The sequence below is a fragment of the Apteryx mantelli genome, chromosome 1 (assembly GCF_036417845.1).
Source record: "Apteryx mantelli isolate bAptMan1 chromosome 1, bAptMan1.hap1, whole genome shotgun sequence".
In the NCBI taxonomy this organism is placed as follows: domain Eukaryota; kingdom Metazoa; phylum Chordata; class Aves; order Apterygiformes; family Apterygidae; genus Apteryx; species Apteryx mantelli.
Window position 1 is genome coordinate 164,009,534 of NC_089978.1, and position 70,265 is coordinate 164,079,798.

General features: G+C 42.4%; 5 protein-coding genes across 6 annotated transcripts in view; 3 read left to right on the top strand and 2 right to left on the bottom strand.

The window, feature by feature from the left end:
- The first annotated feature begins 2,759 nt into the window (after positions 1–2,759).
- NCF4 (neutrophil cytosolic factor 4) lies at positions 2,760–13,469 on the top strand. The gene is made up of 10 exons (XM_013947101.2): positions 2,760–2,871; positions 4,605–4,689; positions 6,326–6,479; positions 6,802–6,872; positions 7,684–7,811; positions 8,812–8,869; positions 10,445–10,543; positions 11,288–11,418; positions 11,512–11,577; positions 12,406–13,469. Exons 1-10 carry the CDS (start codon positions 2,840–2,842, stop codon positions 12,632–12,634), a joined length of 1,053 nt encoding a protein of 350 aa, XP_013802555.1. The 5' UTR covers positions 2,760–2,839; the 3' UTR covers positions 12,635–13,469.
- A 2,481-nt stretch (positions 13,470–15,950) lies between these two features.
- On the top strand, positions 15,951–31,739 carry CSF2RB (colony stimulating factor 2 receptor subunit beta). Its single transcript, XM_067309392.1, has 14 exons — positions 15,951–16,222; positions 17,130–17,292; positions 19,114–19,243; positions 22,491–22,675; positions 23,020–23,168; positions 24,046–24,217; positions 24,420–24,552; positions 24,656–24,816; positions 25,731–25,876; positions 25,979–26,153; positions 27,252–27,342; positions 27,629–27,698; positions 29,291–29,394; positions 29,678–31,739. Exons 2-14 carry the CDS (start codon positions 17,223–17,225, stop codon positions 30,876–30,878), a joined length of 2,787 nt encoding a protein of 928 aa, XP_067165493.1. The 5' UTR covers positions 15,951–16,222; positions 17,130–17,222; the 3' UTR covers positions 30,879–31,739.
- A 16,038-nt stretch (positions 31,740–47,777) lies between these two features.
- On the top strand, positions 47,778–55,364 carry LOC106488249 (cytokine receptor common subunit beta-like). The gene is made up of 10 exons (XM_067295974.1): positions 47,778–47,909; positions 48,787–48,958; positions 49,161–49,293; positions 49,397–49,557; positions 50,472–50,617; positions 50,720–50,894; positions 51,993–52,083; positions 52,370–52,439; positions 54,032–54,135; positions 54,419–55,364. The coding sequence occupies exons 1-10, from the start codon at positions 47,799–47,801 to the stop codon at positions 55,362–55,364; spliced, it is 2,109 nt and encodes a 702-aa protein (XP_067152075.1). The 5' UTR covers positions 47,778–47,798.
- Positions 55,365–62,116: 6,752 nt separating this feature from the next.
- Positions 62,117–68,510, bottom strand: CIMIP4 (ciliary microtubule inner protein 4). The gene is made up of 6 exons (XM_013947337.2): positions 68,447–68,510; positions 66,195–66,270; positions 64,901–65,544; positions 64,245–64,392; positions 62,884–62,994; positions 62,117–62,678 (listed from the first exon to the last, which is right to left on the bottom strand). The coding sequence occupies exons 1-6, from the start codon at positions 68,453–68,455 to the stop codon at positions 62,593–62,595; spliced, it is 1,074 nt and encodes a 357-aa protein (XP_013802791.1). The 5' UTR covers positions 68,456–68,510; the 3' UTR covers positions 62,117–62,592.
- Positions 68,511–69,138: 628 nt separating this feature from the next.
- Positions 69,139–70,265, bottom strand: part of TST (thiosulfate sulfurtransferase) — a 9,217-nt gene continuing 8,090 nt past the window's right edge. For both annotated transcript variants that reach the window (XM_067309407.1, XM_013947880.2), the window contains one exon: positions 69,139–69,640. In XM_067309407.1, the coding sequence (XP_067165508.1) occupies positions 69,342–69,640 (299 nt within the window). In that variant the 3' untranslated portion in view covers positions 69,139–69,341. The remainder of the gene's footprint in view (positions 69,641–70,265) is intronic.

Below are 70,265 nucleotides of genomic sequence, written 5' to 3' on the forward strand. Positions count from 1 at the left end.
CAGAGAGATTGTGGAGTCTTCATCCTTTGAGATCCTGGGCAACCTGCTCTAGGTGACCCTACATGAGCAGAGAGTTAGACTAGATATTCTCTAAAGGTACTTTCCAGCCTCAGCTGTTCTGTGATTCTGTGTTTCTGTGATACTGTTAGTATGGTATCAGTTTTATAATAGACATTTATTTCATTCATACTAATAATGTGATTATTTTAGCTGCAGAAGAATGTGAATGTGACTAGACCTATAGCCCAAGGCTAAGGCTTTCATATGATATGGGTGAAGACTCAGGTTTAAGTTTTACGCCAGAGTGGAAGAGCACAACCCAGAGATTTAGAGAGAACACCCGGTAGTTAAGACACTGATCTGGCACAGAAGAACATGGCAAAGCAGTGTATCAAATCTTAGACACCCACAGTCTGGATAAGCCCTCTAAATAATAAGCTATCCAATCTTCTGAGGTAGGAGTCTGTCTTTTCCTCAGAAAAGAAGGTCTTGGTTTTGTTCCAGCTCAGAATGAGAAAATATTTGCAGAATCAAAAAATTTCTCAGAAGGTTTAGAATCCTTCTTTCAGGTTAGTATTATTACTGGCTACAATCTGTAGTAGAGTGTAGTAGAACTGAGCTGCTCTCAGTTTCCTTTTTTTACTCTGTTGTTACAGGAAATCAGCTGCATAGATGATTTGTCTGTGATGTCAATCTCTTCTTGGAAAGCCATGTCTCCAGGTAAACAATGAGCAAGTATTTTTGGGTTATGTCATATTATCCGTCTCCTAGAAGACATATCTGCATCATATCTAGATTATCTTCCAAGAGATGTGAAGAGATTAGAATATATATTTTATGATTTTTCTTGTCAAACTATGGCATACATCCAACATAAACAGTTATTTTAAAAGTGTATCTCCAGCCTTTCTCTTTCATATCTATTAAAGATTGCCCACTTCTTGTGCCATGCACAATCTTTGTGCACATTTCAGAAGGACTCCTCTGAATTTTCATGAGCTTGCATACGTTGATCTTGTGATTAAGAGTTCTGCTCAAGGTAATCTGGTCTCATTTCCTTCTGGATTTCAGGAGGAAGCAAGAGGATTGCAGTTACAAAACTTGATTATGGTTGCTCTCATTCAAAGGGAAAGAAAGACTAATGAGTATGCCTTCAGGTTACATGAAGGCTGCACATCCAGCAGGCCTAATAAAGAAAATAGAATATGCAGCAGAGTCTGAAGGTCTGGAAAGATACTTACATCCAACATCACACCATCTTAAAACTACTCTGCTAAGTCTGTGTGGGCAGCACAGGGTAGAAAATCACTCAGAAAACACAGCACAGAATTTTGTAGTTTTTTCTGCAAGATACAGTATAACCCTTCTCAAATTCTATAATGGTGCCTTCCATTGTCCACAGGAAAGAGCTGAGTGAAGACTTTACTCAGTAAAATGCAGTGAAATGCAGTTTACTCTCAAGTCTGATGGTTGCAGTTGTAAATAGGTTTCTATTCTGAAGGATGTCAGTTGACTTTTGCTCTATTCAAATATTTGTTTGACTGAAGAAGGATGAAAAGGAACCAAATATGTACTGAACGTGCAAATGGAAGACAATCAAAGACTGAAATGTAGAGGCAAAGATACTGTACATGACAGATTTTTGCCTAAGGCAGGTAAAATATGCTGCAATTTAGCCACAGGATTAGGAAACAACAGCTTTCTTGTCACTTTCTTCCTTCTATTTTCTTCTTCAAAGATTGTCAACTGATGTTACGCAAATGCTATATCCCTACCCTTTGTGTATAAGGTAGGTCAGTCAGCATTCTCCTTGGGTGAACCATTACCCTGTCTTTGTAGCTGGTAAATGTGGATTGTTTTGAGCATACAAAGCTGAAAAGAGCTCTGCTCTTTCAAGAACTCATGTCTTACTTGCATTGATCCATCCTTCAGAGCTCACTTCCTAACCTCCTGTGCCTAATTCCCTGCTACCCATATATTTGACAAGGCTGAATTTCCTGACCGTCCCTCCTGCTCCCCACTTGAAAATTTATTCTTTAGCTCCATCTCCTGGCTCTTGATCCACAGAAGGGAGCATCCTCAGGAATCACAGAGTCTCAAGAAGGGATCAGAGGTATCATCCTAGTTTACAGTGATTGTTAGTATAGTGGTAGTGGTATATTTGGGATCATTATAGCTGGGACAGAATAGATTTTGTTGAGCCTGCTCCCATGTAACTTCACATGGAAATCCATAAACTCTAGGTCTAGCTCTTTTTCTAGGTGATGTGTCATAACCAAACCATAAGACAGGAAGTGGGAGGATAGGACTCTTTTTTACCATCTTAAATCTTCAGGACATTCAGCTCTAGCCAGTTTTATGTGAGGCTTTTGCTGGGCCTGAATTTCTGCTGCCATGCATGCATTGCAGTCATGCATACCTGTGTGATGTGGGTATAAAACATTTTGATATGATAGTATTTCATACTTGCTTTCCACAGAGGCAGATCTTTCTTTGAAGAGAGGTGCAATGGAATATATGTCTCACAGTTTCTGCTTTTCGTTAGGCTTTTGGTTTCTCAAATGCAGCAGTTTCGATACATGACAGACATCACAAAACAGCCTTTCTTTATGACTGTTTTCTCTCTTTAGTACTTCCTCAGTCTGATTGGGGTGGGGAAGTACAGAAGAAACAGGATGACACTGAAACAGTGAGAGTTAGATTTCTGAGGCCTTGGAAAGGAGTCTTGATTCGCACAGGGAGAATGCTGTGACCTGGCTCATCCCATTCCACTGTGAACTGTTCAAGAAGTGGAGGGACAGCAGCTCAGCGTGCCTTCTGGATTTAAGAAGCTGAAGGCATGTCTCTTCCCCGACAACTGCGAGAAAAGAGGTAACATGTCTGTCCTTCCTCACTCCTCCCCTCAAGCCTCTATGTAACCACTGCAATCTGTTGCCTTAATTTTGATGCAGGCTTTCTTGACAGTCCTAAAAGATTTACAGCTTCCAAAATATTAGGCTTCCCAGTGCAGAGCAGATCATTTGTTAAGTTGGAGTGGACTTTCCTTCTTCCTCCTTTCCCAGGGAATATTCACCACCTAGGACAATAGTGGGTCGTCGTCCTCTTTATAACTGCAAACAGAGTTTCCCTGTCACTGGGGTTTGTGATATGAATGTTTGTGATATGACTAATTATATCTCCTGATCTCCAAAACCACATCCCTCTTCACAGTAAGTGGTGGTACTTATGGTGCTGTGGGTGGTGCTGATTCATGTCATTCTCCTTGTACAACAAGCTATTGCAAGACATTGCATCATTACTTCAGCCTTCCAGATGGGCTCTCCATTGTGGAAGTGCTCTGCTTGGGATATTCTGATAGAAGAATAAACTGAAACAACTGCCATGTTTTTGTAGGATCAGAAAATGTAACATCAGCTTGACATTTCCTAGATCCTTTTTACAGTTTCTCTTTCTCTTCCACCTCATTCTTAATCTTTTTACTTAAGTGTTAATATAAATAGCACTCCAACAACATGACATAAGGTTGAGGCAAAGGTGAATTTGTCTTCTATTTGTCAAAGATGTCATGCCAAGGAGAAGACCCCAGAGGAAAAAGGATCTGCCAATCCATGTTCTGTTATTGTGTAGACAACATAGACAAATTATATGTGAATCTGGTCATATGGCTGCTCTTTAGGCATTCCTTCGGGAATCCTCCCTTCTCTCTTGCTTCAGATACAATCTCCATCTTCAATTTTAAGGATCTGCAAAGCTAATCTTAATCCTGCCCATTATCACTTCCTTCATACACTTTTGACATTTTCAGACAAGTATCTTTGTACTTTAGGTTATCTGTTGTGGCTGGGAAGTCTTTTTGTAAATATTTGCTAAACTACTCATTCTTTTTCCAAAGTTTCTTTAAAATTCTACTTTACTGTGATGCTTATAAAAAAAATTGAAATTTTGACAGCTGCTGCAGAACCACTAGTTATGATGTTGTTGCTTTGTATTTTTCTATTTGTTTCTTTCCTTCTGTTGTTTCTTATCTTATATGTATAATGTACATTGTGTATCATATACAGTGTAAGGTTTTTAAAAATCACCTTTGTGCTCTCATTTTCTATAGCACTTAGCACAATAAGCTCTTTTCCCAGAATTGCTTCCTATTCCCTACAGTAATGTAGTAATAATAACATAAATGATGGTGTATAATGATCTTAGAATAAGGTATACTGCTCCAAAGTTCGTATTCTGAGTCTACTAGACACGGTAGGAAGAATTAAGAATGCATCCACAGTTGATATCATTTTTCATGAAAAGCTTACCAGCTCAAGTGTTTCCATTTGTAGCCCTGCTGCTCTTACAAGGCCAGGAGCACTAGGGCTGGTTTTCAGGCTTAATGAGTCCTCACAGCTGCCACTGACTTCTGCTGAAGTTACAGAAGCTTAACATCTCATGATCAGACCTTCGAAAAAGAGAATTACACCAAGAGTTTCTAACTTCTTGGTTTTGACCCTTAACAATGTGAAACTTAACCATATGATATCTTTATTCTGTATGGCATAGAGACCTCCAAAGGCTAACACCAGTTTGAGTAACCTAAATCTTTTGTTCTTGCTTCACAGTGACTTTGACCAGCTTCCAGATGATGTACCTGTTTCAGCTAACATTGCAGACATTGAAGAGAAGAAAGGCTTTACTAATTATTTTGTAAGAAGGGAGATTAATCTTGTCTTTATATGCCCTCAACTGTGACTGGTTTGGTTGTGGGAAACAAGAGACAGTTAACCTGGTGTAGTTGCTTTTTGGTATGAATGGTTCCATGCTGAGACCTTCTCAGAGTTTCTCTTTTCTGGAATGAAGGTTATTCTGTCACAGATCTAGTCTGAAAATTTATTCTCTGGGTGAACCTGACAGAGATCTCTCCTCTAATATTGCTTGTTTTCTAAATTCTTACCTACACCTATTTCTTTCCTGTTAGAGAGCTGGATCTTGGTGAGGCAAGTGGAAAAAGTCAAAGAGGGAAAAAGGAGGGGGTTGGCTCCATTTTTCTATGGCACTGGCAAATTAGGACACTTCCATCTCCACAGAAGATATCATGTCTTTGATATCATATCTAGATCAGATAATGAGTCATGAAAGAGCACAAAAGAAGGAAATAGTGGGGAAAAGCTTTAAGAGATTTTCTGAGAAAGGATTTTGGATAAGACCAGCTCAGTCTGACTTCTGCAGAGTGTGCTGTTTTTGCTGGAGACAGTGCTCATAAAGTTTTCCCACTGAAGGATGCAGGTTTTACTTTTGAATATAGTGATGTTTAGTTGCTCTCTCTTTATGTCTGCCGAAGGATCTGGCTGCAACATGACCCAAAGGTCAGTGCATGTGAATCAAGAGTTTCCCTTACAGCAAAGCAGTTTTGGGGAGAGATAAGAAATAATGTAGTGGTTGGAGAGGGCATTAGAAGTCAGGGGACTTTTTGTTTCTGGCTTTGCCTTTGGTCAGATTACATAGACCAGAATTTCTAAAATTGTATACTTCAAAGTCAGAGGAAATATGAATGCCCTCAACTCTGAAAATCTTTTCATTTAGATGCATACCTGTAGATTTAGTTGTCCTAAGCATCCTACCATAAAACATTATCTTTGATCCTTTGATGTCTTCACTTCTCTATTTCAAATGAGGATATTTACATTTACCTCCCTAATATATTTTGTCAGTTCTGAGGGAACGTATGTGAGAGTAAAGTAGCATCTAGTCCTTTTGGGTTTCCTTTTAAGATTACCTTTTCTCAATGGTATCTAGTGACAGGATGAGAGGCAATGGGCACAAAATGAAACTCTGGAAATTCTGTCTGAACAAAAGAAAACACTTCTTCACTGTGAGGGCGGTTAAGCACTGGAACAGGTTTCCCAGAGAGGTTGTGGAGCATCCATCTTTGGAGATATTCCAAATTCAACTGGACACAGTCCTGGGCAACCTGCTCTAGCTGACCCTGCTTTGAGCAGGGGTGTTGGACCTGACAATCTCCAGAGGTCCCTTCCAACCTCAGCTATTCTGTGATTTTGTGTGATTTGGTGATTCTGTGATTATGTGATAGAAAGCAGCCACAGAGACATGATCCGTAGGCAACTTGGATCCACACATATTACACACTGTTTGGTGCTAACTTCTTATTTTCTAGTACTTGAGTATGCAGATACTTAACTGAAGCCTTACTTTTCACCCTGCCCCTAAGACAATATTCTCACCAGTGAGATGCTGATCTTATGTTCCTACCGTATGCCTTACTTTCATTTTGTAAATCTTAATAAGTATGAACATTAGCCTGAATTTTTCTTGTCTGTTTCAGATGTTTGTCATTGAAGTGAAGATTAAAGGTGGTGGCAGATACCTGATTTTCCGCCGCTACCGTCAGTTCTATGCCCTTCATTCCAAACTAGAAGAGAGATATGGGGCAGAGAGCAAAAACAGCCCTTTTACCTGCACACTCCCCATACTTCCAGGTAAGCTGTCAATTCAAAACCTGTACATGATTAGTAGCTTTCTCAGTCCCAGCCTGTCCTAAACAGGAATGCATTGACAGAATGCAGGACTGCTAGCTGTGACAAGGAACTAGTTCCCAGCCATGAAAGACGGGAAGTAAAGTCAAGGTGCACTGGCAGTCCCTCCACATGTGGTAAAGTTCCTTTAAGAACCTGAAATCCATTAGAAAATAACTATTTTCCTGGAGATCCAGGACTTCATACTTTCTCTGTATTGCTTCATTTCTCTGACAGCCTCTTTTTTTTTCCCTTCAATAACTGTCACTTGTTGTGTGCTTTCCAGGGAAGGTTTATGTTGGGGCCAAAAAGGAGATTGCTGAGAACAGGATCCCTATCCTAAATGCTTACATGAAGGTAAAACTTCATTTTAGCATAGAGACTGAGCTGAGCATTCCAGATAGTTACCCTGTGAAATCAGCTCAGACAGATATTACCACTCTAGTCCTGGGTATCTGCTTCTCTCTATAACATTTTCCCCAATGACATAGTGTCCACACTGTGGGACACCCTGCAATCCTAGTCCCCAAATTGTTTGGACTGTAGGAACCTACTGGAGTACACTGTTTACAAAGGCTCAGTCCCTGCCTTCATATCTAGACATCCTTACAAAAAAATCCAAGATGTATGAGGAAACGGAGATTCTTCAGGTGTTCTGTGAATATGGAGTTGGGATGTGCACCTAAGGAGTAGGAAAGTGGGGTGGGCTTCTGGGTTTACCTGCTCCACAGTGGAGACACAGCCGGTAACATCAGGGAGAGAAATTCCTTGTGTGTGGATTAACTGTAGCTCTGACTTTAAACCAGCAACAATCTGAAGCTTTCCACAACTCACTGGCCAAGTTTTTTGGTATTTAAGACTGCCTTCTCTTTTCACAGTCATTCATATTCTGAAGGGAAATACAAGGAGCAATTTACTTCTTCTGCATTAAATCAGGGATACAAAGAGTGAAGTGATGCATTAGCCAGCTCCAGGAGTAAACAGGAGAAACCGTCACTGTTCAGCCTTGTCCTACTGAGTGTGAAGGAGAGGGGGGAGATTTCTGGCAGTAATGAATATCCTTCATGATCCTGTAGGTCAGAGAGGCATATATGTTACATATGTAAATAAATAGAGAAGTGGTCTCTCCCACTGTAATTACTGTGCTTCCTACTTGCTCTTTGCACAGAACTTACTCTGCCTACCCATTTGGGTGTTGATGGATGAAGAGGTGCGGCTGTTCTTCTACCACTCAACCTTTGATAGCGAACAGGTGCCTCAGAGACTGAGACGGCTTCGCCCACGGACACGCCGAGTGTAAGTGATTGACATGTTTTTTCATCACCGCTTGGTGTAAGAGATGCTGTCCAGTTTTGTGGGGAAAGGGAGCTGATAATCACCACTCTGTTATCCCAAATGAATCCATGAAGTCCTAGAGGGTACCTTTGGGGTAGAGTGAAAACTGGGTATTTTTTCCTTTCAGTAATATATATTTAAAGTATATGTGGTATTTGCATTAAAGGGAAATTCCAAAATAAAGTTGTAGCTTCCTTTTCAAAGAATGTTGCTCAGCTCTGCCTGTTGAGAATTCTTTTATGGTAATATCTCTTATAAGGAAATGTGCAGAGTATACAGGCCAAACTTAAGGGCACAGGCTTGCACCACTGAAGTCAATGTGAGTTTTAGCACTGAATTCAATGAGATCTGGTTCAAACACTAAATGAAACTGAGCACTTCATTTATTCCTGTTCTTTGTCTAAGCAGGGGCCCATCTTACATAGCAGCATTGGAACCCCTTTGGAAAACTGCTAAGTAGATGTCATACTTCATTACCCTTCACATATTAATTCTCCTTTGAACATAGCAAAGATGGACTCACTTTCTTTTTGTGTAGCTCAAACAGTGCAAAAACTGCATGTGTATATAAATTCCTGAATGTACGTATGATGGCAGAGTTTGAACTGAATGCCATGAATGCTCTAAAAAGGAGACCTAGAAGGCAGATTGAGATGCTGAGCAGTGTTGTGGAAGGGAGGTCCAGGCTACTGACTATGTTGAAAATTCCATCTGTTCTCAGCAGCAGACGTCATCAGATTGCTGCTGCTCTGTATGGGAACTGAGAGAACTAGGGCAGTGTTGTTGTATCCATGTTTATTTACTTCAATGCTGTACACAGATTCTCATGCACTTTTTCTCCAGTGATCTGTGGCTTGCCTGCCTCTTGTGATAATGAAAATGCAGACAGTGTACTGATCGTGTTGTATTTCTGATGAGTAGAAAGAGGCATTTACTTCCCTTTTGTCTCCTTTCTTTTCAGTAAAAGCATTTCACCCCAATTGCCTATTTTAGACCGCATGGCAACTCCACGGGCTGAGGTGAGTGCTCTGTACAATCTACCACAGGGTGGGAGATTAAACTCCATCTTGCTCTGCTGTCTCTCTGGTCAAGATGCCTTTTCCAATTAGAGGTTGGAGAAAGAAGGGAAAGTGAAATCAGCGCAGGAAAGCAATTGCTTTTTAACAATAGGGATTGAAGCAAAGGATGGAAAAAAAACTAATTTCTCCTGACCTGAGTAATAAGAAGGTCCATTGTGAATTCAGAATGACAGGAGGTTCAAGACTGAGAGGCAGGTAGAACTCACTGCCAAAGGGTGCACACTTACATAGTGATACCCATAAAATAAATCTAAAGCAAGCACAAGCTTCATTCTCATTGACTTCAGCATATGTTTAAAAGCTTTGTTGGTGAGGTATACTGTCTTGGTATTAAGCACATGAAACTGCCTTGAAAGCAGCCCTTGTCTGAGTATGGACTTACTTTCTGAACATGTGACTCTTTCATGTAAGGTTATTAAAAAACATGGAATTTTTTTGATTTTTTTTTTTTTTACACTGATGATGACTGGTCTTGGATCAGTTGTAATTCTTGGGTTTTATCTACCTTTTTATTAATATTTATTATATGTACAACAGCTTTTTAATAGATGGAAAAAGGCTTTTGAAAGAGCTATTATGTAAACATACCAACTTCTAGCAAGCCAGTAGTCATTGTCGATTTTTTATTAGGAGAACCCTAAGGAGAACCTTTATAAGGCGCTCAAATTTGGCATTAATGAGACCAAAAGAACCATCTCACCGCGGAATAAGGGACATCTAATGTTTGCTCTTCTAAGAGTGTTTGAATGGCTACTATGTTCTCTAGGACAATGGGGAAGATGTATGTTTTTGATAACTCAGCCACTTTAGTTATTAAAGAGTAGCTTGTTAAGGTTAAGCTTGTTAATAGCTTGTAAACATGTGCTTAACTCCTTTTATTTTCCTGAAGGGGGCATCTAAGTTCTACTTTAGCTATATGTCAATTTCCCAGACTTCCTCTAATCTCTCAGTTCAGCATATAGGCCTGAAAGCTAGATGTAAACAGAACAGCTAGTTATCCTTAAATTTGGACACAACTCTCCTGCAACTTTTTAAGGCTCATTGTGACATCTTGCAGCAAATCTGAAGGCTGTAGAACTGCAGCCAGAAATAATATAATTCTTTTGGATTTTCAGGGCTTCAAGTTGTCAAGTTTCAAGTTGACAGTTGTCTTTAGCTCTGTTGACTAACTTGCTTTTATATGCTTTCACCTTCTTTATATTTATTTAACTGGTAGTCAGGGTCCTGCCACTTTAAGAATCCAAGCACGTAGCCTTTTCAGAACCATGTTTATCCTATTGCTTTTGCTACTTTTTCAAAGCCTTACTGCCTGTACTGAGTAGGAGAAGAAATTGTGAGGACTGCAGATTACAGTTCTGTATATGACCTTACCCCAGAAATAGATCTGTGATGACTGTGTGTGTACTATCCTGCTCGTTCATGCTCTGTGTGTGCAGTTCAAGAACAGAACAGGCAAGGCAGATTCACTTTTGTAATTCCATGAATTAAAAATTTCAGAGTTATTACTTTCCTTAGGCACTATTTGATTTTTCTGGAACCAATAAACTGGAACTCAGCTTTAAGAAGGGGGACTTGATCTATCTACTCAGCAGAATAAACAAAGACTGGTTGGAGGTAAGACTGCAATACCAGTACTGAATTATTAGCATACTTTGAAATATATGACTAGAAAGTACTGTTTTAGTCCTTGATACCTGTCCCCTTCTTTCAAAGAGCAACTGTATCACAATCAGGCATTAATGTGAGGGAAATGTCATTGACTCCAAATTTAAGATTGTTTTCCTCTGATGGTTTTTAGATTACAATTTTCCTGCATTCTAGACTTCAGTTTTCATTGTCATTTGCTTCTGCCAGAATGTTCTTTAAATTCTTTGGAAGTGATTAGAACACAAAAAGGCCACAGAAAGTAGCTGGAAACTCTATTTCAGAGATTAATAGGTTTCTTGCCTTAGGATAAGTTGCTCTATACTTCATGCTTTATACCACAAAACACGTCAGCCTGATTATAGAGAACTTGGGCAAAAGAGCAGTGTTCTGAAAAAGGATGAGGAGAACATACTGTGTGTTTGCTGATATGATATCTCTGCTTGCTCAAATACCACAGCCTTCCTTGGTAACCATTTGACTTTCATATATTGCGCATTGTTTCACTTCCCCACCACGTATTTGACTACCCAATCTTATAATCTTGTTGCAGGGATGACATCAGGTGACTTCCATAGCTTTTTTGTTTCTTTTCTTTTTAAAGTAGAAAAACTCTGATTGTTGTTCCCATGGAAATTAATTTAATTCCAAAACTTATAATATGTAGCTAAAACAGCATGTTTTTTCTCATTCTAATGCTTCCTGTCATTCCAGGGAACAGCTCATAGTGCCACTGGGATTTTTCCCTGTGCTTTTGTGAAGATCATAAAAGATTTACCACAGCAGGAAGACACAGTTAATAGAGTACGCTGTTATTACCATGAGGAGACAGTGAGCACTATCAGGTAATAAGAAAATGGTCTTCCAGGTTACTGCTGATGAGATGCTGATAATTCTCTTTTTATGATATGTAATGATAATGTTTGTTCTTATTACAGGGATATCTTGGTGGAAGAGGATTTGAGCAGCATTCCATTATTCAAAGATCTAATGGAATTAATAAGGTACAGAGCGAGCAGATAGTTGTATATTTAATATCACTCAAAACTTGTGTCACGTTCCTTCCAGTCCTTTCAGTTCCTTCCAGATTTTCTATATTCTATACATTCTACCCAGCCATCATGATGTTCTGGGTGTGAAACACTTTTGAAGTGTCCTGAAGAAGTATTTGTACTTTGACTTGGCCCAGTGCCAGCTGTGCAGACACTAGTCTGCCTTTGGATTGTCAGCAAGTGCTGAATGCCACATGCTTCCAACTCAACTGTGCTGGATAGAATTCAGTATCTGTTTCTTGCTCTAAGACTAGAGCCATGCTCCCAAGCAAGGATCTTTTGTCTAATATACTTCTTTGGGATGCAGGACACCACCATCTAATGCCTGTAGATCATTAAACTAGTGTTGAACATTAAGACATTAGAACATTAAATTCTAATTTAATGTTTAAAGTCCTCAGAGGACTTTTCTCAGCATTCTTCCATTACTTAACCTGCCCTCCCCTCAAAAAAAGCAACCATAAATAGACAAAAGGGGGGAGTAACTACAGTCAACTCTTGGTTATATATGAGCATATTATCAGACTTAATTAATTGTGCCATGCACATGGAGTTACTGGAGATGGTCCGTGATCCTGACAAATTTGTTAACTTAGACACAACAAAATGTGAATGTGGCTATATGATTTCTACCACTAGCTCTGCATCAAGAACATGGAGGCACCCAAGGCTTAGTGTGGCTCTGGCAGGATTAATTAGATTTCCAAGATATCATCTACCATGCAGTACTTTACAGGCATTCTTTGGTTGCTAGGGATCAATCCCCTTCTTTTCTGCCAGGCGGGAGTTTGACCAAGACGACATTGTTTTGAATTACTGTGACCTTGATGGTGATCTGATCCGGCTGCTCTCTGATCAGGATGTTGAACTCATGGTGTCTCAGAGCAGAAGGAAGCCTGCTGAGAAGCATATCTTCCCTTGGAAGTTACACATCACTCACAAAGATGACTTAAGTGTCTACAACACTAATCCAGGAATAGGTGCTATTCAAACAGTAAGAACAACATGACCACTATAGAGAGATGTTCCAGTAGGTAGCTATATCATCCTTCTGTGATTTCCCCTCTGCAGATAATTTCCTTTAACAAGTGTTTGAGGTGAGCTTGAAAAAAATAACATTTAATAATGTAGTACTTTTCAATGTAAAATCTATACCTAGTTAGCTTCTTCAGCTTTTCAGCACTCCTGTGCAATAGAGATATCTACAATGAAGACCAGAGAAACTAAGGAACAGAAAAGTAAAATCACTGGCTATGTTCACAAAGCAAGTCAATGTTAGCCTGAAATAGAGGTTTGATGTCCTGAGCTCCAAGACCTTCTTTAATTTCCGTCCTCTCTCCTAGAGTCACTTATTTGCCCAGAATGTCTTCATTAGCTTTTTTTCTAGCACTGTCATAATTTTCTCTTCACTTGCTGGAATGAATGTTTGTTTGCTAATGCTTATGAACACAGTAATTATTTCTGTTATCTGGGTGTCTGACTGGACATTCAGAGTTTATTATGGAAGCATCAAGAAAAATTTCTGTTATTTCAGTGAAGAAATCGCAGCTGACCTTTGCTTTTGTCTTTCCATTGGGCAATACTTTAAATTCTGTACATTAAACCTAGTTCAAATGCAGTGTTACTAATAAGCTTCTTGTAATTGTGCAGAGTATTTTTTTTTCCACATTCTGGGATAATTTGTGTGATGCCTATCCAGATAACAATTTCCTTTCTGTCTGTCTCCTCTTCTGCTTCCTGACACTGTATCACAAAGCAGAACTAACAAGAAATTACTGTATCAGATTCTTCAACAAGTAAAGTCACATATAAGCTTATTTTATCAGTTTCTATTCAAATGTTTATTTTGGTGGTGAAATAATTCATTCTCCTTTTTCTTTTTTCTTGAAAATGAGGTAATTTTGAAGAGTTTGAATGTTATCTTTTCAGCCTTCCTTAAAAGAGTTGGTTATTAAAAAAAAAATCTTGAAATTGTTTCTTTAATGGTCATGCAGTCAAAAATATTTTCTTCCTGAACAAATTTACTGCTGCTTGTAAGTATTACTCGTTATGTATATTTTACATAAATTGTATCATATCTAAGGTGCTATATTTTAAAAACACCATGCAGTCATGTAATTACAAGGATACCATCATGTATAGATATAAACAGTAAAAATAAGAAATTAAAAAAGGTTTCAGATACCATGCTTCTGATTCAACTGTTAGTTTCTATGATGTTAAACTACACATCTGCTTTTTAAGAAATATTTGTCCTTGGTCAGCTGCTAAAACTCATACAGAAAAAAGGGAAGACTGACAACCTTTCTGAAGGTACTACAAGTCAGTTATCTAACCATGCGCAAGTAACCCACCACTCCCCAAACTGGCAAAATAATGTTTTCTTTTTTCTGTTTCTTAGATGTTACCTGTAATTGGTAAATCAGGTAACAAGATTTTCAAAAATAACAACAAAAAATTAAATACAACTTATCCCTTAAACTTTGGCTTTTTTTCCTGATGTGTGTACATAAGTTTATACATAAATTTATGTATATAAACTTTAATAGTCTTTTATCTGCAGCCTTGCATTTATGAATATAACAATGTATTGGAAATAAAGGAGAGAGTTTATATTTAAAGATAAGCATATACTTTGCTAGATTGGGATCCATAGACCATTTATTGCATCATACTTTATTTATTAAGTGCATAGTTCTATCTGTATATTAATGCTGTACAGACTCATATAAGAAAATGCTCCTTTCTCCAAAGAGTTGTAAGGTGTGCCACAGGCCACCTCTCTACTCCAGGTAAAAAAGTTCCAGCTGATTAAATCCACACATACTAAATTTCAGAGCTAAATAACATATGTTCAAAAGAGACACAGATTATGCTTTCCTTTTTCCAATGGTCAAAGTTTTTAATGGGCACTATTTTATTAAAATGTTATAAAATATAACTTCCCACTTTAAAGGCATTGTACAAATGCAGTGGAGGAAGGAGATGAAACAATGTACAATGATAATATTAATAATCTTACAGTGTATTCTCTTATGCATCAAGAGATGTCAGTTAGCTGAATCCTAATTAGTGTGCATGGCTTGCAAAGCTTCTGATGTGCAGGATCACCTGTCCTCTGTTGTTGGAGTTCAACAGAGCAAAGAAATTCTGAAGATTTTCACTGACTGCTAGATCCCATGATGGAACCAGTGATTTGGCAAGCTTGCTTGAACATTGAACATGGAGGGTCTGTCTGAGTGAGGAAGGAAAGGGAGGGAAAATGTCTGCTGAGAAACAAGATACATATTTTCTATAACCTGACTGGCCTCTGAAAATCAGAGCAGGAGAATTCTTGAACCTTTTCTGCCTCTGTGCTGTAATGTGAAGTAAATTCTGCCTACCCAGCAAACTGTCACATATTTCCCTCCTTGTTTGCCGGGTTTTATATGCACACCTCCTTAGAGTCCCAATGATACACAACTTCCCTGAATGCTCTCAGATCCTCTTCCTTGCACAGCACATGCTTCCTGTATTCTCAGTATACTTTGTTCCCAGTATATTGGTGTAGTTCTTGTGTAAGCCTAATGTGCTAACTATGGTTTTGGTCACTACTGCACGGATTTAGAGAAAGCCTAGTAGCAGTGCAGGACAGACAGACAGACTCAACAGTTGCATTCTTTATCTGAGGACTCATCTTAGCCCCTCACAGTTTACCCCTGAGAGCTTAAAGTTGAGTGTCTTTCCTTTCAGTCTAGCTCACTCTTTTATGGACCATACTGTTGAAGGCTAGTGGGCTAAACTTCAAAGTTGGATTTAAAACAGTGCGGCTGTCTTGGATGTAGGATAATTTCTGATCAGCTCTTCTCTCCAGTTTTCTTTTTTTTCCTCTGGATACTCTAATAATCATAATTTATTATTAATTCTTGTTGAGATCAGTAAAACAATAGGATTTTTAAGATGGCTGAAATTAACAGGATTACAGAGATAATGGTAGTCTGTCCTTTATTCATATATATATATATGTATGTATATATAAAAATAAATATAATATATGAAAGCATAAATAAAGAATGATCCCTGCCTCAAAGTTTGTCTAGACTAGCCTAAAGCAAGAAACAGTATGGGAATAAAAACCAGAGAATTCTTTGCTATTCTTTCTTACTTCAGCTGCAGTCATTCCTCCCTTTTTCTCTCCCCCATTTTTTCTGAAAATACATTAGTCCCACTGTCTGCTAATTTGAAATGCGGATGGGCAGTGACATACTTCCTTCCCCTCCCTTTCCATTTAAACAGTTCATCTGAGTAAGTGCCTTGGGGGCTAAAATAGGAAGTACAGACTACAAATGCACAGGCAACTCCTTTCCTTGAAAAGGTGTGGTCTGCCTCTTTAGAAGGGGCATTTTAGGTGCACAGAAAGTATAACAGTTATTTTAAAGGCTAAGTTTGCAACGAAATCCTGCAGTCAGTTTTATGTCCCCCATCTCCAGTCTGGGTAAGTGAGATTTTGCTGGTTTCTGCATCTGCATAGAGGATTCTGATGTTGTGGAGGAAGGGTCGAAAGGAAGAGTCACCCATCAGGTTGAATCATCTGCTTCATAGACAGCTCTGATTCCAGGTAAGGGAACTGTTTCCTCTCTGGGGACAGCAAAACGGCAAAGAGAGTCTGTTCTCAAACAATAGTTTGGGAACCATTTAGGGATCTGTTAGCTGTGATGGTTATTCAAGGGCTTAGTCAGTTGCTTCTGGTGTAAAGAAATGGCATTCAGGAATCTTAAAGTCAATAGGAGTTAAAAAGGGGCTTTCTCCATGCTCTCCTAAAGTGGGAAAGAGCTACAGACTAGATATTCCCGGAGTACAAGAGTCTCAACTCTGTGACATACATGGACATGTGGGTCTATTTTACTTTTGAGAAAGCAATGAGAAATGACCAAAATCACTTGAGTCACAGTTTTGGAGAATGTGGCCTATAGTCTTTGAACCACTGACATCGACTTTGGATCACTACAATCACCAGAAAAAAGAGCAATGACATTCCTTTGGGATCATTCCTATAATTTGCAATTTGTTTGTGGAGCAGCTGGAAAAGTAGCTTGTTGAAGAGATACCTGAAAGTGAATGAATATTGAGATTCAACCACTATTCCTCCTAGGAGATGTGTGGTTGAGGATCATGTTTTTAATAAAAGTAAGAAAACAGAGCAGCATGAGGGGTCATTGGGCTTTGAGCATGATAAGTAGAAGGATGAATGAATTTGGAGGCTGAACTCTTTTCACAGATTAGGATTGTTTCTTGTTACTACTCTTAGTTAGATTCTTCTGCTCTACCTTCAAAATGCACATTTACTTCTTAATTCTTGGTTTATTTTGTAAGTTCTCACAATAAGAAGATGGGGATTTTGTCCTACAATAAATACTTGATAGAAGTTCTTTTTAAATGTCACTCCAACGCAGCATGAGAAGGTTTTCTGCTTAAAGAAGTTCCCTAATTCTGTTTTACTTCTCTTTCTGTGAAATGAAAACAAGAAGCTTCACAATAAGCAGAGCAGAAGAGTAGTCAGTTGGCAATGAAAACAATTATCTTCTGACTTAGGATCAAGCTTGTGTGCAAAGGACAGTATGAGCATGAAAGAGATTTGCAGCCTTTTGCTGAGTCTACACTTTGTCTTTAGTGTCCAAGCCATTCGAGGTGAGTTTCAAATATATTTTACTTTTTCTTCCTTTTTTTTTTTTTTTGCCTCCATCTCTTTCTTTCAGCCAATACTCTTCCTCATTCTCTGCTTTTTTTCCACTTCCTTCTGCTACCAGCTTCTCTGCTACAGGAGAATAGACGTCTTAGTCATAGACAGACAGTCAGTGTGTTATAGATGGATGTAGAGACAAAACAATTGTAGTATGGTTGGAGGACTGGACAGATAAAATACTGGACAAATGGATGAGATGAACAAGTTGACTGGTTAATGAGTGAACAGAAAAGAGGACTAGTTCCTGACAGTAAGTTAAAACATAGGAAAATGACAGGGTACCTGGATCAGATGGCAGTGTGTTTGAACAGAGATGAGTAGACAGACACAAGATGTGTGGGTGTATGGGCTGTGGACAGCAACATGCAAATAACCTGACCTTTTTCCTTGTAGAATAGCTGAAAGATAAAGAGACCATCTGTCAGATCCATTGTCTTCTGTTTCTGAGTTTAACGTCTTTCCTCTTCTGTGTATAATTAGAGCTACTTTTATTTCCTCCAGTTTGGTTTAGCATACCTTGGAGTAGGAAGTATCTTTCTAAATTTCTTAGTATCTCTTCAGATCACCCAGTATTTCTTGTCTGCATAAAGACTAAGCCTGTACCCTTCCTAAAAGTGTTATCAGAAGGTGTGGCTCTTGGTATTTACCTTTTCCAAGACAGATGCCCCTGCCTGATGTCCACAGTAACTGGGGGAATTATGCTGCCTGGCCCAGTGTCAAAAGCAGGACATTTACCTTTGAGACCTCTGCAGGAATATGTATTACAGTATAGGGCAGTCTGGTCTCTTAGATGATGCATTCCAAGTTTCAGCCTTATGTTTAGATCACTTTCTTTGTAGGATACTCCATTTCCTGGACCAGCAAGGGATGTACTAGGACTTGCTTTTGCACTGCTTTTTACTAGAAGATGAAAGTAAGGTCACTCTTAGGCCTGCTAGCTAAGATACCATCTTACTTTTTTGATGTTTTTGGCCTGCAAAAAGCCCTACAGTCAAGCTGACAGTAATTCTCAGCAAGAAAAATTATTTGAGAGCTCACATTCATGTTTGCATGCTGACATCTCTGTCACCTGGAGGTCACATCCCAATAATGTGGCACAGATACTACCTTTGCAGAGATTAAAGAAGGACAGGAGAAAGCAGCTTGCTTTGTAGTGCATGTACCAATCATTTCTGTTTGCTCTTATTGCTGGAATTGGAGGCCTGTATTTTCCCACTTCACAGTTGCGAGATTGAAAAAAAAAATGTTTTCCCTGACAAGTGGTCTGGACATTTCTGGGTCTTAAATCTAGTTCCAACAAACTAGTTTGGCCATTCTTCTGAGTTCTAACAAGATGTTTTCCAGACCATTGACTTCCTAGTGTCAAAACCTTTACTAGGAGGTTAGTAGGCAAAGAAGTCCCATTTAGTAACGCATGAAGATGAAATGATCCCCACTGACTGTTGTATCTGTTAACCTCTGGAAATAATCTCTATCTGCAAAGTGATACTTTGGCTAGAATGATAGGCCCTAAAGCATGAAGATCTCACTTCATTCTTGTTAATTTAGACCTGTAGCTTGGTTTGGACACTTGTATATTGTGGAGATATGCAGAATGACCACAGCTCAGTGCATATTTTCATGGAACATCATCTTCTGGTGTCATGAGGAGAGGGTTGTTATCTGTGCCTTCTCCTTTTTGCTGGCAGAACTTGTGTACCTCCAGCTATCTTTCACTATTTACATTCATAACCACTGCATCTGTTTTGCCTGGATTCTTTTCTCAGAGAGTGTCCCAATGCAGAACTTGAGCTGCTATAATGACTACAACTCACAGGTGATCTGCACATGGATGGAGCATTCAGAGGCTCACGTCTTCCTTGGTATGACTCTTTACCGAAGGGATAATAGCGAAATGTAAGTACCTGAACTGTGCTCTGCTGGATAAAAGTCAAAAGGAAACTTGGCCACTGAACATAGAGATGAGAACTGGGGTCCAGACAAGGGATGGCAGTCAAGTTTTCAGATCACCTCTTTCTGTTGTTGAGCGAGAGTATAAGTTGGGCCCTCTTCTAAGACCTCTTCTTGGAAGGGAGAAATGAATAAGGTGCAGTAGTGGAGTTGTTTTATTACTTTTTCAATTATTTTCTCCTAGTTTTGCTGTGGGCTCATAGGTATGAAATGTGATGGGGCATGTAGGTCACTGTAGATGGGGTGGAGAAGATAGATAGTGCCACAACAAGTGTGGGCCTGAGGGTTGTTCATAAACCTAGAAGGGAGGAGATATTTTGTCGGTTACTTTGCCCTTGCAGGAACATCACTGAGAGCATAGTTTTGATCATTTCTGCAAAACACAAATAGACTGTGCATTTGTGAGACTGATAAGTTCATTTGTGCTATCAGGTTTCCTCCTAGAGATACTGGTCTGTTTATGTCACTATCTCCCTGCTACATCTGTTTCCTTATGGAAATGGACATGAAACACCAGACTGGATCATTTGTGAGGATAAAAAAAGGACAGAGAGGGAGGAATAGTCAAAGGAGAGAGGAAGATGGAAAACTGAGAAGAAAATGAATTAGAGTCTGGGGAAAAAGGAAGAAAAGAAAAAAAAGAAAGAAGCCTTGATTTTATTTTGAGGAAGAGAGAATTCATAGACCTAAAAGTATCTGAAATCAGTGGAAGGTCTTTGGAACAGGCCCTAGAAACTTATACTCATGGGAAAAGATAATATAAAATTACTTGGACCTTTAGACTATGCTCTGGAACTTTGTTACATGTTGGAGTGTTGTGTGTGGATACTACAGTAAACATGAATGGAGCTTACTAAACAGACAAACAGGTATTAAGTGTGGACAGTCACACAGCTGACATCAAAATGGCCAGTGATTAAATAAGGTTAGCTCATAGATGAAGAATAGCTGACTAAATCCAAACTATGAGTTGATGCTAGTGCATAGACAGAAGCATCTTCTACACTTCACATCCCTAAAGCTGACTCTTTTGGTTAACGGCACACACCCATGTATGGTTAGTCCCTTCCATACTTTAGGAATATCCCTGGTTTCTTTGCTAATACCCAACTTTTAAAAATAGCGGTATTGCTGAACAATGCTTGCTGACATGTGGTTGGCTAGAAGACTCCATCATGTCCTGGAAGACAGGATTGGACCTCAGACATTTGTGACTTAATATCTCTCATCTAACTGGAACAGAATCACAGAATCGCAGAATCACAAAATAGTTGGCGTTGGAGGAGACCTATGGAGATCATCTGATCTAACACCCCTGCTCAAGCAGGATCAGTTGGGCAGGTTGCTCAGAACCACATCCAGTCAGTTTTTGAATATCTCCAGGGATGGAGACTCCATATCCTCTCCAGGCAATCTGTTCCAGTGTTCAACCCCTCTCACAGTGAATAAATGTTTTCTTATGGTCGGATGGAATTTCCTGTGTTTCAATATGTGCCCACTGCCTCTTGTCCTGTCACTGGGCACCATTGAAAAGAGACTGATTCCGTTTTCTTTACACATTCGCATCAGATATTTATAAATGATATTGATAACAGACCCACTGAGCATTCTCTTCTCCAGGCTAAACAGACCAGCTCTCTCGGCCTCTCCTTGAGTTTCAGATCCTCCAGTCCCTTAATCACCTTTGTGGCCCTTTGTTAGACTCACTCTAGTAGGTCTATGTCTCTCTTGTACTGGGGACAGAACTGGATCCAGTGGTCCAGATGTGGCCTCACCAGTGCTGAAGAGAAAGGAAGGATCACCTCCCTTGACATGATGGCAATGCTCTTCCTCATGAAGGCCAGGATATCATTGGCTTTCTTTGCCACGAGGGTGCATTGCTAGCTCATGTTCAGCTTGTCTACTAGGACTCCCAGGTCCTTGTCTGCAGAGCTGCTTTCCAGCTGGTTGGCCCCCAGTGGGTACTGGTATATGAGATTATTCCTCCCCAGGTGCAGGACTTTGCATTTCCCTTTGTTGAACTTCACGAGGTTCCTCTCTGCCCATTTCTCCAGTCAGTCAAGGTCCCTCTGAATGGCAGCCCAACCATCTGGTGTATCTAGTTCTTCTTTCTGATCAGGCAGTCTATAGCAAACACCCACTACAATGTCACTCACATCAGTCTGCCCACTGATACTGACCAATGAGCTCTCAGCTGGCCCCTCACCCATCCCTAGGCAGAACTCTGTGCATTCCAACTGCTCTCTCACATAAAGGGCAACTCCTCACTCCTCACCTTCCTGGGCTGTCCAAGAGCCTGTATCCATCCATTGCAGCACCCCAGTCACATGAGCTATCCCACCACAAGAAAATAGTTTTATTTTAGACACCTACATCTAGTAGGTGTACACCTAATTTTATTTTAGACACCTACATGACAGATGGTCATTTTTGTTTTTCAATGTAATATAACTGAGAACAATGTAATATAACTGGGCATGAAGCCATAAGCACAATCAAAATTCCAGAGGGTACAAAAAGCAGCAACACATCTCTTCAGCGGCTAAAGCTACTGCAAGCACACAAAGCTTATGCTCTCCTGTCTAGTTTAAAATATTGTTTTTAATCTTGAGGATGCTCCTTGGCCTGGAGAAAAGCTATCTAAAAGGATGCTTAATACTCTGAGATGAAAACTGTGATGAATACCTAAGGTCCCTTGACAGAGCAGAGTTCTCACTACTAAGGATATAAAAATGCATTTTGTTTGGAGAGAAAAAAAAAAAGTGTCTTTCTGAGCCTGCAGAATGAACTTCTTCAAGGAGCTAAGGATCTTCAGAAACCTTTACTGCCTTTCACTCTGAGTGAAAGGTGCATTTCCATGACATTATTGTTCATCATACCATTTCTCACATAAAAATATGAGAATCTGTACATTTAGGATAAAAATTAACAAAAATAGAGCAGTACCAAAGCATAACGTTCTATTGCACACTTTTGAAAAGGGAAGGCATTTGAGAAAAATCATCATGTTAAAAATGTTTGTTATATTGATTAATGCAAAACAGGAATAATAAGTAAAGTGATGATGAGGATATAAGAATCCAAGTAAATTATAAGAGAACAGAATGAGATAGAATTGTTTTTAGACATTTAATTTTGGATTAATTATATGTCTCCAAATCAGCTCTTTATAGATCACCTTTTTTATACACAGGAAGAATGAAGAGATGCATTGCAAGCCCCAGGCAGAAAATGAGTTCCATAAGGCTCCCAAATCCTATATCCATTGGGTTTGTCGCAGCACTGTAAACAGTTTTGGAATAGGGGTAGATGATATTTACAGCTTCAAACCTAACAAGATACTTCAAGCAGAACTGAACGTTCATCTTTTCCAGACTGGTAAGGATTAAATACCATGTTCACATTTTCCCATGAATATTAGATATCCTTGAGAAACAAAAGTTAATAATCTCTCTCTTACACTGCAGTCCATTCAGGAATTGAATTTGACTTCTGTTGTGAAATCTGTCAAATGGTTCCACATTGAGAGGACAGGCAGGGGCAGGAAGGGAGAGAGCAAGGTTTTGAGAGCAGCTGGGACTAGAAGAGGGCACTCATCCAGGAGCTACTTGCTCTGGCAGGGATAAGATACTGCAGAGATGGGGAAGTTTAGCTAGGTTCCTCCCCACTTCATGCCCCTCTCCTTGCTATTGCAACTCACATGTTGTACCTTCACCTTCCAGTTCAGCCCCTCCCACCTCAGAACCTTTCAATCAGCTTGATGAGATCAGGAGACTTCTTGCTGACATGGAAAGTAGCTGATGGAAACCAAGGGCTGGGCAATGCACTGGAGTATGAAGTGGCTTACAAGCAGGAGTGGGAGTCCTGGGAGGTAAGAACAGAGAGCTGGGCTGTCCTGTGTGGGGGCTTTAGGGTGGTCGAGATCCTGCAGTAAAAGCTGGGAAAATTTCTGGCCTTTTGGTTCTCAGGCACTGCCAAGAGATGCAATAAGTGATGTTTGTGGTCAGGCAGAAGGGGCTCTGTTCCTATTTGCAAGTGGCTTGCACAGTGAAATACTGCTTGTTTTGAACGGAGTGCAAAGATCTACTCTTTACAGAAAGAAGCACTGCACTTGGCTTTTGAGATGGAATTTGTTTTACATCAAGTCCCTCTTAAATGAAATTAAAGCATGTTTCAAGATGAACTTGTGGGCTCATGTGGGAAGATGGCAAAAACCATTTGAAGCTGTTTCCCCGCAAGGAGCATGTTTTTAAATTTTTAAGAGAGTATCTCCTTTGCTCCGTTGTTTCCCCAATCCGCCTATGTTTCTGTACCTCTCAGCCTGATCTCTACTTTTTCATGAGAAGTATCTTGGCCAAATGCCCACACAGTTCTGCACTGGGCAGTGCTCTGAACCTGCGTAGTTGATGCTGAAGACAATTGAGCCTCTCAAAGCTGCAAGAGCCAGCCCATCTGCGGGGTAGATTTTGCCTGGCAATGCCTGTGCCTCGTCTGTCCTGGGCTATGCAGGCAGCGTGCACACCAAAGCCCCTCTAGGATGTGAGCACAGAGCGCTACATGGCACCATGCGTGTCGATGGTCGCACGTGTGGGAATGCTTGGAGATGCTATAGTGCCCTCAGAAAGCTCTCTCTAGTCTCTTCTCTGATGGTCACTTCCTCTTGCTCTTTCCCTGTCTTCCCTCTTCCCTTCTCCTCCGTTCCCTGATTCCCCTTTCCTCCCTCCCTCCCTGCTTTCCCCCACTAATAGAAAGCTGCCTCGCTCTCACTCTCCAACACCACGCATTGTCATCTCAGCCATGAGGGCCTTGTTCCGGGCAGCACCTATGTTGCCCGTGTGCGAGCCAGACCAGGACAGACCAGTGGCTTCTCTGGGCAGTACAGCGAGTGGAGCATGGAGGCATCCTGGGAGACACCGGAAGGTAGTGTGGGGCAGAGCGGGGCCGTGCGGGGGTGGAAGGGCTGGCTGAGAAGCCAGGGCCTGAGGGATGTGGGTTGTCATGCTGCGCTGGCAGAGAATCGGGGCCTGGGCTGAGGAATGATGGGGCATCTGCAGGGGAGGATGCAGGTGGTTCGTTGCCTTACTGTCCCCCACTCCTTAGTTTGCTCTGATCTTCTCTGAAGGTGGCATTCAGCCCAGGAACCTTCGCTGCCTCTTCAACAGTGTGGATCGTCTGACGTGCAGCTGGGAAGTGAAGAAAGAGATCATCACCTCTGTCCTCTTTGGCTTGTTCTTCAGGGCCACTTCAGCATCAGCGTACGTGACCTGCCCCTGGCAGTGTGCCTGTGCCTCTGCCATCGAGGCTCTGTTCTGTCCTGTTCCCATTCATCTCAGCACAATCTCCATTTTCTCCCCTCAGAGAGGAGGAGTGCTCTCCTGTGCATGAGAAGACTTTGCCCCGTGACCCCTATGTGGTCCAGAGCTGTGAGATCACTGTTACCAACACCAGCAGTCAGAGCCAGTACCATGTAGCTGTCCGGACCAAAACGGAGGAGAAACTGATTGAAGCCTACAGGAACAGTAAGCCCCGGTGTTGTGCCTTGCTTTTCCTGGGAGTTTCTTGGGGAGGTGCTGGGACTGGTCAAGAGGGTGTGAGGATAGTGGTGGGAGAGGTGAGGAGAAGTGGGTGGGAAGAGGCAGAGACCTGGACTGATGAAGAAAGGAGCTGGATGCTGAGACAGGTCAGAGTTCTGGGAGAAGTGGCTTGTAGGTCTGGAGTTACTCAGGGGCTCTTGCGATGCTGAGGGAGCTGGCAGGAGTGTAAACTGCTGTGAAGAAATTCCAGGTCTGGTCTTGAGCTCCTAGGTGAGTGACTGTCACCTTGCCAACTTTGCTGTGGTTAGAATGTCATTGTCCTTTGTGGGGGTCCCAGCTGACAGGAAGCGGTGGGGAGAGGTGTTTGTGGGGAGTGTGTCTTTAAGAGATTTCACAAGAACCCAGTGGAGCTGTTGGGAGTCCCCACAGTGGCTCCTGGAGCACTGATGAGGTAGGACTCCTCTGCTGAGCGAGGTGCGTTACACAGATCTTCTTTGCCTGCATGTGTCCAGAGGTACCAGTGCTACTCTCCGTAAACTAAAGCTGGGGAGGATTCCTGCAGTGGGTGACAATACAAGTTAGGAGCTCCAGGAGAGCTGAAAATCTTTGGAACTGTGGTGGACAAGTGCAGAACTTTCAAACATTGCTTTACTGCTTATCTGCACAGAGAAGTGCCATCATATTGATGAATATGGATTTTCTTCTATTTAAGGGGGAGACTGGTTTGCTGTTTTTGACTGGGGAAAGAGGTGTGAGGAATAAAGGGGTGTTAAGTAACTGAGACAGACTATGTTGCATAACGCAACGCTGTTTTCAGGCTTGGTCTCCATCCACTGTGGTGAATGGTAGCGTCAGACCAGTATGCTGATACATATTCCGAGACATTGTGTGTGTTCCAGTTAAGGTGCTGCCACCTGCAAATGTGTCGGTAACCATGAGAGAGAACCAGGAGTATGAACTGAGGTGGATAAAACACACTTTGCGATATAGCTTCATAAAACAGAGATACGAAGTCCAATACTGGAAGCACAACCAAGAGGAAAAGGTAAGTCATAGGAAGCGTGGGAGCCCTGGATTTCTATTTGCAGGGTGAATGGGAAAGATTATTCCCCTCCCCTCTTCATGCGTGCTTCTTTCTTCCCCCCAGACTCTCCAGAGGATAAATATCAGCAACGATGAGCCTCCCTTCATCTTCACCCTGCAGATGCTGGAATCATCCACGCAATACAGGGGGAGAATGCGTGCAAGGGTGAATACTCCTCCAGATTACAAGGGGCCTTGGAGTGAATGGAGTGAGGAGTTCACCTGGGAAACTGAGAATGGTACTTTTCACTTGGGCTCCTTTCATAAGCTGTTGTGGAATGTTAATGGGGGAAGTGCTTCTATAGAGAAATACACTCTCCTAGCTGGGCTTGAAGTTAGATCCAGCCACGGCATAGCTGGGGTTGCTTAACAAGGTAGCTGTCTGATCAGCATCCTTGCAGTACAGGGGCAATGCTAATGAAGGAGGAGAGCAGGAATAACCCTTTAAGCATTGTTCCTTTCTTTTTCCTTCTCAAGACCACTACAACCAACCTGAAAGGTTTTCACAGAGAGAATCAAGCAAACACCATGCCCACAAGGTCATCCTTGTTTCCTAATTCTAACAGTCCATTCTGCTGTCAGAGATTGAAGAGGCTGAGACTGCAAGAAGACAGAATAAAAGTCATCAGCCTCTTCTGTTTGCAGAGTGACTATAGGATGGTGTTAAGCACACCGCAGAGTGCACCGGAGATACAAACCTTAACATGGTTTTCACTGTTTCTGAACCTAGAAGTGGAATGTCTGTTACCAGCGTGGCCTTGTGCCCAAGGCTGTGTGATCTTACATGAGTTGTCCTGAGGAAACTTGAGGTAATAAGAAGGCTTAGGGAAGTTCTGCTGAGTGTACTCAGGAAGAAATTGTTATCTTCCTGATGACCAGTTACGGTCATTAGGAAAGGAAGCCCTTTCTCAGAAAATCTCTGAGACCCCTCATCTCTTCAGGACTGTACAGAATAAGGCAGATCCCAGACTTCTCCTAAAAATAAGGGATAGAGAAATGAAGGTACATGCTCATTTTGGAGTAGGAGACAAAATAAGTCAGACCTAAGATGCCTGAAGACACACCCAGTGTTCATGGTGGGGCAATGTACCTGCTCAGCTTTCTATGAGCATAAATTGATCACTCTGATGCCAATGGAAAAGCTGCTCAGGTCACATTTGGTCTCTCTCACTTTGGAGGGTATCCCAACAGTTAGAAGGCCTCTTCATCCTGTCACGTGATGTGCCATCTACATTCCCCTGGTCTTGTTGCATGACAAGTGACCAGAATGAAAAACCTGGTACGGGAAGCAGCCACTCTGTGTGGGTAGCTCCCTATTTCTCTTTTCTCTGTTTCAGTTCTGTCACCAGTAGTTCTCCCAGTGGTGCTCCCAGCCATCATCATCGCTTTGCTAATAATTGCTCATTGCAGCTATAAGTATTTCCTCAGGTAGGTTTGCATTGTGACTAGGGGATTTAGCAGCATGTTGGCCGTGCGCGTGGAATAAAGGGTGAAAAACTGAGGGCGAGGCACTGCTCATCCAGCATGAGAGAGTGCTCTATGTGGAGATGAGCCTTGGTGTGCAATGGGGAGCCCTGTGCATGTCTGTGTGCAGGTGAGAGCTGGGTCATGGTGCCTTGCTGTGCAGAACAGCACTGTGTGTGCACGGTGTAGTCTTTTCCCTTTGCAGCCAAGGCAAGAAGCAAATCTTGTAAACTCTGTGTTGTTGTTGCAGGAAGAAGAAAAGCTGGGAGGAAAATATTCCAAACCCCAGCAAGAGTCTCCTGATCCAGAGCTACTTAGGGGTAAGGATGGAATTGTGCTTTGCAGGGTTCATTATTTCTCTCTTTTTTCAGGATTTAATAATATTAAGAATCTTAGTAGTAAAAATAGTAATATTAATAGCTTTTCTGTCTCCTACTCCACAATGAACTCATACCTTCAGTACTCTATTTCTTATTTTTAGGAGAAGCCCAGGTATCTTTATCATAACCGTAACCTTACATTTGTACTAGTAGGCTTCTGTGTATTGTGCTTGTCAGCATCACAGTTTTCTGAAATCAAACTAGAAAGTTTTCTGTGCACTAAACTTTTAACTGATTGAAATAATCTAGTGTCTTTAGCAAATTCACCAACTGGTGGTTTCTTCCATCTCCAAACAGTAGTCAACACTGATTCAAAGTGTTTTAGGATGGGCTTTTAGCCTCATTTAAGAAGCTTTCTATTTTTAAGTAACTGGGTTTTCTGGAATATACATTATAACATGTCTGTCTGTTACCAAGACAAGTATTCTTCATTGGAAAGCAAAGTGCACACTTAGATAGCATTCAATTACGACAGTATAAGTAGGAAAAATCCACAAAACCAACATCTGGGAAGAATAGAATAGGCATCTCTCTAGATTTTTGCAGTAAAACTCTTCTAGTTTTGCAAGAGTTACACTTTTGATTCTATAATATGTGTTTTCCTCCACATAGATATATTTTTATATTACAGTTGGTTCTAGTCTAAGCTCACAGAGAATGTGTTACAGTGTGTTTAGATACATGGCAATGCAATGGGTATGATTTACAACATGACCTTTGTGTGAGGCAAATGGGCACTTAACTTACAGTATTTATGTTTATGTTTGAGTGAAAGACTTAACAGTTGTTTGTTAAACATCTCATATTTGTTATTTTGCTGTAAAATGGACTTCCACTGTAATGACCTAGTTTTACACATCATTTTCAAATAGACAGGAAAAACTAAGCCTGGATGCTCCTGTGCCAGATGACAGAATATTTATGCTTATACTAAAGTCTCAAGTTAGTTTATTTTGCCTGATCTCTATAGTAAAAATTAAAAAACATGTTCCCACTCTAAGAAATACCTCTGTAGTTTTGTTTCCTATCCCATACCTGATTCTTTCCTCACACGTACTCACTGCTCTTAATGTCATGATTTTGAAAGTTTCCCTCCTTTCAGTGAGTTACCTTATCCTAAACTTTGTAAACATCCCACTTATTCTGTTTTTCTGGTCAGCTGTTACAGAAGGACAGTCCTTATACACCTACAAGTGAAATACTGCCCAGTGTCCTCATATGGTGCTGGAGAAGAGTAGGCACTGCACAATGCAGTAGCTTTATTATGTTTATTATGGTAGGACCTGCAGCATCCTCACGAGCTCTTTAGGGGAGCAGCTCCTGCCCTATATGCTATGTAAAGTTAGGTCAGGGATATGGTAACATGGATATGAAGGAACAGTCTTCTGGAGAATAGAGGGAACCTTCTAGTCATATTAGTGAAGTTGTATCCAGATTGCCAGATGCTGTAGGCTTCCTTTTGTCCATGAGGCTCTTGATTCTACTGCCAGTGAGAAACCTCTTTTTCCTCATCTCTACTTTCTCTTTTCCAGAAAGTACACCTAGGAAACTGGCTGACAAACAGTCAGCTAGACTTCAACAAACACAACTTTTCTGAGAAGATGGAGCAGGCTAGTTTCCTTCAAGTCGTGGACAGGTTAGTGAACAGCACCTTATAGTGGCACTGTCTGTGAGACTCTTGAGGAGGTTCCTAAGCCATGGGAGGATACAATTAAACATTCTGTCACCAAAAAAAGCCTATGCCAGTTGCTCCTGAGGATGAGACAAATTTTTTTTGCTATCTGGGTTAACCTGCTCTCCCAAGAAAGATTATTTTCTAATCATCTGTGTAGCTATGTGTGTAAGTAACCCTCTGTTTATATGTAATGTTCATCACAAGAATATTTCTCAATAGCAGTTTTTAACTTTCCCTCATTCAGGCAGACGAAGACTTTGGCAGAGTCCCCTGAAGGGCAAGCTGAAAAGGCAGAGGTTTCCCTGGTTGTGTTGGATCCTCAGAACGTATACCATGCTTTAGATGTGCCAGAGGATGCTGCAGTTGTCTGCCCGCCAAGTCAGATGGCTGATCCTTCCTTTCCTGTTTCAAGGGAGAACAGTGCTGATGCAAGCATTGCTTCCCAGACAGCAATGCCTTGCTTTGATTTCAACGGTCCGTACTTGTACAGCCCAGTGATGTCCTCCCAGCCTGATATGCATCAGGCCCTTCAAGCAGTCCCAGCGGGAATCCATGGGAAATCAGTGTCCCTTCAGTACGTGACCCTCCCAAAGGAAGCCTGTCCCCAGGCTCCACAGAGGCAGGCCCAGCCAGGAGCACTTCCTCTGCAGCCCTTTCTGCTCCCAGACCAGAAGGAAATGATGCAGCACCTCAGCAATGGGGAGGAAATTTCACCAGCCCAACCAGCCTGTGGGAAATGCATGAATGTGAGACCAGAAGGGCAGAAATCTCCAGTGGCTCTTAGCTGTACCGGCTCTCCCCAGCAGTGCTCCTTGGGCTACATCACCACAGATAGCCTCTTACTGCCATCAGTCAGAGACACCAGCCATCTGGCACCCGTCACTGATGGAGAGGTAGCTTCTGACTCACAGGAGATCCAGCCCCCTGATGACTGCTCTTGCTATGAGTTTTCTCCTGGGAAATCTGGTGTCATGGTTGCAGTTTCAGATCAAACACCAAACCCTTGTCCTGAATTGCACCTGGATGCATTTGGGGACTATCTTACTGTCCCTCCAGGTCCCCATGGACTTTCAGAATCCACAAATATTTCCTTACCTGTCTTACAGAAGGGAAAGAATCTTCCGAAAGAGCAGCCTTTGTCAGAGGGTAATTTGGTGGTCTTAAACCCTGATAGCACTGAGCCAGTTTTCCTTTGCGAGGTTGGTGACTATTGCTTCCCCAGCCTAAAACCCAGTGAGAAGATGTGTATAAGCCAGGAAGATCCCCAAGTCAAGAAACCTTCTGAAGGCAGGACAGCACCTGGGAAACCGGTATCCGATGATGAATCCATCACTGGCAAAGAACAGAATGTATCAAAAATGCAGGCTATTCATCTTTTCAAAAGCCTGAAATCAGAGGATTACTTTTCCTGGCAGCAATCTTCAAGGATCACAGAAATCTGTTAAAGCAGCAAATATTAATGAATGACAAGACTACAGGTAACTGAAAGAGACTTGCAACTATTTCATGAAAATGAACCCCAATGTTCCCTTCCACACAGGAAAAAATAAACAGCAATTCCCTTTTCCAGCTTCCAGTTCAACATGGTGAATGACTTCAATCAATCACCTTCTCGACGGCCTTCGCTCAATCTCCTTCTCAATGGCCTTCACAGACCTGGCATGAAAGACAATCCAAACACCACCATTTTGAGAGAGCTGGTGTTTTTCAAATATTCTCACTCATCCACAATGAGCATTTCAGCCTTCTCACGGTCCTGGTAAAAATGTGGTAGATCACAGGCATCCTACCATAATACCAAACTGCCTACAGCAAAACTCATGGCAGGAAGTGCAGACTTCATAGCATGAAATATTACCAGGTTAAAACTGTCTTGGAAAGTTTGGAAAGAAAACATTTACTTTCTTAAGAACATTTTTTTTGATTTTTTGCATGAAATAGATCTAAGAGTCATCAAGGACCTTTCATATCTCTCCCTTTCCACTGCTGGGATGGAACAGATATTGTCTAAAATGCAACAAAACAGACAGTAATAGAAGAGTAAAACAAATAGGAAAAAATTTGTTGAAGTGCAGAAAACCTGTCATAATGTTAAGTGCAATATATTGTAGAATATTCTGCAAGGGGAAGGAGACACTGCTAAGAGACATAAAGTAGGCTGTAGAAAACCACGGGGAAGATATATTGTCAAAAGAAAACCTGAGAACTCATAGGGTAGAGAGGGAGTGGGACAGGTAACAGAATGGCAGGGGAGAAATGTTATGAAGGTGCATAAGCCTGGGTCTCTCTCTCTTTTTTTTTTTTTTCTATTTCTAAGTGCTAAAATGCTGTGTGAGTATCTTTTAAGTTCATTGGCTGTTTATGTATGATATCATATATCTTAACTATGTAATTTTTTTTATTAATTTATTTTTAAATTTTTTTTGTTATTTTTTTTAAAGTGATAAGCTGTGTTGAGAAAGAGGAGCCATTTTTTTCCAGTTCTTCTGTAAAGAAAATGGTGCAAAGTAAGAGCACACTGATTCAGAGCTGCCAGTCTATGATCAGTAAAAGGTTTTGGTTTCAGATCTGAAGGTGGGCTTGCATTCCAAGAACATCCTTTTTTCTTTTTTTTCAAATACATAAGTGGAACTATTAAAAATATTGTTTCTTCCTACAGAGTTTTCCTTTCATATGTTTAGAGCATCATGTTTACAATAACATCACTATTACCTCATCTGATGAGGCCTTAAAAAATTCTGTATGTTCAGATATGTCACCTATGAGGTTAGGATGTTTTCTCCTGATTTTTATGTCTTATTTTTCAGAGCTAATGAGAGGGAGTTCAGTGTCTGTGTCAGCTGATTCGTCCTGCTATGTTAATCGGACACTGCCAGTTCAGAAATTGCAGTGAAATGCATTATTTTTTCATAATTCAAATGCTTATAAATATTATTTTAAATCTAAAAGGTGTGAAAATTCAATCTGATATTCTGGACAGCAAGAGGCAGGCAGTTGCAGCCTCTGGCAGAGCAGAATATTCAAGAACACTTTAAGGGATTTTCATTGTGCATGAGGCCTATTTGCACTGTGATCAGTCCTCTGAGAACTATGCATTCCTTATGTACTTCTACACTTCATTGGACATTTGCAGGGGCTACTACTGGAGGCAGGATTTATAGGTAGATGAACATTTCATGTGACCCCACAGAGCAGCTATTATGATCATAAGATCACTTCAGGAGCTTGGAACGCTATATTCCTTCCAGAGTAACACACCAGCATCAGGCTAGGGGAGCTGAACAGCATTTTTCTTTTGCAACTATAAAAATCATTTTGGGGCAGAATGAATTCCTGCTCTAGGGACTAGTTGTTCATTACCTGTCTAAGCATATTAAATAAAATATGTAAACAATCTCGGAAGCAGGGATCAGAACCTATGATTCTTTCATGCTAGAGGAGCCTGCTTCTTACTGGATTACAGAATCAAAGCTTTCATGAGCTTTGTCTGTTGCTAATCCTATGAATCTTACATTCCTTTCTGCATGAGGTCCAGCTACAGCAGAAGTGATAAAAAGTATTTGAAATCCTGTGGCCTGGCGATTCAAGAATGTAGGGACTGTTGTGAATCCCAGATCTTTGAATTCCTGATCATTAACTTGAGCACAAAGTTACTGTGCAGAAGGAGGCTGCTGCTACCTTCCCCAATGCTAGGTACTGATATGTAGGAGAGGACTGAGCTTTCTGGTGAGTCAGGAGCCTATTATGACATGCTCCTTTGCCTAGAGTTTCCCAATGAATAGTTCCGGAGTGGCTCTTTGCCCTATGCATTCCAGTGATGATTCACCCAGCTTTCCTGTATAGTCAACGACGGAGAGGTAGGCACCTCAATCAGTGCTTTAAATCACTTTTTGCAACTGTATAACTATTTACATTAAACATGTAGTTGTGAAATCATTGCAACCCTTTCCTCACTGTATGTCCAAACATCAAAGATTCTGCTTGTGTTTTAATGGTAGGCAATTTTCTCTCAGTTGCTCTGAAGTAATCAGTTTATTATTCCCTTATCAGAATCCTTCTCAACTAGAAATATAGTACCTGAGTTTCCATGAGGTTAGGTTAGTAAGTATGTTGTGGCCTCAACAGTTCTAATAAAGATCCATGCTGAACTAGTCTGTTCTGTTTCCAATAGCCTGGGAGTTGTCTTTTATGTAAGGAAGGAAAATGAGGGTGAATGGTTTGCTAGAAACAGAAGCCTGCAGTGGAAAGCCCTCCAAGGGCTCAAAGAACAATACCTGGAGAATTCATGAGACTCCTATATCTCTCTACAAGTTAATGGGAAACAAACTGAACCCATCCTGCAAATCCCTCAGTAGTTTCTTGTTCGTTCACTGTCAGATACATTTGTACACACGGTCTCATTCCCATACAACTACACTGAATGCTCTCAACTGCTTCTCACTCTGTACATGCTCCCTCTTTTCTCACTACAGTAATGAAGAAACTGTGAAAAGAAATCCTGGTTGTCATGTTCTGCAATTGGGGAATAAATAGCACACTGCTTTCATGCCCATTTTGGCCTTTTAACTCCCTCCTAGTGGCCGACAGACTTCAGTATGTTCCAGCCTTGATCCTGACAGCTTTTCATGTTATGGATGTTTCACCATGGTGTTAGGTGAAAGGACCCAGACTGCTCTGCAAACTTGTTCAATATAAGCCAGCTTTAGGTCAAAAACTATGTTGCTTCATTGTGTCCTTGTCAGTATGTTGGTAGGAGAGTGTATGTTCCTCCTTGTTTAAGGTTAACTTGTCTATGTAGAAAGCTAGATGTAAAACCATCTAAAACTCTTGGCTGGTTTTTCATATTTTCTTTTTTTAAATGTTCAATCTCCACGTCCAGAATGTGCACATACATTGCAAACTTCCAAGCTGAATACTTTTGCCTCTTCTGTAGCCATGTAGCATACTCCTAACCTGCTTGTCTTTCTGCTGCATTCATAGGTACATAGGGTGTTACCATACACTTTTTAGTTTCATTCATTCACTCTAGATTCACAATGCAGTTCTGTTTCAGTATCTAAAGACACCATTTTCTTCCCATTCTACTTGGAGCAGACACTACAGTACAGGAACGTAAGAATAACTGCACTGCATCAGTCACTCCATCTTGCCCACTATTTTGTCTCTGTCAATAGCTTATAGCGGATGCTTAAAGCCACAGTATGATAAACGGGGAAAAGTATAAAGTAAATCAGTAAATTCTTCACTGATACGTTTACTTGGCATCTGGCCCAGAGCCTTCCAGAGATGGAGGTTGCATCTAGGCTGTTGTAGGTAGTATGTACTTATGGTTCTAGCCTGTAGAGATGTAGCTAATCCCTTTTTAAAACCACTTAATTTTTGGCTTCATATCATCTGACAGTATAGTACTCCTCAATTTGTTTATGAATAAAAAACATCCAAACAAAAACAGACCCACAATTTCCTGTTTTCATTTTGGGTCAACTGTATGATAAAGTGCTCCCTCGTTCTTGTTCTGTGAGATCTGGTGAATGATCACTCTTATTCACCATCTCGCTCCTATTTGTGATGGTATAAGCTTCTGTCATATCATCTCTGAGTTGTCTCTTTTCCAAGCTGAAGAATTCTGGTCTAAATAGTCTTTCTTCTTATGGACCCCATATTTCTGATAATACTAGTTGCCCTTTTGTAGCTTTTCAGTTTCTACAATATTCTTTCAGAGATAAGATGACAAGAACTGAATATGGTATTCAAGAAACATGTTAGTTACCCAGGCTACAATAATTGTACTCTCCCATTGCTGTTTTTTATTTGCCCTCACAGGTTCTTTGATCTTCTTGTACAGTTAGGATTACTTTTCCATCACATGAATTACTATAGATTTATTAACACTGAATTTCATATACCATTTATACCTAATAATTCAGTGATTGGGTATCATCACAAACTTCATGAACCCTAGTCACCTTCTCTTCCAGCTCATTTATAACTATGTTGAAAATTATAAATTCCTGGGAGACCTCATTGATAACATTCCTCCAATATGAAAACTAACCATTAACTTCTATCATTTCTTTTCTTTTAATTGGCCTTAATCTACACAAGAACCTTCCTTTTATCCATTAGTTTCTTGAGCAGCACTTTTTGAGAGACTTTTAATTACGCTTTTTAGAAATCCAGGTATAATATATTAAATGATTAATTCTATGTCTGTTTTCCCATGGACTTCTCAGAACTCTACCAGTGACTACATAACTACATAACTACCCTCTACAAAAGCCATGTTAACTCTTTCCCAGAACATTTTTATTTACTGTTTCTATTTTTCATTATAATTTATATCACTTACGGAGTACAAAAGTCAGCCTGATTGGTCAGTAGTTCCTTGGATTCTTCTCTGAGTCTTTCTCAAAAACTTTCATATGATACATCCTTTTCTCTTATGCTGAAGCCTATTAAAGCCTTTGATTATTTACTACAATTATTTGTTCAGCAATTGCATATTTAAGTTCCCTTACAGCTTTTAGTATAGGAAAATAATTGCATAAGAATATAAATTATGCATGGCTTGTAAAGAAAGTTATTATGTTTTATTAAACCAAAAGATTTAGTTGGAAAAAAGTCAGTATAAGATACCATTTTTCTCTACATGTCTTGCTTCACTTACCTTTTTAGAACATTGAGGTTACAATAACCCTATCTTTAAAGCATGCGTAGACTTGCAAAAGTCCTGAGTTCACTTCTGAGTTTTGAAGATGATTCTTTAAACAGCTCCTTTGTGCCTGCAAACATTTGACCCTTTTAGCAGCTTTTGGGGGCTTATTTTTGCTAGTCTCCTTATTTTTATGTGTGCCCCTTAAACATTATTGTTATCAACTTTTGTCTTTTTTATTTTTACAGGTATATTATATTTGAATATGTAATGTACTGTTTCAGCTGGTACCAGGTCCTGTGTACTATCCAATAAATCACAGGTTGTTTCTTTTCTTGTGAGTTCTTTCACAAAGTAACTCCAAGAAGCAACCATTTATAGTGCCAAAAAGTGTAGTGACTGTGACTACATCTATACTAGGAAATAAAGTGGACCAAGGTGTATTTCTGGATGTAAGGGCAAATGACATGGTGTAGTCATGGAATGTCCATTTATCCAAACTCTTTTCCCCACTAGTACAAGGTGACCTCTTCCATACTGCCTGTTGGAAACAGTCCCTGGCTTGCTAATTGACATGGATAAAAAACGTATCAAAGAGTTTGCTAACAACTGAGCAGTGTCTACGATCTCATGCCAGGGCTCAAGCCATTGCCTTGGCCTGGTCTAGTCTATTAGAGCAGACATAGCTTGCATCACAATTCATACTGACATTGGACTGTTCAATTATTATTGTTTGTCTACCCTTAAAAGCTCTCTGATCTTCCCTAGCATTTCATTCACACCATTCTGTTCAGGTGATTGAGAGCACAGCAGTAACAGCATATCTGTCTATGTCTATATGTCTAGCTATCTGACTAGCAGCATGAATTTGCTATCAGTGATCAGGACATACTACATGTTAGCTCAAGTTACTGTAGCAGCCTCACTGAAAAGGAGTGCCTCAGATTCACCCAAGGGAACCCTAATCTTACCTTCACTAAGCACTGTGCTATTGCAGAAGTACTCAATCTCATAGATAGACCTTCTTGTCTAGGGATGCCAAAACTAACTCCAAGTAAATTAAGTGAGAGGAGTAGCAGTATTGCTTTGTCGTGTGAAAGGGAGGGAAGGAAGACCCTTCCTTATCTTTCTAATTTACGTTTGCCTGCCAGAGCCCCCTGTTTGAGGACTTTCCCTGAGTCACTTTCACAAAGTAAAAAGAATAAGATTTTATTAAAGCGACAGATACAACAGGTTCGGAACTGCCGTTGATAAACGCACTTGCTGCTACAAATTTTCTTTCTATGAGCTCAAACTAACAATTAAGCGCTTTCATTAATAATCTATTTTCCCGGGTAATGCTCGACATTTGTCAGAGGCGCAAGTCTTACCAAAGAGACATCCCTGTTTAGGGGAGGGGAGAAGGAGGCTTGCTCGTCAGCAATCTCCAGTGAACAGGTTGGGGGTTCAATTTTCTTCCCTTCCAAAAATTTTAGTGAGCTATCCGCTGTTTTATAGTTGCTGAAGGTGGGATGTGGAAGTGCGGCAGACATACTTCATTGGCCAGATTGCCATTTGCGTGGTTGTTGGGGGTATGCCCCCCTTTTTTACATATTATTATGCAGCAAAGGGCATGTTTTTTAATATGGTAAGCAGGGATAATGAGGCTAGGGGTACTACAGGTCAACAGTCCGTGAGCAGCAATTATTTTTTCGGTATGCAACCCTTTGTGGTCGGGGGCGGACCGTGATACCTCCATATCGCTCCCCTCCTCCACCGTGCAGCTAGAACAAACTGTCTGGCCTTCACCAGCTAGTTTGTTACTCATGTTGCAAAAGGGTGGTGTGTTTTGGCTGCCACGTACTGTTTTTTCCTTTGTGCCCCCTTATCTTTCTCCCTGAATTTTCTCTTGATCCCACATGCTTGAATTCCCATACACTGTGTATGTGCTTAACAAGCATGCAAAGAAGAAAAAGCAATTACTTATGAATGGCTGGAGTTTCAAGAGACATAGTCCACAGGGGTATTCCTTACCAATCCTCATTTTTCTCCATTGAGGTCTCTGTATAAAAATGGGATTCTGTCTGTTAAAAAGAACCTGAAGGGATAAGGTTACACCTCATTCAATGTATCTGTGAAAGGAGCATGAAGAGAAGGAGAGTGCATGTGTGCCCGTTGGGGACTGCAAAGGCAAAAAAGTCTCCAACCTCAAGCTCATGTGCATGCACTGTATGCAATGTTCACTTGCATAGCATATCTTGAAAACTATTGCCAAGTAGCTTTCTCTTCTTCTTCCTCTTCTTCTTCTTCTTCTTCTTCTTCTTCTTCTGCTTACTCTGCTTTTCTATTCACTTTTTTTTCTGCACTTTCAGCTGCCACTGATTCATAAGAAATTGTGTATGCTACTGAGGGCATAATTCAAAGTTGTCTGAACTCTGGTATTTTTCAGGGATAAAGGTACTGCCCAAAGCTATAGCAGTCTTTTCCCAGAGATTGCACAGTCTAGGTTACAGAAAGCAGTATCAGTGGGAGGAGACAAATGAGGAAACCTCACCTCCTTTCACTTCTTTAGATGCTACCACTCCCCATTCTTTTACTCTTCTTTCCAAGATTAAAAAGATCTAAATATATGTTAAATTACACTGTCTCCATTTGAGTGTATTTTCCTCACTGCTACAGATGCAGTATGATACTTTCACTTAAATCAAAGTATGTAATCAAAGTGTGCTTTGAATTTCAATCCTTAACAGTATGTTTTGGGGTTAAACAGAATTCACGCCTCTGCTGCTACTATTTGGATGGAGACAGCTTTATGCAGTTCAGGCTTATCAGCAGCAATATGTCTTTAAGGGGACATTTGCAATGTAAACTAATGTTTTATTTAATGACTGTTTAACTTGATGGCAATGAATCTTCTTTTCAGAAGACAGTGCATGCAAGTATTATGACAATGTAAAGAAGAGGTTTCAAGTGCAGATCAACTGAAGAGAGAACAAGCAGCAAAAGTCAGCTTCTCTTAACAGATCATGATACCTTATTTCCTGAAAAATATGCCTCATTTCTTCAGAAATGTTTAACAAAAATATAACAAGGAAAAATTCTTCCTTCCTTCTTTCTTTCAAGTGCATGACATCTGAGCAGCTGCCTAGTTGCTGGACCTACACTAGACATAGGAAGATCAGAGAGAGCAAGTCACACATCTGCCTCTGATACTGAAGACTGTAACTGCCCAACTGAAAGGGAAACAGAGCCCAGACTTAAAAAAGGGGTAAGGCTGTGGGTGTCCCACTGGTAGTAGCATTTTCCCCAACTCCTTGTGAATGATAAATAAGAAAGATATCCACTTGCTCTGAAGCACCTGCCTTGAAAACCACTCTGGATTCAGGTAAGGCAAATGTGTTGTTACTGTGGGGAAGCAATTGGCAAGGAGTCCTCTCTCCCCCAAAAAGCAAGGGCTTAAAAGCCCTGTGAGTCAGGTCTTCAAGTGGAGAAATATGAAGGCTGGTTTTCCCACTTCACTAGAAGTGTATTTTTGTGAGTGAGAGTAGTAAGAGAGGTAAAGAGGTGTTTCCTTTTGGACAGGTTCATGTTTCAGTAAAACAGCATGGTGTACTTTGAATGGATTTGAAGGGTGAATCAACATAGATAATTAATTCCTTTTCATAACTTAGGCATTATTTCTTACTGTCAAGGTGAGGGAAGGATGATGGTTGAAAAAACTGTCATTATTTCCAAGCAGCAAGCTTTGTCTTTGTCCTCTGGTGAAGAGGTAGAAACTTTCCCCCTCAACAAATGATTGTCTCCATTTAAAGCCACTCTGAAAGATCACTTCCGTATGGATGCAAGAGGTGGTTTGGGATCAACAGAAGGGCCCAAACTCTCCCAGCTAACCGCATGAGTTTTCCTTCCAGGTATAATAGATGACAAAGGAGGCAGTACAGTAGCTGTTGAGCATGCATTAGAGGAAGAACAGCCAGTGATCCAGGGAGTTGTTGCCTGACATGTGATCAAGCTTTTGTGCAAAGGTATAAAGATGAGAGAGTTCCTCAGTCTTCTTCTGGCTCCATGCCTGATTTTTGGGGCTGAACCTCTTTGAGGTGAGTTTCAGGCTCTTTGCCTCTATTTTTCCTTCCTTTCTTTTCTATTATTGTTCCTTTTATTTAGGCCTGACACTTCTCTATCCTACATTTCTTTTCTGCTTTCATCTTGGTGACAGAAAGACAAGGAGACTCTGTGAGTGCACATGTGTAGTTACTAGGGCTATACCAAATATTTCAGGTGTATGTCAATAGCAGAGTTATGAAAAGTATTTAGGTAGGACCGCAAACTTTACGGACCATATTCAAAGCATGTTAGTATATTTACTTAAACTGAGTAGTCATGAAGTTTCAGATCTGAGTAGGCCTGCCTATTACCTGGATGAGCTGTGATTTTCACCTATCCCATTGTTAGATACCATTTTGGTTTATATAAGAAAACTTCTTTTCCAACATGCCTTTGCTTCTTTTTTCCCCAACAAAAGGTGTCCCTTTGTTATGTCTCTTGATTCCTCCTGTCTCTCTGTTACTGTCCTTTTCTCTATAGTTAGGGTGAGGGCTGCTCCCTAAGGGATGGGAAGCTGGGAGCCAATTGATCATGATAACACAGCCAGCAGGGCAGAGGTCTTACCAACAGGGCCCTGTTCCATACTACCTGCATGAGGCGAGCAGGGCAGAGCCAGGGATGGCACCAAGATTCAGCTGAGAGGCCAGATCATGCCAAATCAAGCAAGTTCATGGTGATGGGGCAGGACCGAGGTCAAGCCAGGAAGACAATCCACAGGCCAGGGCCGGATCAACACGGTCCATAGCCAGACAGTGGCAAGGCCGTAGTGGAGCTGGAGACCAACATTGCTATGGCATCACTGGGACAGGGACTGATGGCCCTGAGCTAAGCTGAAATGGGGTCCTGGTCCTGGGCAGGGTCAGGGGAGGCCCCAGAAGAGGCTGGGCAGGGCCAGTAAGGCTTGGTAGTGCCCTCAGGGACCTGAAAAGAACTGTCTGTTGAATTACACTGTTCAGTAATCATAGCTTAAAGAGGAAGGCTTCGGAAATTACTCGTTCATTTCTTTGAGCATTAGAGGCTCTGAGATGGTATTGAATAAAAGGTATTGAAATAAAAGGTTTTGAGAAGTGTACCTGTTGAACACCTATCTTTCCAGAGGTAGATGCGCATCCCTGGTACTTGAGAGAATTATACTCTCTTGCCTCATGCATGATTTACACTACTGAAGACTATGAACTCTCTGGTCTCTCAAGCTATGCCCCTATGAAAACTGAAACAACCTCTTCCTTGTGGTGTATTTCACTTTTTGGACCTGAAAGTGGCTCTGCTTGAGCACAGCTGTTCCAGCTGCAGTAGGTCTGCTAAGTATGGCAAAATCATTCCTTACCATCTTTTGGCTGCTCTTTCTGAAAAACAGCTCTCAACCAGGCTGACCCCAGGTCAGTAGTTCCCATCATAGCGGAGATAACTCCACTGCCTGTTCTGGGAGCTGGAATCATCAGGGAAGGGCATTTTCCTTTTCCCAGGTTAATGGTGACCTCACCTCAACACAGCTCCTCCTTTCACAGAGCTTTCTCATGAAAGAAAAATAAAAAGCAGATTCTCTGCAAATGCATCTACTACATATGTTTGTTTACTCGGAGGGACACATATTTTTCAGTCACTAGATTTTTAAAATATATTTTCCTTATCTGTTCTGTGACTTAAATGTCTGGTTGTAGCTAACCAGAGAAAATGTTCCTCTGAGCTGTTGTAAGAAGTCTCTCACTTTGCATATGACTTCCTAGTGGCATAACTCTTGCTAACACTAGTGGACTTACTAGGTGGACAGCTGAATGTACTCATCACCTTTACAACAACCCACAAAGACAAAGCTGAATGTCACAGAATCACAGAATCGCTGAGGTTGGAAGGGACCTCTGGAGATCATCTAGTCCAATCCTCCTGCTCAAGCAGGGTCACCTAGAGCACATTGCACAGGATTGCATCCAGGCGGCTTTTGAATATCTCCAGAGAAGGAGACTCCACAACCTCTCTGGGCAACCTGTTCCAGTGCTCTGTCACCCTCACAGTGAAAAAGTTTTTCCTCATGTTCAGATGGAACTGTCTGTGTTTCAGTTTGTGCCCATTGCCTCACGTCCTGTCGCTGGGCACCACTGAAAAGAGTCTGGCTCCATCCTCTTGACACTCTCCCTTCAGATACTTGTACACATTGATAAGATCTCCTCTCAGCCTTCTCTTCTCCAGGCTAAACAGGCCCAGCTCTCTCAGCCTTTCCTCATAAGAGAGATGCTCCAGTCCCCTAATCATCTTTGTAGCCCTTCGCTGGACTTGTTCCAGTAGTGCCACATCCCTCTTGTACTGGGGAGCCCAGAACTGGACGCAGTACTCCAGATGTGGCCTCACCAGGGCTGAGTAGAGGGGGAGAATCACCTCCCTCGACCTGCTGGCAACACTCTTCCTGATGCACCCCAGGATACCATTGGCTTTCTTGGCCACAAGGGCACATTGCTGCCTCATGCTTAACTTGGTGTCCACCAGCACTCCCAGGTCCTTCTCTGCAGAGCTGCTTTCCAGCAGGTCAGCCCCCAACCTGTACTGGCGCATGGGGTTATTCCTCCCCAGGTGCAGGACCCTGCACTTGCTTTTGTTGAACTTCATGAGGTTCCTCTCCGCCCACCTCTCCAGCCTGTCCAGGTCTCTCTGAATGGCAGCACAGCCCTCTGGTGTATCAGCCACTCCTCCCAGTTTTGTATCAGCAGCAAACTTGCTGAGGGTGCGCTCTGTCCCTTCATCCAGCTCATTGATGAAGAAGTTGAACAAGACTGGACCCAGTACTGACCCCTGGGGGACACCGCTAGCTACAGGCCTCCAACTAGACTCTGCACCGCTGATCACAACCCTCTGAGCTCTGCCATTCAGCCAGTTCTCAATCCACCTCACTGTCCACTGATCTAGCCCACACTTCCTGAGCTTGTCTATGAGGATGTTATGGGAGACAGTGTCAAAAGCCTTGCTGAAGTCAAGGTAGACAACATCCACTGCTCTCCCCTCATCTACCCAGCCAGTCATTCCATCATAGAAGGCTATCAGATTGGTTAGGCATGATTTCCCCTTGGTGAAGCCATGCTGACTACTCCTGATCACCTTCTTGTCCTCCACATGCTTGGAGATGGCCTCCAGGATGAGTTGCTCCATCACCTTTCCAGGGATGCAGGTGAGGCTGACTGGCCGGTAGTTTGCCGGGTCCTCCTTCTTGCCCTTTTTGAAGACTGGGGTGACATTGGCTTTCTTCCAGTCCTCAGGCATCTCTCCTGTTCTCCATGACCTTTCAAACATGATGGAGAGTGGCTTAGCAATGACATCTGCCAGCTCCCTCAGCACTCATGGGTGCATCCCATCGGGGCCCATGGATTTGTGGGTGTCAGGTTTGCTTAAATGATCTCTAACCCACTCCTCCTCCACCAAGGGAAAGTCTTCCTTTCTCCAGACTTTCTCTCTTGCCTCCAGGGTCTGCAGTTCCTGAGGGCTGGCCTGAGCAGTAAAGACTGAAGCAAAGAAGGCATTCAGTAACTCTGCCTTCTCTGCATCCTTCATCACCAGGGCACCCACCCCATTCAGCAAAGGGCCCACATTTTCCCTAGTCTTCCTCTTGCTACTGATGTATTTGAAGAAGCCCTTCTTGCTGTCCTTGACATCTCTCGCCAGATTTAATTCCAAACGGGCCTTAGCCTTCCTCGTCGCATCCCTGCATACTCTGACAACGTTCCTATATTCCTCCCAAGTGGCCTGTCCCCCTTTCCACTTTCTGTTATTGTGCCACATTGTGCCACAAGAAAATTTCTGTGGTTTGTAGACTTCAATCCATAACAAACTGCTAAAATTTTGAATTTGGTTCAGTACTCTATGGACTGTAAGGGGCGTCTTCTCCATTGACTTCTGTGGCTGCCAGGTCAAGTCATGAGTGAATCCTACAGTTCTTTCTCAAAACAAAACCAAGACAACTTCTTCCTATTCCCATTTCACGTATTTTCTTCCCACTCTCCATCCTCTGCTGTTTAGCCCTCCATCTCCTGCTTTTGCTATCTATTTTTTTCTCCTTCCCCTATCTCTTCTTCTTTCTCTGTCACTTCCTCTCCCTCATACCTTCCAGTCTGACAGTTTAGTTCTTTTTTGAAAGGAAGCAGAAGTAGCTAGGAGATAGTGACAAATACAGACCAGTATCTCTGGGAGGAAACCCAGTGAGTCAAACGACTCTGTACAACTTCTCTCTTTCTCACAGAGTGTTTTGCAGAAATTATTTCAACATAGCTGTGCTCTTAATGGCATAAAGAGGGAGAAGAAGCCTCCTTTACCATGTTGATAAGTTACCATCTCCATTGCATCTAGTGTAACACATCTTCTTCCACTCTGGCTGCAGTAATTAACATGCCCTACCATATTTTGCACCTGTGATCTCACAGCAAAAGCAAAAGAGTGTGACTGAAAAGATAATGAAAACAACTTGATCAGCATATCCTGCTTTCTTTTCTTCCTCGCCCTATACAGATCCAACTTCCTCCCCACCCTGGGCATAATACTGGTGTCTGCAGGCTGGATACCATCCTGGCTGCAAGCCCAGGCCACTGTCCTTCCACCTAGCTCCATCTCTAAGATTGGCTTTAGCAGCCAAGCCCCTTTGGACTCTTCACAGAACAAAGACAAAGCACTTACTTTCCACAGTTCAGAGTCACATTCAGGAATTGATGAGCTTCTGAGCACTGCATCCATGTGCAAGTTGTAGTGATTTGTAGTCTATGTAACAGTGTGGGGACTGTATTTGTATGCCCTCTGAAAAGAGAAAGCACTCGGAAGACAGATGGGTCATAAAGGAGATATAGACAGACAGAAGTGGTAAAATCAGCACCAGCTCTGCTACTGTGCTGGAGAAGGCAGAGAGAGAGAGAGAGAGAGAGAGAGAGAGAGAGAGGAGTGAGAAGCAGGGAGATGAGGTCTGCTGGGAATATCCCCTATATTGTTCAGCTCACACTGCATGGATTTCACAAACAAAATTTGGCTCTTCATGGAGAAACCTGAAGACAAGAAGTCTTCAACAGCAGTTGCTGCTCATAGAGTTGGCTGGAACGTCATTTTGTTGCCATTTATCTGGATTTTATCATGAGTCTTAGGACTGAGAAAGCTTCAAATTCTTGACTCTGCTCATCTGTAAATCACAATGTTGTGCAAGAAAAATAAGATTCTGGCCTACCAATTGTGAAGAAAAGGTAGAATAGTTTTGGAATAGGGAATGTTAATTTTCAAGAGATATTCTAATTCAAAAGATAAGTCTAAAGTCATAAGCTTGTTTTTTAAGCCTCATAGGGCCTCCTGACTACAAGCAAAAGGGCCTCATAACACTGACTTATTCCTGAAAAACTTCCTCCTTTTTCTGCTCCCAGCCTCCCAAGACAGGAATCACAGCCCTTCTGATACAGTGAGCTATTATATAAGATTTAAAATCATATCTCTGTTCCTTTTCCTGAGTTGCAGAGGCCTGATGCTCCATGCAACTTGAACACAGAGAAGAAGCTGCGCAAGCAAGTATGAGTATAACACAGAAAGCCTCAAAGAGCAGCTCCCCTCAATAAGAAGCCTCTTTTCTCCCATGAAGGACCCTTTGATATTTTCAGTAGGGAGAGATCAGAGTATCAAGACCAACCGGGCAATGCTGAATGGGGATTTACTTTGCTGAGTACTCACTTCAGCATCAATGTCCTAAGCTTAGTGCAGTTCTGAGTCCTTGATAAATCTCTGTATAGCTTTGTAATAAACAAAAGTCCAAGCCAAACTGGAGACTGCAATAGCAGTAATGTAGTAAGATCTCCTGCTCACAGGACTTAGCCAAAGTGTAACATTGCCTTGTGTACCTCTTAACCACAGGAAGAATCTTGGGAGATGTTTAGAAAGACAACTTCTAAGAACATGATTGTAGATAAAAAAGGCCAAACAAAAGCTCTTACCAATTCAGTGCTCTTCTAACAATCAATAAATGTCTCAACAGAAAGGCAGTAAGTGTGAGGTATGAGTGAATGTTTTATCATTTCAGGCAGAAACCAGATGCCTCATTAAGCATAGCAGAATATACATATTTACGTATATAAACTGCCAGCTCTACTGTTACGAAAGCAGCTTTGGCTGCTAAGGGAGGTGAGCAAGGAGTTAAGGGTAACAGACAGCAAAGCAGGCAGAGGCAGTGACCGCACTGACAAGGGCACAGTCCTTCAGTAACAAGAGCAGAATAGCTGCAGTGACAGTGACCAGAATCAGCCATCAGTCTAGATCTGGAAGCAAGTCTATAGTCAGGAGGCAGGCTCAAGATCAAGCTAGGAAGTGAATGCCACACATCAGAATCAGCAAGGCACATCACCAGGCATAGATCTGGCTGCACCGTAGCTCAGGCAAGGTCCAAGGACAAGGGCCTGAGTTTAAAAGCAGCTCCTGAGTGAAAGTGGGGAGGTCCCCAGTGAGGCTTCTCAAAGTTTTTCCTGCACAGCTTTCACAACAGTCTGATCCCAGGTTACACAGCCATGCTGTATCAGAGCTGGCCTTGTGCATGGGCAGCCAAACCCCTGGAAGGGGAAGAAGAGGTTGTACTCAGGTCCCTGACACCTACCAACCCAAGACAGTTAGTGTGTATGCAATTTCTGTTGAGGAAAGGAAGCAGATGTGCCCAATATTAGAGAAGTTATTCATGTCACTTAATGTATTACAGGAATATGCCAACATGACACAGTGATAATAATTAGAAAAAGAATAAAATAGAATGAGGGGAAGGTTTCAGAAGCCAAAGTTTGGACTATCTGTCAGCTTCCTATTCAGCTACTCATGCCTTTTTCAGTGTAACCAGAACCAGAGAAACAACCTGTGTGTTCCACAAAGATGAAAGCCACACTAACTGCCAGAACTTCACAATGAACTGGGTGTGTCAAAGCAATCTGAGAGCAGATGATGAAAAAGAGTGCAACTTTGAATCGGATTGATACTGCAGGCAGAGCTAAATGTCTGCTTGTTTCAGAGTGGTAAGAATAAGCCACTAGGTCTTGTTTCTATTTGTAAGTATTTAAGAGATTTTCACATAAAAATTTCCTTTTCTTTTGCATACCTAATCCTAAAAGATACATAGATGAGCTCTTAACTTGAAAACCAAGCAAGAGTTGAGTTTAATGTCCATTATAAGGCCATATTACCAGCTTCTGCTTTACTTCATTCTGTACAGACTGAAATGAATCTTCCTTACTTGGCTACAATGGAAAAAATCAGAAGATACATTCCATCTTAACAATGTCTTGATTGGGACTGGGGGATGATATCAAACCTTCTATTTCAGCACCATGCTTTGTAAAGCATCCTGTTTTGGAAAGCTGCTCAAAAGCTGCTCAAAAGCACTCTCTCTCTAATCTCTTATCCTGTTCATCAATTTATTTCCAATGGTATTGCTCAATTTCCTCTTTGCATTGTCAGCCAACATTGGATTACTTGCAGCACCCCTGAGGAATCATCGTTAAATGGCCAGATTCTTCCTTTCATAGAATAGGAAGTTTAGCTAGGTTCCTCCCCACTTCATGCCCCTCTCCTTGCTATTGCAACTCACATGTTGTACCTTCACCTTCCAGTTCAGCCCCTCCCACCTCAGAACCTTTCAATCAGCTTGATGAGATCAGGAGACTTCTTGCTGACATGGAAAGTAGCTGATGGAAACCAAGGGCTGGGCAATGCACTGGAGTATGAAGTGGCTTACAAGCAGGAGTGGGAGTCCTGGGAGGTAAGAACAGAGAGCTGGGCTGTCCTGTGTGGGGGCTTTAGGGTGGTCGAGATCCTGCAGTAAAAGCTGGGAAAATTTCTGGCCTTTTGGTTCTCAGGCACTGCCAAGAGATGCAATAAGTGATGTTTGTGGTCAGGCAGAAGGGGCTCTGTTCCTATTTGCAAGTGGCTTGCACAGTGAAATACTGCTTGTTTTGAACGGAGTGCAAAGATCTACTCTTTACAGAAAGAAGCACTGCACTTGGCTTTTGAGATGGAATTTGTTTTACATCAAGTCCCTCTTAAATGAAATTAAAGCATGTTTCAAGATGAACTTGTGGGCTCATGTGGGAAGATGGCAAAAACCATTTGAAGCTGTTTCCCCGCAAGGAGCATGTTTTTAAATTTTTAAGAGAGTATCTCCTTTGCTCCGTTGTTTCCCCAATCCGCCTATGTTTCTGTACCTCTCAGCCTGATCTCTACTTTTTCATGAGAAGTATCTTGGCCAAATGCCCACACAGTTCTGCACTGGGCAGTGCTCTGAACCTGCGTAGTTGATGCTGAAGACAATTGAGCCTCTCAAAGCTGCAAGAGCCAGCCCATCTGCGGGGTAGATTTTGCCTGGCAATGCCTGTGCCTCGTCTGTCCTGGGCTATGCAGGCAGCGTGCACACCAAAGCCCCTCTAGGATGTGAGCACAGAGCGCTACATGGCACCATGCGTGTCGATGGTCGCACGTGTGGGAATGCTTGGAGATGCTATAGTGCCCTCAGAAAGCTCTCTCTAGTCTCTTCTCTGATGGTCACTTCCTCTTGCTCTTTCCCTGTCTTCCCTCTTCCCTTCTCCTCCGTTCCCTGATTCCCCTTTCCTCCCTCCCTCCCTGCTTTCCCCCACTAATAGAAAGCTGCCTCGCTCTCACTCTCCAACACCACGCATTGTCATCTCAGCCATGAGGGCCTTGTTCCGGGCAGCACCTATGTTGCCCGTGTGCGAGCCAGACCAGGACAGACCAGTGGCTTCTCTGGGCAGTACAGCGAGTGGAGCATGGAGGCATCCTGGGAGACACCGGAAGGTAGTGTGGGGCAGAGCGGGGCCGTGCGGGGGTGGAAGGGCTGGCTGAGAAGCCAGGGCCTGAGGGATGTGGGTTGTCATGCTGCGCTGGCAGAGAATCGGGGCCTGGGCTGAGGAATGATGGGGCATCTGCAGGGGAGGATGCAGGTGGTTCGTTGCCTTACTGTCCCCCACTCCTTAGTTTGCTCTGATCTTCTCTGAAGGTGGCATTCAGCCCAGGAACCTTCGCTGCCTCTTCAACAGTGTGGATCGTCTGACGTGCAGCTGGGAAGTGAAGAAAGAGATCATCACCTCTGTCCTCTTTGGCTTGTTCTTCAGGGCCACTTCAGCATCAGCGTACGTGACCTGCCCCTGGCAGTGTGCCTGTGCCTCTGCCATCGAGGCTCTGTTCTGTCCTGTTCCCATTCATCTCAGCACAATCTCCATTTTCTCCCCTCAGAGAGGAGGAGTGCTCTCCTGTGCATGAGAAGACTTTGCCCCGTGACCCCTATGTGGTCCAGAGCTGTGAGATCACTGTTACCAACACCAGCAGTCAGAGCCAGTACCATGTAGCTGTCCGGACCAAAACGGAGGAGAAACTGATTGAAGCCTACAGGAACAGTAAGCCCCGGTGTTGTGCCTTGCTTTTCCTGGGAGTTTCTTGGGGAGGTGCTGGGACTGGTCAAGAGGGTGTGAGGATAGTGGTGGGAGAGGTGAGGAGAAGTGGGTGGGAAGAGGCAGAGACCTGGACTGATGAAGAAAGGAGCTGGATGCTGAGACAGGTCAGAGTTCTGGGAGAAGTGGCTTGTAGGTCTGGAGTTACTCAGGGGCTCTTGCGATGCTGAGGGAGCTGGCAGGAGTGTAAACTGCTGTGAAGAAATTCCAGGTCTGGTCTTGAGCTCCTAGGTGAGTGACTGTCACCTTGCCAACTTTGCTGTGGTTAGAATGTCGTTGTCCTTTGTGGGGGTCCCAGCTGACAGGAAGCGGTGGGGAGAGGTGTTTGTGGGGAGTGTGTCTTTAAGAGATTTCACAAGAACCCAGTGGAGCTGTTGGGAGTCCCCACAGTGGCTCCTGGAGCACTGATGAGGTAGGACTCCTCTGCTGAGCGAGGTGCGTTACACAGATCTTCTTTGCCTGCATGTGTCCAGAGGTACCAGTGCTACTCTCCGTAAACTAAAGCTGGGGAGGATTCCTGCAGTGGGTGACAATACAAGTTAGGAGCTCCAGGAGAGCTGAAAATCTTTGGAACTGTGGTGGACAAGTGCAGAACTTTCAAACATTGCTTTACTGCTTATCTGCACAGAGAAGTGCCATCATATTGATGAATATGGATTTTCTTCTATTTAAGGGGGAGACTGGTTTGCTGTTTTTGACTGGGGAAAGAGGTGTGAGGAATAAAGGGGTGTTAAGTAACTGAGACAGACTATGTTGCATAACGCAACGCTGTTTTCAGGCTTGGTCTCCATCCACTGTGGTGAATGGTAGCGTCAGACCAGTATGCTGATACATATTCCGAGACATTGTGTGTGTTCCAGTTAAGGTGCTGCCACCTGCAAATGTGTCGGTAACCATGAGAGAGAACCAGGAGTATGAACTGAGGTGGATAAAACACACTTTGCGATATAGCTTCATAAAACAGAGATACGAAGTCCAATACTGGAAGCACAACCAAGAGGAAAAGGTAAGTCATAGGAAGCGTGGGAGCCCTGGATTTCTATTTGCAGGGTGAATGGGAAAGATTATTCCCCTCCCCTCTTCATGCGTGCTTCTTTCTTCCCCCCAGACTCTCCAGAGGATAAATATCAGCAACGATGAGCCTCCCTTCATCTTCACCCTGCAGATGCTGGAATCATCCACGCAATACAGGGGGAGAATGCGTGCAAGGGTGAATACTCCTCCAGATTACAAGGGGCCTTGGAGTGAATGGAGTGAGGAGTTCACCTGGGAAACTGAGAATGGTACTTTTCACTTGGGCTCCTTTCATAAGCTGTTGTGGAATGTTAATGGGGGAAGTGCTTCTATAGAGAAATACACTCTCCTAGCTGGGCTTGAAGTTAGATCCAGCCACGGCATAGCTGGGGTTGCTTAACAAGGTAGCTGTCTGATCAGCATCCTTGCAGTACAGGGGCAATGCTAATGAAGGAGGAGAGCAGGAATAACCCTTTAAGCATTGTTCCTTTCTTTTTCCTTCTCAAGACCACTACAACCAACCTGAAAGGTTTTCACAGAGAGAATCAAGCAAACACCATGCCCACAAGGTCATCCTTGTTTCCTAATTCTAACAGTCCATTCTGCTGTCAGAGATTGAAGAGGCTGAGACTGCAAGAAGACAGAATAAAAGTCATCAGCCTCTTCTGTTTGCAGAGTGACTATAGGATGGTGTTAAGCACACCGCAGAGTGCACCGGAGATACAAACCTTAACATGGTTTTCACTGTTTCTGAACCTAGAAGTGGAATGTCTGTTACCAGCGTGGCCTTGTGCCCAAGGCTGTGTGATCTTACATGAGTTGTCCTGAGGAAACTTGAGGTAATAAGAAGGCTTAGGGAAGTTCTGCTGAGTGTACTCAGGAAGAAATTGTTATCTTCCTGATGACCAGTTACGGTCATTAGGAAAGGAAGCCCTTTCTCAGAAAATCTCTGAGACCCCTCATCTCTTCAGGACTGTACAGAATAAGGCAGATCCCAGACTTCTCCTAAAAATAAGGGATAGAGAAATGAAGGTACATGCTCATTTTGGAGTAGGAGACAAAATAAGTCAGACCTAAGATGCCTGAAGACACACCCAGTGTTCATGGTGGGGCAATGTACCTGCTCAGCTTTCTATGAGCATAAATTGATCACTCTGATGCCAATGGAAAAGCTGCTCAGGTCACATTTGGTCTCTCTCACTTTGGAGGGTATCCCAACAGTTAGAAGGCCTCTTCATCCTGTCACGTGATGTGCCATCTACATTCCCCTGGTCTTGTTGCATGACAAGTGACCAGAATGAAAAACCTGGTACGGGAAGCAGCCACTCTGTGTGGGTAGCTCCCTATTTCTCTTTTCTCTGTTTCAGTTCTGTCACCAGTAGTTCTCCCAGTGGTGCTCCCAGCCATCATCATCGCTTTGCTAATAATTGCTCATTGCAGCTATAAGTATTTCCTCAGGTAGGTTTGCATTGTGACTAGGGGATTTAGCAGCATGTTGGCCGTGCGCGTGGAATAAAGGGTGAAAAACTGAGGGCGAGGCACTGCTCATCCAGCATGAGAGAGTGCTCTATGTGGAGATGAGCCTTGGTGTGCAATGGGGAGCCCTGTGCATGTCTGTGTGCAGGTGAGAGCTGGGTCATGGTGCCTTGCTGTGCAGAACAGCACTGTGTGTGCACGGTGTAGTCTTTTCCCTTTGCAGCCAAGGCAAGAAGCAAATCTTGTAAACTCTGTGTTGTTGTTGCAGGAAGAAGAAAAGCTGGGAGGAAAATATTCCAAACCCCAGCAAGAGTCTCCTGATCCAGAGCTACTTAGGGGTAAGGATGGAATTGTGCTTTGCAGGGTTCATTATTTCTCTCTTTTTTCAGGATTTAATAATATTAAGAATCTTAGTAGTAAAAATAGTAATATTAATAGCTTTTCTGTCTCCTACTCCACAATGAACTCATACCTTCAGTACTCTATTTCTTATTTTTAGGAGAAGCCCAGGTATCTTTATCATAACCGTAACCTTACATTTGTACTAGTAGGCTTCTGTGTATTGTGCTTGTCAGCATCACAGTTTTCTGAAATCAAACTAGAAAGTTTTCTGTGCACTAAACTTTTAACTGATTGAAATAATCTAGTGTCTTTAGCAAATTCACCAACTGGTGGTTTCTTCCATCTCCAAACAGTAGTCAACACTGATTCAAAGTGTTTTAGGATGGGCTTTTAGCCTCATTTAAGAAGCTTTCTATTTTTAAGTAACTGGGTTTTCTGGAATATACATTATAACATGTCTGTCTGTTACCAAGACAAGTATTCTTCATTGGAAAGCAAAGTGCACACTTAGATAGCATTCAATTACGACAGTATAAGTAGGAAAAATCCACAAAACCAACATCTGGGAAGAATAGAATAGGCATCTCTCTAGATTTTTGCAGTAAAACTCTTCTAGTTTTGCAAGAGTTACACTTTTGATTCTATAATATGTGTTTTCCTCCACATAGATATATTTTTATATTACAGTTGGTTCTAGTCTAAGCTCACAGAGAATGTGTTACAGTGTGTTTAGATACATGGCAATGCAATGGGTATGATTTACAACATGACCTTTGTGTGAGGCAAATGGGCACTTAACTTACAGTATTTATGTTTATGTTTGAGTGAAAGACTTAACAGTTGTTTGTTAAACATCTCATATTTGTTATTTTGCTGTAAAATGGACTTCCACTGTAATGACCTAGTTTTACACATCATTTTCAAATAGACAGGAAAAACTAAGCCTGGATGCTCCTGTGCCAGATGACAGAATATTTATGCTTATACTAAAGTCTCAAGTTAGTTTATTTTGCCTGATCTCTATAGTAAAAATTAAAAAACATGTTCCCACTCTAAGAAATACCTCTGTAGTTTTGTTTCCTATCCCATACCTGATTCTTTCCTCACACGTACTCACTGCTCTTAATGTCATGATTTTGAAAGTTTCCCTCCTTTCAGTGAGTTACCTTATCCTAAACTTTGTAAACATCCCACTTATTCTGTTTTTCTGGTCAGCTGTTACAGAAGGACAGTCCTTATACACCTACAAGTGAAATACTGCCCAGTGTCCTCATATGGTGCTGGAGAAGAGTAGGCACTGCACAATGCAGTAGCTTTATTATGTTTATTATGGTAGGACCTGCAGCATCCTCACGAGCTCTTTAGGGGAGCAGCTCCTGCCCTATATGCTATGTAAAGTTAGGTCAGGGATATGGTAACATGGATATGAAGGAACAGTCTTCTGGAGAATAGAGGGAACCTTCTAGTCATATTAGTGAAGTTGTATCCAGATTGCCAGATGCTGTAGGCTTCCTTTTGTCCATGAGGCTCTTGATTCTACTGCCAGTGAGAAACCTCTTTTTCCTCATCTCTACTTTCTCTTTTCCAGAAAGTACACCTAGGAAACTGGCTGACAAACAGTCAGCTAGACTTCAACAAACACAACTTTTCTGAGAAGATGGAGCAGGCTAGTTTCCTTCAAGTCGTGGACAGGTTAGTGAACAGCACCTTATAGTGGCACTGTCTGTGAGACTCTTGAGGAGGTTCCTAAGCCATGGGAGGATACAATTAAACATTCTGTCACCAAAAAAAGCCTATGCCAGTTGCTCCTGAGGATGAGACAAATTTTTTTTGCTATCTGGGTTAACCTGCTCTCCCAAGAAAGATTATTTTCTAATCATCTGTGTAGCTATGTGTGTAAGTAACCCTCTGTTTATATGTAATGTTCATCACAAGAATATTTCTCAATAGCAGTTTTTAACTTTCCCTCATTCAGGCAGACGAAGACTTTGGCAGAGTCCCCTGAAGGGCAAGCTGAAAAGGCAGAGGTTTCCCTGGTTGTGTTGGATCCTCAGAACGTATACCATGCTTTAGATGTGCCAGAGGATGCTGCAGTTGTCTGCCCGCCAAGTCAGATGGCTGATCCTTCCTTTCCTGTTTCAAGGGAGAACAGTGCTGATGCAAGCATTGCTTCCCAGACAGCAATGCCTTGCTTTGATTTCAACGGTCCGTACTTGTACAGCCCAGTGATGTCCTCCCAGCCTGATATGCATCAGGCCCTTCAAGCAGTCCCAGCGGGAATCCATGGGAAATCAGTGTCCCTTCAGTACGTGACCCTCCCAAAGGAAGCCTGTCCCCAGGCTCCACAGAGGCAGGCCCAGCCAGGAGCACTTCCTCTGCAGCCCTTTCTGCTCCCAGACCAGAAGGAAATGATGCAGCACCTCAGCAATGGGGAGGAAATTTCACCAGCCCAACCAGCCTGTGGGAAATGCATGAATGTGAGACCAGAAGGGCAGAAATCTCCAGTGGCTCTTAGCTGTACCGGCTCTCCCCAGCAGTGCTCCTTGGGCTACATCACCACAGATAGCCTCTTACTGCCATCAGTCAGAGACACCAGCCATCTGGCACCCGTCACTGATGGAGAGGTAGCTTCTGACTCACAGGAGATCCAGCCCCCTGATGACTGCTCTTGCTATGAGTTTTCTCCTGGGAAATCTGGTGTCATGGTTGCAGTTTCAGATCAAACACCAAACCCTTGTCCTGAATTGCACCTGGATGCATTTGGGGACTATCTTACTGTCCCTCCAGGTCCCCATGGACTTTCAGAATCCACAAATATTTCCTTACCTGTCTTACAGAAGGGAAAGAATCTTCCGAAAGAGCAGCCTTTGTCAGAGGGTAATTTGGTGGTCTTAAACCCTGATACAATGTGTTCTAGGTGACCCTGCTTGAGTGGAAGGAAGGGGGGGGGGGTTGGACTAGATGATCTCCAGAGGTCCCTTCCAACCTCAACAATTCTGTGATTCTGTGATTCTGTGAAATGCTATTTCTCCTGTCCAATTTCCAGTCCAACATGGAGAAAGTTCTCAGGCAACCCTATCCCCTTTCTTAGTTACATTAATGCATCTGGTAAAAGGTACAGGATGTAATTCCCCCATACCTGCCTTTAGATGGGCTTGCTTCATAATCCCTTGACAGGTTTGATTGGCAGTGGAAGAAGCCCAATTTATCTAGGGCTTCTTTCTAAAAATAGGTAATCAATTTCAATTCAAACTTCTCAGGTTATGGGAGAAGAAAATGATTCTGCTTGGGCACATAATAAGCTTGGATAATCAAGTTTCCTACTCAAGAGCAATGAATCCAAGGGCTTAAAAGAAAAGGAACTTATTAAAAGGGATAAAATGGCAACTCAACATAAACACCAGAAAGACAATTTACTGAATTCAATAATATAACCTGAAAGCTTCTTGGTAACGTATTCCACTCCCATTCTTTGCCCAGAGCTGAGAGCATCCATTGTTCATCTCTGAGGGAAATGTTGCTCCTAAACCTCTCTTACCATTCCCAAATGCAGTGATCTCACCTCTGATACTGGGTAGCTGCTCTCAGCAGCTTTAGCCCAAGAAGTGTTCATTGTATTTGCAGTCCCCACACTGCCCCCTCAACATTTCAGTTCCTCAGAGAGGAGTCAGAGGCATGCAAAAGCCCAAGAGACCCCTGGGGAAAATACCTCTTCTGTTTTCTTCACTTTCTTACTACATAGCTCCTTTGCTCTTCCACTACCAAAGGGACTAGCAAAAGTAATTCCTAATCCTTAGGCATGTTCAAACACCATTGTCTCCTGATGGATAATAGTGTTTTAAATGCTTTCAAAATTAAGACAAAATTGCATTTCAGCCCTAGTGCCCAAGACTGAAATCCACTGAGTCAGTTCCCTTGCTCCCTCTTTGTTGTGATCTCTAGCCATTTCAAGCAGCTCAGGATTCTTTAGCCCGTTAAAGACAGGATCAGCAGTAAGTACCTCATTCTTTTAGGAAAGAGGTATTGGGCTTACCTCAGGATAGAAGCAGCTCTGAATTTAAGTTTTAGTTCAGCACAAGCTTTACAGTGTACAGGATTGAATTTAATAGCTGGCTGAAGACTCTGATAAGAGTTCTTGCAGTGAGTATCTTCTGTTCTTACAGTTACAGTTTCTTTAGTGAGCCATTCAAAATCACTTGCAGTGGAGATAACAAAGACAGACTGGAATTATTCAGGATAGCCCAAGATAGACAGAAGTCAGGAGGTTAAGTGAAAAGGAAAAAGGCTGGATGGAGAACAGAAAACCTTTCTGAACAGTGATATCTTGCAGAATAAGCTATGTCTCAATTGGTGGGATGCCTAAACCTAAACTGGGAAATATCCATTATTGCAGGAAAAACTAGAAGGTAGGACAAGAATGCTGCAGATGTTTGGATTTAATTGGTCTCTTCTATTTCAAATTGCTATAGTACTATACAATTATCTATATTTCCAGTGCATTCACTGTTTATAGATGACTGAAACAACTCTTAACCAGCTGTTTTGATGAATGGTTTAGCTAAGCCAGAGAAGAACACCTTTTTTTTTTTCTGCCAGCTCCAGCCTGTCAGGTAAAAACATTGTCTCAGAGCTGCCACCCAATGCTCAGACCTTGCAAAATCGCTCAAATACAAGCTATCTACATTGCAAAGTGCTGAGTTCAGTGAGACAATATAGCAGAGGTCTAATATCTCACTGCATATAAAAGGCAAAAAGTGAAAGGCCATTTCCCTCTCCACTCCTGTTCCTCAACATCTGCATGCCCCACCACTACGTGCCTTGACTGTAACAAGATCCTTCGCTCAGTAAATTTAATTTGTTAACCTGTTAACTTGCTTTCTTCTGTATTGATTTTCTGATGGTTTATCAAGTTGAATCAATTTGGAGTGTGGGCAGGTAAGTGTCAGCACCAGCACAAACAAGCAAGCAGGAATGAACAGCTGAGAGCAGAGGGATGGGTGGGAGACTTTCAGCAGCAATGAGCACTTATTTCAGCTCAGCTGTCTTGTCTAGCTGCATCTGACATGCTATTTGGAGATTCCCAAGCTGGCTTTAAATATGCTTGTTTGGATATCCAAAGCACTCTAGGCACCATGGAGTGCCACACAGGGTAACACACCTCACCATGGTTCTGGGCAAATCAGTCTGTTCAGCACTCTGTGACTTCAGGTATTGATTGCTTCCAGGAGCTGAGCTCTCTCATTGAGAGCTATCTCAGTTATCTCTGCACCTTTCAATGTGTCACCTATCAGAAAGTGTTTGCCTCTGGCTGTGCTGTATCATTTGGCAAAGCAGAGAGGAAGATGAAAGGGGATTACCATGTGTATGTGTTCACTTGGCATCAATCAGATGTCATCTGTTTCACTGCATTACACAATGCCAACTATTTTGCATTATTTAAGTGCTTATAAACATATTATTTGAATTTGTAAAAAGTGTATAAAGCGATTACTGTTCTTCACGGCAAGAGACAAACAACACTGTGGCACAGGACAGTGGTGCACCATTAAGACTTTTCCAGTCCCTTCCTGGATCTTCCTTAGCCTTTCATGGATAGCAAAGGGCATTTGTTCCAAGCTGTACCAGAATTTTGTACTCTGTCTGCCCAGATATTAGAAAGAGACCTGTAAATTTGTATGCTGATTCAGCCCTTATATTAAAATCTTATATCTGTATTAGCTAACTGCCCTGAATTTTCTGCTTTTAGTATGCCAAACAACGTCAGTAGATTTCTCTTCAGGTCCATTGATTCTGGATTAGGACTTGCTGCAGGCTCAGAGGACAGAGTTTATTATGTACTTGGAGTCATGCTGGTCATCAGTGCTGTATGCAACATGCAGAACAGGGTGGTGCTACAGAACCCTGCTGTTTAGCTGAAGCCAGAGTGCTGTGTGCAAAGACAGGGACATCTTGTACTGATGCACAAGGAAATCCACAGGGAGATTTCTACACGTTGCCATTTGGCCAGTCTCCTTAGTTTGAAAGACTTGCGCATGTGCCTGGAAATATCTGAATTCCAAATGGTTAATTATTGCTGGTGGAAAATGATTATCACATGATAATCACTAGTTATATTTTAACTTACTTCACTGCTTTTATGCAGTCAGCTTATTCTCATCTAAGCCCAAATGGATAGAGTGGTGTAACAATCCTAGTTCTTTCCTAAAGCAGTTCATATCAGGAAGCAGCAAAACATCAGTCTTTTAAAACTGGGAAAGCTTGGGAGCAGAGGGGAAAGATCAGGGCATCTCCCTTTCCAGACAGGTAGTTTGTGATTGCTGGGCCAACCTGGTACACTCTGTGGGGCTGGAAGGCAGAAGCCTGCAAGAAGAACCATTAGATACTATCAGAAGAACATGTCAGGAATCCCCGAATAACCCTGGATGTACTGCAGCATTCAAGCCCTTGGGTGATCCTGAGTTATTCTTTTGATATACTCTCTGGACTTCAGATTACATGGACTGTATGGTGGAGACACATGTTTCTCTCTAAGAAACATTTATCTGTAAGGTGGGGGAAGGGCTAACAGGGGTGAGTACGGCTTATGAGAGCTTCAGTAATAGTCCAGTCATACTGGGGAGTGACTTGCAGATTGGAGAAGTCCAGGGACTTCTTGTAGCTTTCCTGTTTCCTTTAGGTGGGATGACTTGGTTTGTATTTGCATTAGCTTGGCCTGCAAATTTTGTAGGCTTTGGAGAACACCCCAACACCTTCTCTTCTCAGGTGAGTTTCTATTTGTTTGCCTAGCATTACTGCTGCTATCTGCCTAGGCAAGAACTTTCCATGAAATCCTCCAAGTGACAGACATAACAACAAAACCAGAACTGTGAGCGGAGAAATTTCCTTTCCTACCCCATATAGGCATCTGTTGCCAACCATCTGGATTTGCCCCGAGCTATTGCATGGACACTGTTTGATGCCTAAGAAGCACAAAAGAATCTGAATTCACCTGCAAAGCATCAACAGGCATCTGGTTCTTTGCCTGGTGTGCCTTGCTGCTACATACCTCCAGCTCTGAAGCTGTGTGAGAGTTTTACAGCCTTTGGGGTGGAAGAGGTAGGCAGCATTCAGGCTCTTGGGTGACCCTAGTTCATTCCCTGTGTATCCTCTGGGTACAGGCATACCTCGTTTTATTGTGCTTTGCTTTATTGCACTTCACAGATATTGTGTTTTTTACAATTGGAAGGTTTGGGGCAACTCTGCGTTGAGCAAGTCTATCGGCACCATTCCTCCAACAGCATGCACTCACTTCATGTCTCTGTGTCCTGTTTTGGTAATTCTCGCAATATTTCAAACTTTTTCATTATTATTATATCTGTTATGGTGATCTGTGATCAGTGATCTTTGATGTTACTATTGTAATTGTTTTAGGGTGCCATGGACCACACCCATATAAGACAGCAAACTTAATCGATAAATGTTGTGTGTGTTCTGACTGCTCCACCCACCAGCCATTCCCCCGTCTCTCTCCTTCTCCTTGGGCCTCCCTATTCCCTGAGACACAACAATATTGAAATTAGGGCAATTAATAACCCTACAATGGCCTCTAAGTGTTCAAGGGAAAGGAAGAGTCGCACATCTCTCACTTTAAATCAAAAGCTAGAAATGATTAAGCTTAGTGAGGAAAGCATATCGAAAGCTGAGACAGGCCGAAAGCTGGACCTCTTGCACCAAGCAGTTAGCAAAGTTGTGAATGCAAAGGAAAAGTTCTTGAAGGAAATTCAAAGTGCTACTCCAGTGAACATACGAATGATAAGAAAGCGAAACAGCCTTATTGCTGATAGGGAGAAAGTTTTAGCTGTCTGGATAGAAGATCAAACCAGCCACAACATTCCCTTAAGCCAAAGCCTCATCCAGAGCAAGGCCCTCACTCTCTTCAATTCTGTGAAGGCTGAGAGAGGTGAGGAAGCTGCAGAAGAAAAGTTTGAAGCTAGCAGAGGTGGGTTCATGAGGTTTCCGGAAAGAAGCCATCTCCATAACATCAAAGCGCAAGGTGAAGCAGCAAGTGCTGAGGTAGAAGCTGCAGCAAGTTATCCAGAAGATCTAGCTAAGAGAATCAATGAAGGTGGCTACACTAAACAACAGATTTTCAATGTAGATGAAACAGCCTTATATTGGAAGAAGATGCCATCTAGGACTTTCATAGCTAGAGAGAAGTCAATGCCTGACTTCAAAGCTTCAAAGGACAGGCTGACTCTCTTGTTAGGGGCTAATGCAGCTGGTGACTTTAAGCTGAAGCCAATGCTCATTTACCATTCTGAAAATCCTAGGGCCCTTAAGAATTATGCCAAATCTACTCTGCCTGTGCTCTGTAAATGGAACAACAAAGCCTGGATGACAGCACATCTGTTTACAACACGGTTTACTGAATATTTAAAGCTCACTGTTGAGACCTACTGCTCAGAAAAAAAGATTCCTTTCAAGATATTACTGCTCATTGACAATGCACCTGGTCACCCAAGAGCTCTGATGGAGATGTACAACAAGATTATTGTTTGCATGCCTGCTAACACAACATCCATTCTGCAGCCCATGGATCAAGGAGTAATTTCAACTTTCAAGTCTTATTATTTAAGAAACACATTTTGTAAGGCTATAGCTGCCATAGATAGTGATTCCTCTGATGGATCTGGGCAAAGTAAACTGAAAACCTTCTGGAAAGGGTTCACCATTCTAGGTGCCATTAAGAACATTCATGATTCATGGGAGGAGGTCAAAATACCAGCATCAACAGGAATTTGGAAGAAGTTGATTCCAACCCTCATGGATGACTTTGAGGGGTTCAACACTTCAGTGGAGGAAGTAACTACAGATGTGGTGGAAATAGCAAGAGAACTAGAATTAGAAGTGGAGCCTGAAGATGTGACTGAATTGCTGCAATTTCATGATAAAAATTTAACAGATGAGGAGTTGCTTCTTATGGATGAGCAAAGAAAGTGGTTTCTTGAGATGGAATCTATTCCTAGTGAAGATGCTGTGAACATTGTTGAAATGACAACAAAGGATTTAGAATACTACATAAGCTTAGTTGATAAACCAGAGGCAGGGTTTGAGAGGATTGACTCTAATTTTGAAAGAAGTTCTGTTGTGAGTAAAATGCTATCAAACAGCATCACATGCTACAGAGAAATCCTTCGTGAAAGGAAGAGTCAATCAATGCAGCAAACTTCACTGCTGTCTTATTTTAAGAAATTGCCATAGCCACTCCAACCTTCAGCGACCACCACCCTGCTCAGTCAGCAGCCATCAACATCGAGGCAAGACCCTCCATCAGCAAAAAGATTATGACTCGCTGAAGGCTCAGATGATGGTTAGCATTTTTTAGCAATAAAGTATTTTTTAATTAAAGTATGTACATTGTTTTTTTAGACATAATGCTATTGCACACTTAATAAACTACAGTATAGTGTAAACATAACTTTTATATGCACTGGAAAACCAAAAAATTCGTGTGACTTGCTTTATTGCAATATTCGCTTTATTGCGGTGATCTGGAACCGAACCCTCAATATCTCTGAGGTATGCCTGTATTCCCTTCTATCTATCTGGTTTGCTGGGGCAGCCATTGAAGTATCATGAATCTTCTGACAAACCTGAGTTTATACACACACATACACATACAACCACACCCATACCTGTCCCCCTTCCTTGGCATCCTGTCTAGGTCCCACTTAATAACCCAGCACTACAGCTAGGTCACGGGGAGGGTGACATTCAAAAACCATGTTCATTCTCCCCTCACTTTCCATGTCACCCAGTGGGATTCCTGGTCCTACCTCATACATCCTACTCCACCTTATGTGGTGAGCAGATGAATTTCTATTTGGTCTCCTCTCACCACTGCATCCCTCTACACTGCAGGGTGTGTGTCTCACAACCCATTGAGGTTCAACTTACCAGTGACCAACAAAGCAATTTTTTTTTCCACATTCAGGTTTCTCTGGCATTCCGCTTCCAGAAGACCCCCTAATTGGGAGGAGAAGAGAGCACTACCAACACACCTGCTGTTGACACCTAGCAAGCAATTGGCGGAAGGCTTATATGGAGGTTTATTGGATGGTTGAGGAAGAAGATCCCTTGCTGAAAGCTACAATCCCTAACCTTATTCTTCTAAGGCTTGCCTTTGTTCTTCCCATATTTCTCTTCAAATGCTTTCTGCAGGTTAAGATTTAGGGCATTTTTCTGATGCCATCTCCCTGTAAAGAAGGCAAATCATAGTTCAAATACAGCTCCCCTTCTAACAGTATTACTCCTCAGGGATTTTTCTAGCTGTAGAGCTGCTCTCTCGTGAAAATGCCAATATGTAGTCCCCCCATTTGCCCATACCCATTCTTTATCCTTGGCAAAAGCAGCACCCATCTCAGAAGTTCAACAATGCATTTTTCCTGACAGAAGCCATACCTAGCTCATCAGTCCTCCTTCCATGCCAGTTCTTGGGATCTCTGATTGCTTTCTGAATTACATCGGGGGTGTAGGAATCTTTCATCAAGCTTTTGCTCTCCAGTGGGCCACCTGTAAGGAACAGCAAATGAGGAATTGTATGCAGAAACCACTGTACTGCAGGCCTGGAATTGAAGCAGGTGAGCCACACTAGCAATTTCAAAGGCACAGGAAAAGGTTTGTGCTGACTTTAGTATCTTTTATTAGGTGTATGGCTAGGTGCTGAATAACAGCTTCACCATCACACAGGCAGGAGCTGTGTTTGTCAATTTATCTGCTTTTAATTCTGAAGTATGAGATACACATAGAGGGTACTGCACACTATCGTCTTTATTTGTATCCCAGTGCCCTTTCTTCACTCAAGTATCCACTTAATCTCCTCTTGAATCCCCTCATCCATGTGAGTAACTTCCTATTCAACAGTACAGCTTCACAAAAAGCACTATCTTACCACTCAAGGCCTTCTTGAGCTCCTTTTCTGCCGTGATGCTTACAGATAGCTCCCACTCACTAGCCTCTGACTTCTCTGTTTAGCTCAACTTTTAGCCATCTGGGGGGCTTTATTATCATCTCTCATTCTTTCTCACCTTCCTTTTTATTGTACTCTCTCCTTGATGATAATGCCTTTGAGCTCCCTGGAGCAAGATATCCCTCTCTCCTGTGTGACTGCACAAAGCCCAGGACAATGCAGTTTTCAATATTCAGCAAGTTTCCTAGGTATTGTCATGGAACGTACTGTATAAGGATAAGGAATCTGACTCATGGTGGTACATGATAAGCTTCAGTAAGAGACATTTATTTCAGAGATTCTTGGATACAGTGGCAACAAGAATGGGATGAATGCTTTGTTCCCCATATTTGCTTAAATGGAGAGATCTCTGGGGATTGTGGAAAAAGAGGGAAGACATTTCAGAACCCCATATTTCTAAAGGTTTTGATGAGAAAAAAAGTCACTATTGGAACTGGAGGTAACATGGGATTGGAACTAACAGGGGACTTTCAGTTGCAAATGCTGTTCATTGGGGAAGTGCTGGACATGGAGGATGGAGGCATGATACACCCTCACTTCTCCCACCTTGACAAAAAAGAGTGGAAGAGAGAAAAGAAAGGGATGGAATATGTAGAAAGGGAGGCTGTAACTTTCATTTCCTCAAGCACTACAGCCTGAGAAAGGAGTGCCATGGATGGAAGGGGCAAGAAGGGTAGATGAGGGATACCTACCATCAGACCTCTACCCAAACCAGTGCAGATACTCAGGGCCCACGCCCAGTGTAGATGGGCCCAGCTTTGAAGATAAGGCATAGGTATGTGCATCCCCTCACCTTGGAAGATATTTGACCTCAGGTTAAAACCCAGCTGGTAGTAATCAGCAAAAGATCCAGAGGTCAGTGGGTTTTGTAGCATCTCAGTGCGGTCGCTGAGCCTTTTCTGCCCTATGATTAATCCTGCCTTGCACAGAGCCTGCCGTTCCTGAAAATATGAACAACATGGAACCAGTTTCAGTTCACACTCCTTAAGTACACCAAACTCCTTCTGGCATTTCCATCCTTGTATAGGCCTTTGAGCTATGACTAATATCCCAGATCCAAGTCCGTCCTTGAGTCAGCAGCCTCTGTAGGCATTGTAACTGCATGGGCCAACTGACACTGGTGCAAATGGGTGCAAATTAGAAAGAGCTGATGGTGTTTGGCCCTGGACTGGGTCCTGGTACCACACTGCTTTGCCTTGTTGAATTGGGACTCTGTTGCTGACTACAGGGACCTTATAAATGAAAGGGGGAGGGGAAAACAAAACAAAAAAAAAGATGGGACAGGCTGTCTGTGGAATGTGACATTGCACCTCAGTGTGAAGCCCAAATCTATTCCCCTAAATGTCATCTAGAAACTGCTTATATTGCACCCACTCAGCCCTCCTGCTACATCATAAAAAGAGCCTTCAACCTGCCCCAAAGGACACATGAAACTGCTTCCTCCAGTACCTCTTCACTGCTGGCAAGTTCATCTGCACTGACAGATTTATATTTGCCGTTAGCATGGATTAAGGCGTTTCTCTTCTCCAGAAGAAGCTTCCCCTCTGCTTTCACATCTTGCCCTAATGATGCTAAGGACTCTTTGGCACTTAATCTGCAGTGGGTTTCCTTGGCCTCTTTGTAGCTGGCCTTGGCAGTCTTCTGGGGAGATCCAGGCACCCTAGACCCTAGTGTTCGGTGCTGGCCTGCTGCTGGTTCTTTGGCATTTGAGCTTGGTTTGTCCTCTGCCTCCTTCTGCCTGGATAGTGCAGAGGGGCGGAAACTGCTGTTCCTCCCTCTTAGTTCATGCCCCACCGCTAGGTCTTTGGTGGCAGAAGTATCTCCTCCTTCCTCTTCAAGTCTTCTTGAATGAAGATCCCGCATGGAGGGAGTTTTGGCCTGGAGATTCTGTTTGCGGTGGCTTTTATTCTGAACACACTTTGCAGAAGGAAATGCCTGAGATTTGACAGATGTGGAATTCTTTGCCATTCCCTGAGCTGATGAACCTTTGGAGATCTTCCAGGAGGTTCTGCTGGAACTCCATAGGGATGTTCTCCGGCTGCTGGGCCGTGAGCTTGCTGGAAGATGCTCCTTCCTCCCTTCCCCAGGTTCCACTTAAAGACAAAAGGAATAGCTCAATGAATTTGATACTATTTTGATGATAGGTAGTACCTTAAGTGAAGCTGGAAACAACCAGACATGTCATGGTGTCATTGTCAGATAATAAAAGAAGTATCAAGGGTCTCAAAGAGGGAAGGAAAAGAAAAATACCTAGCAGCATTATACCAAACTTTCTGCTCCCACTGAACCAGATGAAGGTTTCTAGGGAGTCTCAAATACTCTTAATAGATGACCACGCACAGAAATGTACAGGTAAAAATCTTGTGGTCAAATGTGCACACAAAGCTTTATATTTTCTTACTTTTAGGTGACCCCTCCAAACATATGTGAATGTGCGCTTACAGCCTCTGCCATGCATTGGTATCTGTTGAGGAGTTTACAGCCCAGCCTTGGCTTTTTGCACTTATGCAGAGAAGTAGCGAGACAAGTCCACCAGTAGAGGACACATTCTCAGGGGGACTGTAACCCATCAGCCCACAGACACATGGGATCCCATGCTCCCCTGTCTGTGTAGTTTTCACTCACACAGGGTACATGCGAATCTGGACATCATGAAGTAAGGGAGGCAATGATAATCTCCCTCACAAGCTATGTTGCAAAGCAAGCTCTGAATAAGGGACAGTTTTTTTGCTACCTTGCTTACCTGATGAACTGCCAGCCAGCACAGAGTCACTTTTTGCCAGGTCAGGTGTGGGGGGAGTTAAGGCCAGTGGCACCTCCTTGGAAGAGAAATAAATTCTGTGTCAGGCTCAGAGAAGGGAATGAAGAAGACTGTAGTCCTGCCCATCTGGCCATCTTTCTGAGATGTGGACTATTCTCAAGCAAATGTGGAATTTGCCTCCCTAGATCAAGATAGGGCTGTCCACACCTGACTGGGTCCTACAACCCAGAATCCTTTCAGATTAAAAAAGTGCAGAAGTCCTGCAGGATTTGACATTAACAGCCTGCCTAGGACATGGTCAAGCAGTGCCTCTAAGGAATACTGAGCTGCAAGGGTTTTTACAGGCAGCAGTGAAGAAACAGGCCAAAATGGAAAAAAATCAGTGAAAACTTCATTATCTATTCTGAAGCACCTACAGGTGCTTCAGTCGAGACTTCCATTCCCAGGTCTGCCATGTGCTATACAATTATAACAGCTCATTCCTTCAGTGCATTAAAGTAAGGCTAGACAAACATGGAGAGGAGGTAACGAACATAAAATGGCTGCACAATGCTGAATATGCAGAGGAAGAGAGATTGGTTGTGTGTGAGGTTCCTTCCCTGATTCTGGCAGCAACTATTCCCTGTTTTGCTTTGTTAGCTCTGCTGATGTGATTGATCCAATGCCTAGCCTTTGCAAAACCAGCTCTTGGGTTCTGCCTGTCTCCTGTACTTGGAAGAAGCTTATGCTCTTCCATGCGGAAGAAAAGTCTGCATATCCTCAGTCCTGTCCTGCTGCTGTTCTGTGTTCCTCATCCCAGTAGGACTCTATAGGCTTAGCTCATGTGAATCCATAATGGGTTACAAATGATGACATGGCCCACGATGGTGAATACAGGATTTGTGAACCTGCTGGCTCTGGCAGCAGTACAAATGTGATCTCGATCAGGTAAAGGCATATGTTTGCATTTGCTGAATTAGCTCATGATATGGCATTTATGCTTACTTTCTGCTCTTAATGCTGGTTACTGGAAAACAGACAACATCTGACAGGGCAGGAAGCCTACTGCTTTAAAGTTAACTCCCAGGAATTCTCAGGAATGATTTGAAACAGCAGCTTGTGTTTTACGCTGCACCAGCATTTTGCTGCAGCATGTCTGATGCAATACTGGGATCCTGAAGCTGGATTTACTCAATCAGTCTGACTCCAAGAGTCAGTGCTGCATGCTGCACAAATGTAGTAAGAGAAAATACCTCTCCCAGAAAAAGACAAGGGCTACAAGAGATGCAGAGGGAGAGCCAGTGTGTGGCTCATATGGTAGGATCAGCTTCTTTTCGGTATTGCTTTTAACCCCTTTTAAAGAAGAACCAAAGATTTAAACATGATCGAAGTGCATGAATTTGTTCCTAAATAAACTCCTGTGTTAATTCCCACCTCCTACATAGCACTAAAATATGGTGGTTATTATTATTATATCCAATGGAAAGAACTTTCTCTCCAATCTGCTGTTGTAGAAATTCCTCTTCTCTCACTTCAGTGCACCTCTTCTAATTAAGCAGAATTTCTACATACAGAGGCAACATGCTAATCTCCCAAATCCCTATCATTGATAACTTTCATTTCCCTAGTTCCTCCTAGACAAAACAACACTGAAGTTCTGCTGTTGTTCCTACCTTCTGGTTTGCAATTGGATTTGATGTTATTATCACTGCTTATTGTTTGTTTTACTTTTGAGCCTAGGGGTCCTGTCCAAAGTCAAGGTACCACTCTGAGATTCTGGTATCTTCATGCCAGGAAGGACTCTTGGATCATTTTACCATCCTCCTGGATAACAGTTAAACCAACTTTGCAAGGGACAATATGCAGACATACCAGAAAAGACATATCTTAGTCAAAGAGCTAAAAATGATTAAACTTTTTCATTCCTTTTTCTGAAAAAACAAAATAAATATTTAGCCTAGCCCAACACCCTGACTTGACTTCTAGTCATCCCAGGCAGGGTACTGACCTCCTCAGACAGCTGTAGGAATTGCTATGCCATTCTCACCAGTTGCTAGACGTGGTCAAGAATGGTCTAATATGTCTTCCACATCTGGCTTGGCCTTCAAAATAGGAGGAGATTGCAGCAATTTTCTAGGCCTGAGAAGCCCCATGAGTGTCAAAGTAATACTGGATCTTTTCTTTTTTTTTCATGCTGAAGAAAGGATCTAGGTTTTAGCAAGAGGCAAAGCATCTTTCATTATCACTTCTCTCACCTGATTCATGATCTCTGATGAGATGCCAAAGCTATTCTTACAACCACACAGGTCCTGCTGAAGTCCAGGTATGGAGGTGGAATGAAGGGTAAACACCAGAGACAGTCGCTAGGGAACAACCCTCCCTCTATCTGTGAGCTGTAGTCACCATGGGAACCATAATAAACATGGCAGAGATCAGGGTCATCCTTGTTGATTGAAAAAACAAGAAGGAGACTAAAAAGCTCATGTCTCATAAAGCACCTGTGCCCAGAAGTTGTCATCACGTAAGCAGGATTTCTTGGAGGCTTTCATAACACAAACATGATCATCAACAAGACTGTCATTTTAGCATAACTGGGCCTCTTAGCATCTCTAAATGCTTCTCACAGGCTCAACGAGTCCCCTCAGAGAGGTAGGGGAAGGTGCGCACGCTTTCCGCAGCAGAAAAGAAGAGATGGTTGGCTGACTAAAGGTCTCACATTGAGTCAATGACAGAGCAAGAGCTGGACCCTCCAGTGTTCAGCACCCAGCGCTGTATTTTAGCCCTAGATTTACACTCTTCATCTGTTGTGTTACACCATGGATCTGAGCTCTCACCAGAACACAGGAATTTCTGAAAGCCTCCAGGGTGCAACTTTCCCTCAAGTAAAAAAGTTGCCTTTCCCAACCAGTACAAGAAGGTCATGGGCCACAGAGAAGAATTAGAGATATTCACAGTTGCATCATCTTAGAAGCAGATTTTATTCATTATGAGAAACTAAAAGGTGGGATAAGAACCCTACTGATCATTCTTAGAAAAACTGACAAAATATAAACTAGCATGTTTTTCCTGTATTTCCACCTCCTCTCTTTCCCTGTACTCTGGGCTGGAGAGAACTGCTAGATCTCACTGCCCAAGGCAATAATTTTCCTTCTAGGCCTTGTTGCGCTTCAACTCAGAGACCTTGTACTGAGGTGGGGCACGATGGAACCACTCTGACCAGGAACCATCATAAACAGACACATCAGGCTTGCCACACAGGTAGGCTGCCAAGGCAATGTGGCATGCTGTGACCCCTTTGCGGCATGTAGCAGTCAGCGGCTTCGAGAGATCAACTTTCTTCTCCTGGAACATTTGTTGGATCTCCTCAAGACTCTTCTCATGGCCAGCTTCTGTTAGGAATGAGTGGAATGGTATGTTCACAGCACCAGGGATGTGACCAGATTCCAGGCCTGCAAGAGTGGACAGGAAAAGGAAATGTTAGCAGGGAGGAGTTAATGTAGGTGATGAGAGACACCTACAAAAGACACATTAAAGAGACACATCGCTGCAGGTGCTCCTAGTCTCTCTTTTCAAGATACTCATTTGTTTCAGGTGATGATGAAGATGCAAAGCAGTACAGCGCTAAGAAGAGGAAGATAAAGATTATTTGGCATTGCTAAGGTCAAATTTTCCAGGATATTTTGAAAACTATTACCCCACTGAAAGCAATGGGCAGCAGGAATTTAAAGGCCTTGGAAGACCTTGATGTGACAAGCATCGAAGAACCAACACAGAAAAGATCCTAACAAAGACGTTAATGAGAATTGTGTAAAGAGAAATGCGGCAGGATATTTTCTGGCCTTTCCCAAGTATGCCTGCTGTCTACAGCAGTGTAACAGAGCTTTCAGAAGCAAAAAATGTGGCTTGCGTGAAATTTGTGAAAGTAGTTCTCTGTTCACAGTTTCTTCCTATGTCACCTTAAGATCCTATTTCAGAAAAGTAAAGCAACCTTAAAGCCAGCCACATTACTGTTGAGGAAGGCATCCCAGGGCAACAGGGTCAGAGAAGCGAGAATTTAGATTCTGTATCACTTTT

Coding starts and splice junctions, on each gene's coding strand:
- NCF4 (XM_013947101.2), top strand. CDS start 2,840: ATGTCTCTTCCCCGACAACTGCGAGAAAAGAG. Junction 2,872..4,604: donor CGACAACTGCGAGAAAAGAG/GTAACATGTCTG, acceptor CTTGCTTCACAG/TGACTTTGACCAGCTTCCAG. Junction 4,690..6,325: donor AAGGCTTTACTAATTATTTT/GTAAGAAGGGAG, acceptor TGTCTGTTTCAG/ATGTTTGTCATTGAAGTGAA.
- CSF2RB (XM_067309392.1), top strand. CDS start 17,223: ATGAGCATGAAAGAGATTTGCAGCCTTTTGCTGAGTCTACACTTTGTC. Junction 25,877..25,978: donor AGCACAACCAAGAGGAAAAG/GTAAGTCATAGG, acceptor TCTTCCCCCCAG/ACTCTCCAGAGGATAAATAT. Junction 26,154..27,251: donor CACCTGGGAAACTGAGAATG/GTACTTTTCACT, acceptor TCTCTGTTTCAG/TTCTGTCACCAGTAGTTCTC.
- LOC106488249 (XM_067295974.1), top strand. CDS start 47,799: ATGAGATCAGGAGACTTCTTGCTGACATGGAAAGTAGCTGATGGAAAC. Junction 47,910..48,786: donor AGGAGTGGGAGTCCTGGGAG/GTAAGAACAGAG, acceptor CCCCACTAATAG/AAAGCTGCCTCGCTCTCACT. Junction 50,895..51,992: donor CACCTGGGAAACTGAGAATG/GTACTTTTCACT, acceptor TCTCTGTTTCAG/TTCTGTCACCAGTAGTTCTC.
- CIMIP4 (XM_013947337.2), bottom strand. Junction 65,545..66,194: donor GCTGGCTGGCAGTTCATCAG/GTAAGCAAGGTA, acceptor TTTGTCTTTAAG/TGGAACCTGGGGAAGGGAGG. Junction 64,393..64,900: donor AACTTGCCAGCAGTGAAGAG/GTACTGGAGGAA, acceptor TCATATTTTCAG/GAACGGCAGGCTCTGTGCAA.